General features: G+C 38.8%; 1 long non-coding RNA gene across 1 annotated transcript; it reads right to left on the minus strand.

Annotated features, from left to right (window-relative positions):
• Positions 1–27,402: 27,402 nt before the first annotated feature.
• On the minus strand, positions 27,403–42,442 carry LOC143857318 (uncharacterized). Its single transcript, XR_013238613.1, has 2 exons — positions 41,985–42,442; positions 27,403–28,018 (listed from the first exon to the last, which is right to left on the minus strand). It is a non-coding gene; the product is annotated as an uncharacterized LOC143857318 (long non-coding RNA).
• Positions 42,443–72,089: the final 29,647 nt, after the last annotated feature.

The following is a 72,089-nucleotide window of genomic DNA, read 5'->3' on the forward strand; positions in this document are numbered from 1 at the left end:
TCTGAGGTAGAAAATGTTGTTCCCTAGTGGTTCCAGGGTATAAAATGTGGTTCCATAGTGGTTACGAGGTATAAAATGTGGTTCCGTAGTGGTTGCGGGGTATAAAATGTGGTTCCGTAGTGGTCCCGAGGTATAAAATGTGGTTCCGTAGTGGTTCAGGGGTATAAAATATGGTTCCTTAGTGGTTTCGGGGTATGAAATGTGGTTCCCTAGTGGTTCTGGAGTATAAAATGTGGTTTTCAAGTGGTTCCGGGGTATAAGATGTGGTTCCCTAGTGGTTCCGGTGTATAAAATGTGGTCTCTAGTGGTTTCAGCGTAGACAATATGGTTCCCTAGTGGTTCCGAGGTATAAAATGTGTTTACCTAGTGGTTACGAGGTATAAAATGTGGTTCCGTAGTGGTTGCGGGGTATAAAATGTGGTTCCGTAGTGGTTCCGGGGTATAAAATGTGGTTCCCTAGTGGTTCCGAGGTATAAAATGTGGTTCCGTAGTGATTCAGGGGTATAAAATATGGTTCCCTAGTGGTTCCGGGGTATGAAATGTGGTTCCCTAGTGGTTCCGGTGTATAAAATGTGGTTTTCAAGTGGTTCCGGGGTATAAGATGTTGTTCCCTAGTGGTTCCGGTGTATAAAATGTGGTTCCCATGGTTCCCTAGTGGTTTCGAGGTATAAAATGTGTTTCCCTAGTGGTTACGAGGTATAAAATGTGGTTCAGTAGTGGTTGCGGGGTATAAAATGTGGTTCCGTAGTGGTTCTGGGGTATAAAATGTCGTTCCCTAGTGGTTTCGAGGTATAAAATGTGGTTCCGTAGTGGTTCAGGGGTATAAAATATGGTTCCGTAGTGGTTCCGGGGTATGAAATGTGGTTCCCTAGTGGTTCCGGCGTATAAGATGTGGTTCCCCAGTGGTTCCGGGGTATAAGATGTGGTTTCCTAGTGGTTCCGGTGTATAAAATGTGGTTCCCTAGTGGTTCCGAGGTATAAAATGTGTTTCCCTAGTGGTTCCGGGGTAAAAAATGTGGTTCCCGAGTGGTCCCGGGGTAAAAAATGTGGTTCCCTAGTGGTTCCGGGGTAGAAAATGTGGTTCCCTAGTGGTTCCGAGGTATAAAATGTGGTTCCGTAGTGGTTGCAGGGTATAAAATGCGGTTCCCTAGTGGTTCCGGGGTATGAAATGTGGTTCCCTAGTGGTTCCAGGGTAGAAAATGTGGTTCCTTAGTAGTTCCAAGGTATAAAATGTGGCTCCAGAGTGGTTGTGGGGTATAAAATGTGGTTCCCTAGTGGTTCCGAGGTATAAAATGTTTTCCTAGTGGTTCCAGGGTATAAAATGTGGTTCCCGAGTGGGCCCGGGGTAAAATATGTGGTTCCCTAGTGGTTCCGACGTAGAAAATGTGGTTCCCTAGTGGTTCGTAGGTATAAAATGTGCTTCCCTAGTGGTTTTGGGGTATAAAATGTGGTTCCCTAGTGGTTCCGGGGTATGAAATGTGGTTCCCGAGTGGTCTCGGGGTAAAAAATGTGGTTCCCTAGTGGTTCCGGGGTAGAAAATGTGGTTCCCTAGTGGTTCCGAGGTATAAAATGTGGTTCCGTAGTGGTTGTGTTGTATAAAATGTGGTTCCCTAGTGGTTCCGAGGTATAAAATGTGTTTCCCTAGTGGTTCCGGGATATAAAATGTGGTTCCCGAGTGGTCTCGGGGTAAAAAATGTGGTTCCCTAGTGGTTCCGGGGTAGAAAATGTAGTTCCCTAGTGGTTCCGAGGTATAAAATGTGGTTCTCTAGTGGTTCCAGGGTATAAAATGTGGTTCTCTAGTGGTTCCGGGGTGTGAGATGTGGTTCCCTAGTGGTTCTGGGGTAGAAAATGTGGTTCCCTAGTGGTTCCGAGGTATAAAATGTGGTTCCAGAGTGGTTGCGGGGTATAAAATGTGGTTCCCTAGTGGTTCCGAGGTATAAAATGTGTTTCCCTAGTGGTTCCGAGGTATAAAATGTGGTTCCCGAGTTGTCCTGGGGTAAAATATGTAGTTCCCTAGTGGTTCTAGGGTAGAAAATGTGGTTTCCTAGTGGTTCCGAGGTATAAAATGTGGTTCTGTAGTGGTTGTGGGGTATAAAATGTGGTTCCCTATTGGTTTCGGGGTATGAAATGTGGTTCCCGAGTGGTCCCGGGGTAATAAATGTGCTTCCCTAGTGGTTACGGGGTAGAAAATGTGGTTCCCTATGATTCCGAGGTATAAAATGTGGTTTCGTAGTGGTTGCGTTGTATAAAATGTGGTTCCCTAGTGGTTCCGAGGTATGAAATGTGTTTCCCTAGTGGTTCCGGGGTATAAAATGTGGTTCCCTAGTGGTTCCGGCGTATAAAATGTGGTTCCCTAGTGGTTCCGGCGTTTAAAATGTGGTTCCGAAGTGGTTCCGGGGTTGAAAATGTGGTTCCTTAGCGGTTCCGGGGTATAAAATGTGGTTCCCGAGTGGTCCCTGGGTAAAAAATGTGGTTCCTTAGTGGTTCTGGGGTAGAAAATGTGGTTCCGTAGTGGTTCCGAGGTATAAAATGTGGTTCCTTAGTGGTTCCGGGGTATAAAATGTGGTTCCCTAGTGGTTCCGAGGTATAAAATGTTGTTCCGTAGTGGTTATGGGGTATAAAATGTGGTTCCATAGTGGTTCCGAGGTATAAAATGTGTTTCCTTAGTGGTTCCGGGGTATAAAATGTGGTTCCCTAGTTGTTCCGGCGTATAAAATGTGGTTCCCAAGTGGTTCCAGGGTTGAAAATGTGGTTCCCTAGTGGTTCCGGGGTAATGTGGTTCCCTAGTGGTTACGAGGTATAAACTGTGGTTCCGTAGTGGGTGCGGAGTATAAAATGTGGTTCTCTAGTGGTTCCGAAATGTGGTTCTTTAGTGGTTCCGGCGTATAAAATATAGTTCCCAAGTGGTTCAAGTGTATAAGATGTGGTTCCGTAGTGGTTTCAGGGTATAAAATGTCGTTCTCTATTGCTTCCAGCTTATAAAATGTGGTTCCCTAGTGGTTCCGGGGTAGAAAATGTCGTTCCCTAGTGGTTGCAGGGTAGAAAATATGGTTCCTTAGTGGTTCCGAGGTATGAAATGTGGTTCCCTAGTGGTTCCAGCGTATAAAATGTGGCTCCCAAGTGGTTCCAGGGTATAAGATGTGGTTCCCTAGTGGTTCCCTAGTGGTTCAGGGGTATAAAATGTGGTTCCCTAGTGGTTCCGGGGTATGAAATGTGGTTCCCTCGTGGTTACGCCGTATAAAATGTGGTTACCTAGTGGTTACGGCATATGAAATGTGGTTCCCAAGTGGTTCCGGGGTATAAGATGTGGTTCCCTAGTGGTTCCGGTGTATAAAATGTGGTTCTTGAGTGGTTACAGGGTAGAAAATATGGTTCCCTAGTCGTTCTGAACTATAAAATGTGTTTCCTAGTGGTTCTGGGGTCTCAAATGTGGTTCCCAACTAGTTTCAGGGTATAAGATGTGGTTTCGTAGTAGTTCCGGGGTATAGAATGTGGTTCCCTAGTTGTTCCGAGGTATAAAATGTGGTTCCGTAGTGGTTCCGAGGTATAAAATGTGGTTCCAAGAGTCTAACTTATTGTTCCAATTGTGCTTCTAACATTCTGTAGACACCCCCATTTTGCTACGCTTTAAAAAGCAAAAGATTCGGTAGTATCATCGAGTCTTGAATCCGTATTAAGCATTAGATTAGGCATCCATGCATTTTAGGGTAGATTTCGTTTCATTATGTGAGTTTTGAAGTTGATTCGCGATCCTGAAGGTCTCTAGGGGGTTCCTTTGGCCTCTAGAAGATGAAAGTTCAAGTTTCCAAGCAAATGAAAAAACCTGCTATTTTTAGAATTTTCAGGGTTTCCCTCATTTTTGCCTATTTTGAACTGCAGGGGTATTTTGGTCATTCCCGATGTGTCTCATTTGACCCCGGAGTTATATTTGAGAAATCTTGAGTGATTTTACAAATTTTGAAAAAGCTGCTATTTTTAGAAACTCATGGGGCTTCCACATTTTCATCATCTTATGGATATTTCAATCATTTCTCATATGTCCAAAACCATCTCGAGGGTACGGCTGATGGATTAAGAGTAATTTCGTAAGATTTGGAAAACCTGCTAAATTTAGATCTCTCAAGATTTTCTCTTAGTCTTGCACTTCGGGGGTATTTTAGACATTTCCAAACATATCATATTTGGACCCTAAGTTGTGTCTAAGAAATCTTGAGTCCGTTCATAAATTTTCAAAAATCTGCTATTTTTAGAATTTCTCAGGATTTTCCATAGTCTCGCCAAATTCTAGTACCTCAGGGTAATTTGGTCTTTTCCTGTGTAATTCTTTTGATCCCCGAAATATGTCTGAGAGATTATGAATGATTTCCTGACTTTTGGAAAACCTGCTAATTTTAGAATTTCTCAGGAGTTTCGCTTAATTTGGAAATTCTAAGTGTTCAGGGCATTTTGGGTATTTTCAGGGGATACCAAATGATCCTGTTTAATATTGCTCACCGAAAGGACCCAATTTTAAAAGTTTCTATTTTTGAAGTTTGACCAGAAAGACTTTCCATTTTTAATTTTTCCCTTTAGGGGTGAATCAATCTGAGGGTATTTTGGTCGCGTTTGGATGTCTAACGGTCAATATGGGCATTTTGATCCGAAAAGTTATTTTCCAAAAAAAGATGGTCCGATCATGTGGGAGGGATGCACCATAAATGTCAAATGGGTTGGGTCCATATATAGAATGTTGAATTTAGAAAGATTTTATTGATTTTTTACGGAAAAACCCGAAACCTGTGTGAAATGGCCCATTGGGCTAAAGCCCGCAAAGATGGAGCTCATGTGGGTTCACCCATATGGGTCAACCACCATGGTGGGCGGCCCACATGGTTGACCCACATGAGTTGAGCACCCAACCTTGATGATGTCACAATGGTGACATCATATTTGTTAAAAGAAAAATAAAAAGAATAAAAAATAAAAAGAAGGAAAGAAGGAAAAGAGGAATGATTGCTTAAAAAAGTTTTCTTTCAAAGAAGCAATGTGGAATGAGAATAACATGTCTTGATTGACAAGAAATTAAGATTGGAATCAAATCCAATTTGGAAATAAGAAAGAAAGAAAGCAAGAGGGGAAAATAGGAAACAAGCCAAAAAGGGAGCTCTCACATTGGAAATTACTATTTTTCTCTTAACCCTAGCTTTTTTTTTTGTATAAAAATCAAAGCAAACAATGTTAGAAAGGATTGGAAAAAATCCAAATTCGTCCTTTTTCTCTCTCCTCCCAAGAAAAGAAAAAGAAAAAAAAGAAACCTCTTCTCTCTTTAAGTGTGATTTCTTTCTCAAGTGTTATTCACAAAAGGAATTCTTGAATTCCTTCTTCTTCTCCAAGGCATCACACAATCAAGAATTATTAGAGTGTTCTTCGATCTTTTTTAGCGTATAAAAGGGTTGGACAAAGCGTATATCTTGGATCACCAACCCTAGAGACAAGGGGATTCCTCATCTTTGTGAAGTAGAAAAAGCATGCTAAGGTTTTAATTTTGATGGATCAAATCAACGAGTTTTTCTTTGAAATTCCAGTATGTTATAATATAGATTATGAGTTTTCAAAATCCAAAATTTGATCCAAAAATTAATTTTCCTCCATTTAAAAATGATTTTCTTTTGTTTTTATTCAATATGGATTTAAATTAGATTATCAAAGCAAGTGTTTGAAAACATGGTTCTTTTTAAAAACTGATATTTTCTGGGTTTTATATAAAATACAAAACTACTGGAAACTTAATTTCCAACTGCGGTTCGGCCGTTTTATTTTTCATTCTATTTTTCGAAGAATAACCCCGAAAAGAGTTATTTTTTGATGAATTGAGCAAGAAGTATATCAAATCATGTCCCAATTTAGTGAAAGTTTGTTTCCAGTAATTTTACAAGGTTTTTAGATCACCCAAAAAATTTCATATTTTTTGGAGTTTGTTTAATCGGATTATTAATTATTTTAAATTTTGGCTATTTTTAATAAATACCAAATGGTTTTAAAAATTGATGAAACTTTTCAGAATTAAATATTAATAATAAATGAAGGTTTCTATTGGAAAATATTTAAAAAAAAATATGGTTTTTACTGTTTTCTAATTGCTTCCCCGTTTTACGTGCCATAATTCTTTTTCTTATTAAATTAATATATTTTCAAAATTTTTCCTTACAAACCAGTAACTTTGGTTACTGGAATGTTAGGGAAATATTTTCAATTAATTTTGCAAAGATTTGATAAGGTTTTTTCAATTTATTTTAATAAACATGTTTTAACGCCTAGGAAACAAATTGATCTCTTATATTTAAAAACCAATTTTATAGAGGAGATTTAATTTTGAAGTTTTGAAATTTTGATAGAAAATTTATAATCTATTATATATCTACTGAAAGTTTTTATTTGATTTTAGGATACCATTAGGTTTGCTTTTTAATTGATTCTTTGGTTTCATCTTATTTTTGTGTGAATTTAAATGGGCATCAAATTGTAATAAAAATCCATGAAAGTCATATAGTAGTCTAATCTCATGATTATCTTTAGACTGTAAGAGTTTAAGTTGATTTGAAATTGATATGCTATAGGTTGCTGTGTTAATCTATAATCTGATTTGAATTTTGAAAAATCGGAAATTGATATCTAATCTTAATGCTAATTCATGCAAAATTTTCAGTAAGATTTAATCATCTATATATTTATTCTGTAAAAGTTTGGAGTAATTTTAAATTGATATGATATAGGTTACTGTGTTAATTTATAATCTGATTTGAATTTTGAAAAATCAGAAATTGATATCAAATCTTAATGATAATTCATGAAATTTTTTCCATAAGCAACAATCATCCATATCTTGTTATTGGAAAAGTTTCAACTGAGTTGGAGTTCGATTGCTTAGGGTTACTGTCTAATCCTAGCAATCTGGTATTAATGATATTAAATCACAATTTAATAGCAAATCAATACAAAAGTCAGTAAAAATCTCGAAAAAACCTTAAATTTTCATCATAAATTCAATCCCTAACTTTTTTGAAACAGAAACCTTAGGTTTCATAGATTGCCTTTGTAAATTGGCTATTCTGTGACAATTTAACTGCCGAGATCGCAACCGTAATTGTATACTAATTGCGATTAATCCTGCATAATTGGAGTGCGTAAATTATAGTATGATATTGGCTCCGATGTCCACTGTCCACGAAAATCTTGAGAAATATGCCAGGCAATAAGATACTATAATTTACGTGCTAAATTATATAAGTGTTGAGAGCACGATTCCCTTCCATGGTTGCGATTCGAGGCCAAAATTTGCGAACCATAGAGCCTTTGGTATTCCGTAGATGTTTAGGAATAAAAAATCCTCAAAAATTGAAAATCATTAAGTTCAACAAATCGAATTAACTCGATCCGTGTCTTAGGAGCCGTTGGTTTACGGTCTCCTATCGTAGGAACCTTTAGGGCCCCTTAGGAACACTTACGTCATGTTGTGTCCTAAGTTTTAAGGAGTCCTAGAGTTAGGAGTCCAGCCTCATCACGGGTGTTTGCTATGGATAGCAACAGTGCCATAGATCTAGTTACACTAGTCACCTCACTTTTCTCATAGGACAAGCCTAGTTACCTAGGATGTAGGTTCACCTGCATTAGTCAAAGGGATGTCTTGCACTTAGATAGGACCATATAGCATCTTAGATGGAGTCCAAGGATAATAAAATCTACTTCAACTTGAATTAAATAACTTCTCTTAAAACTGTTGAAACAGTCAATCCAGTCTAGATCGGTGTCTTAGATGAGTTAGGCATAAGTAGTTTAGCTGAGGTGCACCGAACTACGTCGACTCTGATTCCAGTGAGGCTGGGATACGTAGGCAACTTGGATACTTGAGTGGCATACCAAGCCCGAGTCGGCTCCACACATAAGTGGTGGGGTTTTGTACATTAATCCTTAAATTAAAAGTAATTAAATCACTTAGGACTTTCCATGAAATTAGAATTTTAGGAGAACTTTCACTTAGATTGAATTCAAACAAATTAAGAAAATTAAGATACACATTTAGGAATTACACTGAAATTAGATCTTAGGATGCATGTCACGTAGTTCGCACATTAATATAGAGTTAAATGAGCTATTGAAAAGAAATTCAAAAGAGTTAACTTTTGGAATTGAAGACCGATTATCGGGCAGGAATGGTGCATGTGGTGGTAACTCCCCATACCTTCCATTCTCGTAACCAGGTAATGAGTTTAGAATTCTGGTCAATTATGGGTCCTAGATCCCTCATCTAGGTGGCGACTCTGTCACTCTCTTTTGTGTGGAATTCGGATTGCCTTAGTGATCCCAAGTTCACGGAAAAGATGAATTAAATCACACCTTGCTAGGCTCGGCGGCTTACCCCTGCCCTTATGGGTACTGGGTTGCACGTTTGTTTGCACCCTATGGCTTGGTTGCTGCCTGCTTGGTTGGGTAATTAAAATCAATAATAAAAAGCACACGCAATTCGCGTGGGTACGAGAGACCAAGAGAGAGCGTGGCGGCTCGCGCCGCAACCCTCTCGCGAGATTGGGTCCCATACATTCTAAAGTGGTTGTATCATTGTAAATGGTTGTTCATAGTTTGTATTTGTAAGCCCAATGGTTTCCACCTTGGCATTCCCATCTTATTTTGATGATTCCAATACACAAGTGATTTATGATCACTAATGTGTTTGATTGTCTAAGTTGTAGATCACATTGGTGCTAAGACATCATTGCTTGGATTAAGGCCAAAGAAGCTCGCATTGGACCGCTTATGAAGGCCAAAGACATCGGTGATCCAAGACAAATGAAGACTTGAAGAATCGCATTGAAGATCGAAGTCAATTTAGATTGTATAAAATCCAATCTTAGTTTTAGATTTTAAGAGGCATAACTAAGGAAATAAACACACACCCAAAATTTATATGTGATTGTCTTTGTGGTGTTCCAACACCTTGGAACCCTCATAGCAATCCCAACTTGGTGTTAAGTTGGAAGCCCAACAAACATGAAGTGAAAATCTGCTCTTCATAGGCTTCTCGGAACTCCGAGAGAAATTCTCGGAACTCCGAGAATTCTCGGAACTCCGAGAATTCTCGGAACTTCGAGAAATATTCTCGGAACTCCGAGAAATGGTCCAGTAGACTTTTTTTCATCTTCTGTTTGTATTCCCGGAACTCCGAGATTTTTTCTCGGAACTCCGAGAAATATTCTCGGAACTCTGAGAGCACTGTAACGGTCATATTTTGAGCCGTTGGGAATTTTGCTGAAATTACCACAATGCCATTGAACGGTCATATTTTGGTTTTCATATATATATGGGCATTCTAAACTTCAAGACTATCAATCCTAACACTCTAAAAACCTTCTTGAACATCAATAGAGTGAATCAAACTTGTTTATGTCTCTCATCATCTAAAGATTAGGATTTGGATCATAGGCTCAATTTGTACATCTTCTACCATCTTGTAAACCCTTGTGAGGGATTGTTTTTGTTCTTTCTTTCGTTTCAAGAACTTGTATTGGGCGAGTGTTCGGAGAAGCGTAGCCCACTCTCCGTGGTGAAGATCGCCACCAAGGTTAAAGGCGGTTGGAATTTGTAATCGGCACCGATCTTCGCCGAAGTTAAGAAGATCACATAGTGAAGCCATCAACGAGTTTGGTTGGTGGAGTGGAGTAGGCCTCACGTCTGGAGGACCGAACCACTTTAAACCTCGGGTGCAATCTCTCTTACTCTTGCTCTTTATTTTGCATTTGCACTTTAGATTTAACTTGCGTACTTGAATTTAATTGTTGATCTCTTAATCTCTAAAATTGGGTTTGAGTTTTCAAAAGAATTAAAACTTGTTATCAACCTAATTTCGTACTCCTCATAAGTTGCCGTACTCGGGACCACCCTTGGATTTTCACTTGGTATCAGAGCTAAGGCTCTTAAAAGATTTTCTTTTCTATAAATCTTTGAAATTTTTTTTTCAACAAGGGAAAGATCATAAGATCTTTGGCAACTTTCTAATTGTGAAATGGCGGATAGAAATGGAACCGGACTTCCGGAGGGCCATTCCACAACTAGACCTCCCTTCTTTAATGGGTCCAATTATGGACATTGGAAGACAAGGATGCACATCTATCTTCTTTCGATAGATGTGGAGCTTTGGCACATTGTTGAAAATGGATACATTTTGCCTTCCACACCATTTGAAGAATGGAATACGGTAGAAAAAAGGCATGCAAATTTAAATTACAAAGCTATAAATTCTTTGTTTTGCGCCTTATCTACGGAGGAGTTTAATAGAGTTGCTCTTTTTGATTCCGCCAAGATTATTTGGGATACACTTGCCGTTACCCATGAGGGAACATCACAAGTCAAGGATTCCAAAATAAACTTGTTAAAGAGCAAATATGAAATGTTTAGAATGGATCAAAACGAAAGCATTTCCGAAATGTATACCCGTTTTTCTAAAATTTCTAATGAATTAGCTAATCTTGGTAAATCTTATCCTACTGATGAGCTTGTGAGTAAGTTGCTTAAGTCTCTTCCTCCACATTGGGATCCAAAGGTAACCGCCATACAAGAATCAAAGAATCTCAAGACGCTAACCATGGAGGAGCTTGTAGGATCTCTCATCATCCATGAGATGCTCCTCACTAGCCGACAAGAGGAGAAGAAGCCGAAAGAGAAAGAGAAAGAGAGTCGTTCTCTAGCTCTAAAAGCCTTCAAAGCAAACTCATCATCCTCTAGCGAGGCGGATAGCGATGAAGAAGAAGCCCTGAGAAAATTTAAAAGCTTATGGAGAAAGAAGCATAAAAAGGAGAAAACAAAGAAGAAAGAAGAAAGTGAAGTAGAAGGAGGAATAAGGTGCTACAATTGCAAGAAGACCGGACACAAAAGACCGGATTGTCCTCTTCTCAAGACATCTTCCTCTAAATACAAGGGAAAGAAGGAATGGAAGAAACATAAAGCTCTTACCGCCGGATGGGATGCTACTAGCACCTCGGGAAAGAGTTCAAGCGAAGGGGAAGAAAAGAAAGACGATCTTTGCTTCATGGCACTCACCCATGAAGACGAGGTAAACTCTAATCCTTCATGTTATTCTTCTAGTAGTGATAGTGAAAAAATGTCATATGATGAATTATGCTCAACCTTGCACTCTCAAATTTCTAAAAATAAAGTTCAAAAGAAATCCATTTCAAAATTAGAAAATGAACTTAATTTTTTGAAAAATGAATTTTCTTCCAAATCTCAAGCACAACTTGAAAATTTTAAACTTGAGATTGAAACCCTTAAGGTTTGTTTGGATGAGAAAACTTGCCAAATTCAAAATATGGCAAGCTCTTCCAAATCTTATGAAGATGAATTTAATGATTCCTTAAATCAAATAACGCATCTTCAAAATGAAAATGAAAGATTAAGATTATGTCTCTATGGTTTCCTAAATGGTGATAAAATTATTGACATAATCTTGAGGAAGACGAGTCAAAGACCTAAACATGCATATGATAGGACTAGCTTGTCTAACCCTCATGTTAGATGCCATTTTTGTGGAATAAATGGTCATTACCAATTCCAATGTGCATCTAAGATTAGGGATTATGGTGGAACCAAGAAATCTTGGGTTCCTAAAGCTCCCATATGATCCTCTTCAAATGTGCTTAGATTAGGGGTTTTTGCTTAAAATTGAATATCTTTTTATAGTTATCCCCTCTTGTATTGAAATTCTTTTTTCAAAAGGGGGAGTTCTAGGTTTGTCTTTTTCCTTGAAAAAGGGGGAGCTTTAAAATTGAATATTTCATCCCTTTGTTTCTCTTTTACCCCAATCTTTTTGATTGATGCCAAAGGGGGAGAGAATTCTTGAGTAAGGAAAATATATGTGCTTTTTATTGGAAAATCTCTTGTGCTTGTCATCATCAAAAAGGGGGAGATTGTAAGCCCAATGGTTTCCACCTTGGCATTCCCATCTTATTTTGATGATTCCAATACACAAGTGATTTATGATCACTAATGTGTTTGATTGTCTAAGTTGTAGATCACATTGGTGCTAAGACATCATTGCTTGGATTAAGGTCAAAGAAGCTCGCATTGGACCGCTTATGAAGGCCAAAGACATCGGTGATCCAAGACAAATGAAGACTTGAAGAATCGCATTGAAGATCGAAGTCAATTTAGATTGTATAAAATCCAATCTTAGTTTTAGATTTTAAGAGGCATAACTAAGGAAATAAACACACACCCAAAATTTATATGTGATTGTCTTTGTGGTGTTCCAACACCTTGGAACCCTCATAGCAATCCCAACTTGGTGTTAAGTTGGAAGCCCAACAAACATGAAGTGAAAATCTGCTCTTCATAGGCTTCTCGGAACTCCGAGAAATATTCTCGGAACTCCGAGAAATGGTCCAGTAGACTTTTTTTCATCTTCCGTTTGTATTCCCGGAACTCCGAGATTTTTTCTCGGAACTCCGAGAAATATTCTCGGAACTCTAAGAACACTGTAACGGTCATATTTTGAGCCGTTGGGAATTTTGCTGAAATTACCACAATGCCATTGAACGGTCATATTTTGGTTTTCCTATATATATGGGCATTCTAAACTTCAAGACTATCAATCCTAACACTCTAAAAACCTTCTTGAACATCAATAGAGTGAATCAAACTTGTTTATGCCTCTCATCATCTAAAGATTAGGATTTGGATCATAGGCTCAATTTGTACATCTTCTACCATCTTGTAAACCCTTGTGAGGGATTGTTTTTGTTCTTTCTTTCGTTTCAAGAACTTGTATTGGGCGAGTGTTCGGAGAAGCGTAGCCCACTCTCCGTGGTGAAGATCGCCACCAAGGTTAAAGGCGGTTGGAATTTGTAATCGGCACCGATCTTCGCCGAAGTTAAGAAGATCACATAGTGAAGCCATCAACGAGTTTGGTTGGTGGAGTGGAGTAGGCCTCACGTCTGGAGGACCGAACCACTTTAAATCTCGGGTGCAATCTCTCTTACTCTTGCTCTTTATTTTGCATTTGCACTTTAGATTTAACTTGCGTACTTGAATTTAATTGTTGATCTCTTAATCTCTAAAATTGGGTTTGAGTTTTCAAAAGAATTAAAACTTGTTATCAACCTAATTTCGTACTCCTCATAAGTTGCCGTACTCGGGACCACCCTTGGATTTTCAGTATTGAAATTTTATGAAGGTTTAATAATAGTTCTTATCCTAATAGGGTTTGCAAAAATGATGGAAAGAAGGGCTTCTTTTATCTTACACGTTGATGGGTACTTGAAGGATGAAGTATCATTTCAGTATATTGGCGGGACGAAGATGCCTTTAATTGTGAATCGGCTTATAAAATTTTCAGAATTTGAGTCTCTAGTTCACCAAAAAATTGGGACTACAGCAACCGGTATCTCGCTATCTATAAAATGTCGATATGTCGTGGATCCATATCAAATCTTGTTGTACGGCATTCGAAATGATGATGACCTAGCTATGGTGATGATGCTTTTTGAGAATAGCCTCTTCAATTGTATGAGCCTGTACATAACCAAAGAGTACAAAGTAGGAGGAATTAGTTCTGCACCGATCCCCATCCGGAGGTAAAATATTCACTCAGATGAAAATTTTTATTCTTTGAACTCTCATTCCATTACACTATTAGCTCATGTGAAATCTGTCATTGGTCAGGAATATGGTGGATAGAAATCAACATTATGAAGATCCTATTTTATATGGAAATATTTGTGAACCTTCTTCTCGTCCTCTTGAACCGCCATTGAACCCCAGAAATAATTCCATCCGTGCAGCCTCAGCAACACCTAATCGAAATGACGTTGCTGGTCCCAAGAATATACCAATATTGGGCAGAATCCGAAAAGATACCAATATTGGCCGGAATCAGAAAAGATATTCAGTGGACTTGAACCAAGTCTATGATAACCCTATTTTTAATGAGACAGATGAAAATACAACTCAACATATGAGCACTGCCATGTAATCTTCTAATTACTAATTACATTTACTTGGCCAGTTCTATGTTTGTCTCATACAATATTCATTCTAACGCAGTCCCTACTGTGCAGGCACGATGCAGAGTTCAGCAGGGATTTCCAAAGTGATATGCATGTTAGTGATGGCATGGAATGCTACGATGGTAACAATATAGAGGGTGATGATGCATTTGGTGATGATGACTTTGTTGAGGACAATGAGTGCGAAGGTGACTTTGGTAAGGAAGATGAGTGCGAAGGTGTACGCCCCCTCATTGGTCTACAGAATATTGTGGACGACCTGTTCTGTAATACGTATACAAGGGAACTGTTGGAAGTAGATGAGATGGTTGTAGATGAATTAAATGAGGGACATATAGGACTTGAGGAGATCAAAGTGGGGGGAATCTTCCCGAATTTGAAAGTATTTAAGAACAAAGTCAAAGAGTATGCAATTGAAAGGAAGTTTGTATTCGTCCCAGTAGACTCAAAGCCTACAAAGTATGTCGTTAGGTGAAGGACAAAAGTTGCCCCTTCAGAATCAGTTGGAGAAATTATTTGGATCATGTTAGGGTAAAAAGGTTTGTGCCAGAGCATACATGCTCACGTACTTTGAGGGGTAATGACCATCCCCTTGTCACAGCAGCTTGGGCAGCAGACACTTGCCTTGGGTTATTTCCCCGCCCAGGAGACGTGAGGCCTACTTTGATAAGAGCATACATCAAGGATAAGTGGGGTATAACCATAAGCTATGCGAAGGCTTTCAATGCGAAGGTCATTATACATGAAATAATGTGTGGAAATGCCGAGGCGTCTTACCGCATCCTTCCTGCATATGCTGAAGAGATGGAGAGATACAATCCTGGCACCATTATGCGTGTATATCGAAGTCGGGAGCTATGGACGGGTGGAGATCATACATTTGGTCGTTTATTTTGGTCATTCGGCCCTACCATACGCGCCTTCAATCGAACAATTAGATCACTGATACTAATTGATGGGACACATTTGCGAGGCAAGTATAAAGGACTTTTATTGGCTGCGACTGCAGTAGATGGTGACGGTGGATTATTTCCGTTAGCATATGCAGTGGTTGAGAATGAGATGTATGAGAGCTGGCTATGATTTCTTCGTTTACTCCGCCAGAGGGTGATACCAGCAGAAAAAAGCAACGAATTCACGATTTTCTCTGATCGGATGAAGGGTTTGCCTAGAGCTATAGACGAAGCTTTGCCGGGATCATACCATAGCTACTGTATTCGTCACCTCAATGCCAATTTCCTGAAAACCTTTAAGAGTCAAATACTTTGCAAACTATTTTCGAGAGCCGCATATGCTTTAAGGGAGAGAGACTATAAGGAGACGATGGAATGTATTAAAGCGAAGAATGCAAAAGCAGAGAAATGGATATCTGCGATTCCTAAAGAAAATTGGGCTAATGTATACTTTAAAGGGTCTAGGTGGAATACGTTGACAACTAATGCAGCGGAGTCCTTCAACAATGTATTAAAGGGTGCACGGGAGTTACCGATTGCGGCTCTAGTCAATCACGGGTGTAAATGGATATTCAAAAATTCGATTACCGTCCGCATCCGAATCCGTTTAAAGCGAATATTATCCGAATCCGTCTCAAGAGGATATTATCCGAATCCGTTTATGAGATATCCGGCTCTTAGCGGATGCGAATCTGGTAAATGGTATATCCGATCCGTTTAACATCCGAATCCGAGAAGTAAATCCTTTTTATCTATTATTAATAATATCTCTTAGCGGATGCGAATCTGGTAAATGGTATATCTGATCCGTTTAACATCCGAATCCGAGAAGTAAATCCTTTTTATTTATTATTAATAATATCATTAATATATATTTTTAGTAATGACACACTATCTTTTGTTTCTAAAAGAAAAGTGAATTTTCTTTTTAGAAAAAAAAAACAAAAATGGCCCAAACCCATTCCATCATATACAAAAAAGGAAAAACCCAAAAACCACTACCAACACCATCATCCATCCCCACCGTCTCCCTCTCTCTCTGCCTTTGTGTTAAAAGGAAGAAGAGGATCTCATATATTTTAGGGTTTGAGAGTTAATTTTGTGAAGAGAATGTAGAGGTCTAGTTTTAGGGTTTGAAAAATTCATTCGAGTAAGAAGGAGAAAAAAGATAAAGTGCCGCAGTAAAATGTTCGAATTTACCGAATAAACGGATACGGATACGGATTCCATCGAAAGTACAAGACTACTTCCACCTTCACCGCAAGGCTGCTTCTGAATGGAAAGCGCATTTGACCCATAATGCAGAAAAATGGTTAGACAGATCATGTCTGTATGGCAGTAAGTTTACACCCCGGCCGTGTAGTTCGAATGAATATGAAGTGATATCATCAACTAATACAGATCGTGTGCACTTAGAGAAGAGAACGTGTACGTGTGGTCTTTTCCAAATGATGGGATTGCCGTGTGGGCATGTCATAGCAGCCATGGGAGTAAAAAAGCTAGACAAATATAGGTACTGCCAGGATTGGTTTTTGGCTTCAACTTATCGGACTACATATGAGGAGGTGATTCACCCTACTTTAGATCGAACACAATGGCCGGAGCCATCCAATGTTTTAGAAGTAGTGTTGCCACCACGAGTAAGAAGACATTCAGGACGACCCAAAAAAGTACGAATGGAAAGAGGGCTACAATTTGGACAACATCACAACTGCAAATCATGTGGGGAACCTGGACACAACAAAAGAACGTGCAAAAATCCCCCCCTTGTAAATCGTCAGTTAAATATGACGCCCATCGGTCCATCCACACCTACAGAGAATAGGTATGTTCCATTATTACTCACTCGATATGATTTCTATATCAAACCCATCATTTTATTGATTGTTGCAAGTTTCTCTTGTAGGTCCGGTGTGTTCTTCGCACCACCTTTCTTTGCTTAGGGATGGAGTTGTTGGTTTTTTTGTACAAAGTGGCATTGATTTTGGGACACTTCATACTGCACATGATATTTACTCACACTGAATTTGTAGAAATTAAACGTTATTATAGACTTATAGTATTAAATTAGTTGTACAGCTGATCGTGACTGTTGTAAAAGTGATCATGAATGTATCATTGGTGTTGGAAATATCATTTGTTCCAAACACTATCGAAAACTCAGTCGGCCCATATTGTTTGGATCATCCAAAGCGTTCATTTGATGGGTCGTCACATATATATGTTGTGCCCAAAAAATCACCTCCATCGGATCATCGTAACCCTCCCATCTGTGGACCAAAAATGTGTACGTAGGCCTACTCGGAAGTCATAACAAAGCTTCGGACTTCCGAACAACCTTTCGGAATTCCGAATGAAGTCCAGTAGAATTGCCATTCCACTGGATTTCATTCGGACGGACTTCCGAAACACCTTTCGGACTTCCGAGTGCAGTCCAGTAGAATTGCCATTCCACTGGACTTCATTCGGAAGTCCGAAAGAAACTTTCGGATTTCCTCTTCGGACTTCCGAAATAACTTTCGAACGTCCGACTGAAGTCCAGTGGAATGGCCATTCTACTGGTATTCATTCGGAAGTCCGAAAGTTTTTTCAGAACTCCGAAGCGGAAGTCCGAACAACGTTTCGGACTTCCGAATGAAGACCAGTAGAATGGCCATCCCACTGGACTTCATTCGGAAGTCCGAAACAAACTTTCGGACTTCCGCTTCGGACTTCTGAAAATACTTTCGGATTTCCGATCTAACACCAATTCAAATCCCAGTGTTTGGATATGGGAATGGGGTTCGGAGGGGTGTATGGGGTCTTCATTACCATTGCTTGTGTTTGAAAGAGGGGGCTACCTTATACAAATTCAAACCTTTATGGGGGTTCACATGTAACTGTTTAAGTAATATTGGGTGCAATTCCAGTATTTTTTTTTCGTATGGGCAGAATTCAAAAACGTTTGTCCAGCCGATAAAAATGAATTTCAGGTGAAGGGGTGAAACAACGGCAGAGAGAACGACGACACAGAGAGACAAAAAGCACTGCCTTATACACGCATTAATCCACAAACAAACCTGAAAAGTTCGAAGGGGAGAAACAGATCCCATGCTTTGATAATGGAGCAAACTCACTTTCTCTTTTTTTTTATTTAACTAGCTGTCAAAGTATTACAATTACCAAAATACTGTCATAAGCCAAAGATAAGAGGAGTTCGCCCTAATATCAAAACATTGTAGTGCCAATATCAGCGAAAATAATAAATTGCAGATTACATTTATAAATAGTGAGAGACCAATGGCTGAAAGAAAAATTAGCACCTGCCTCTTGGATTCATTAAACATAGGGACTGAAACAAAAAGTCCCTGCTGTGTCAGTTATGGGTTGAAATTAAACATACAATCAACATTTAAATGTTAAAACAAAAAAAATTAGACTGTGATCAATTCGTACAACTACAAAAAAATCATATCAGACAATTTGTTCTGTAACATCCACGACTTCTTCAACTTCCACTTCTTTGGCTTGATATTCTTCCTCTTCATCACTAGGTTCGCCATCTCATGCAACTGTCTCCAGTGCTTCCCCCATCTCTCCCATTCTTCCTGCAACTTCTTCCGCTTCTCCCGATCCTGCTCACTCAGAAGCTTGCCATTGAAGGACCAGATGTTGAAGCCATTCTCCATCTCATGAACTGAAGGAACCGAGGTCGCAACATACCTGGAAATTAAAAGATGTTGCTTTTAAGGTTTAGAAATCTATATTCTAAAGAATCGAAAAGCATGGATGACTGGCAAACACATAACTTCCAGTTGGATCCCACTCAATGTCGGTTGCCATGAAATGCTTAGCAGTGGCCATGGTTTGAAGCTCATGAACATTGAAAAACTACCACTGTCCATTGAAAACCTTCAACCCTGCAAGAATAATGAAACGACCAGTAGGGGACCAATGAAGAGCATTAGCCTGCTTCCCTTTGAGAGTCGTTAGCTTTGAGACTCGACCCGTGTTGTGAGTAGTTCGCATTGAGTAGAAACTTATGTCAGGCCTTCATCTATCTCCGTGGATAACAGCAGACCTGTGACCTTAACGGTGAGGTACGCCCCGTTACTTTGCCAATACATTTTGCAGTCACTAACGCTGAAGAGAGCGAGGAATTGGAACAAGGCTTACCTGCAAACAAGCACAATTATCACAATGAATAACTAAAACATTTTGATGTTTCCCAATTGTTTGAAAAATATCCACTCACGCTAACAGGTTGATTTCCACCACCTACTTCTGGAACGAAGAGAGCAAGTATCGGATCAGCTGGCGACCAACTGAAGTCTATTACATTTTCCACCCTTATAGATTTCTTATCAATAAGACTGAAAGTCTCAGTTTCATAAACAGATATCACATTTTTCCCGATCCTTGGAAAGTATCTATCCTTATACAAACATTTCAGGCGAAGGGGAGAAACTAACGAACAACCCACAGTCGTGGAATATAAACATGAAAACATGGAATATAAACATACTGTACATGTACAACCAACAACAATGTCTCCCAGGTAAGAATGTCAACAAGTTATAGGGATACTGTCCCATACACCCCATTCAACATTTCTGAAAGTAGCGAATCTCGCATAGCCGTAATATCTTTCTAGGTGAAATCAAGGTTAGCGTCACGGGTGATGTATTCCATCTCTTTCAAAACGAACAGCCCACAGTCGTGGCTGCAAAACATGAAGAATATATGCAACAATAAGAATTAATCGTTTATGGAGGTTTCGTAAACTGAAGTAATTGCACGTAACATACCTGTTACCTTGTATGGGCCGATCGGCCACTACATCAATGGGGAATGCACTTATATCACTGTCTTTCATCATTCTGAACCATTGAACAAGGTAATCGACCTACAAATCAATAATTTCGTACGTTAGGGCAGTAGTCAGTACAAATTAATTAATAATTGGCCTACGAATTAAGTTTAGAGTAGTACTCACAAGGGGTTGCACCCTTCTAGAATCCGTGCGAGCGACTAGAGAATCGTAAAGAAGGAAGGTACGATGCCCCATATCCAACACTAGAAGAACCTAATGAACCATATCTATGTGAATTGGAATGAGTACTTTTCGTATCTCTTCAAGTGGGATGTTCTGTAGACGATTTACGAATCTGGAACATGCATCGGGACGTTCACATCTTTCGTGAAGTATAAGTTGCTGCAACCACAAAAAGAAATGTTAGAATTGCCTGCAGCTTCAAAAACAAAAACCATTACTTAGAAGTCAATTTAATCTCACAGCTAGATGGGTAGTAAGGCAAATGCATGCTCCCTTTTTGTTTTGTTCGCAAACATTCGTCCCGCAAGTTTAAGTAGTCCGTATATACATTAACAATCTACAGAACAAACCATAGGTCAACGAGAAGGAACTTAAGAAGAAATTTGTAGCAACGCATTATTCACTCTTTACGTTACTAAGTGAACCATATAACATCTTACCGGAGATGATAACCACCCTCTACGATCGGTTAGTATAAGCAAGTCTTCTTTACACATGTGGTACCCATCACTGTGAATGACTCTGTCACTACAAATCCAGTAAAAATTCATCTCCCTCTATGGACCTTTGCTCATATAATTGTACTGAAAACAACCTATCTATGAAATTAATCGGAGAAATTAGAATTCCAAAACAATCTAGGTTGTACGGAAATTTACCAAGGTTATAGCGCTGCCAATGCATCCACCTTCATCGCTGCAGGCCCGATGACATTGCGAAGAGCGTAAATGCTTTTCCGCTTGCTTATGACATACGGTGAACTGAGTGCTCTACTAGGTTGTAACCTCCTTCGACGTTGCTTCACATTTTTTTCAATGCTCCCAATCAGTTTCTTATCTTGTTTCTTATTTGATTTCTTACTCTGACTGGGGTTCATATCAGGACTGTCAACCAAGATAGTAACCATATTAGCTGCAGCATCCCTGACATCCCGAGTAATTAGGCTATCAATAGAGATATGTTCTACGCTATCATCAACCAAATATTTCCCCATATCATCTACAAAAACACCATCCCCTACTTCCCCCTTGGTAGTCACTATCTCGGCTTCCCCATCCTTATTTTCGGCCTCTCCTTCCCTCTTTCTCGTTATCTTCGTTGGGATATCATTCCCTGACTCCAAACCTTCCCTCTTTCTCGAATCTCTCCCGAACAAATGAGTTTTTATCTCCCTCATTTCACGTTCAACTTTGGTTATCCTCTCCAACAATGATCTCTTTCTAACAGATTCATCTACTTCGGACTTCTCATGTGCCCCACTTCCTCTCCTACTCCTCCTTCTTTCCATCCCCTGCTCTGCCGCAGTTGGCCCATTGAATCCCCCACTACAGGCACAATTGGACCCATGCCATCCCCCACTGACCTCTTTGTAACGGATTCATGTATCTCAGAATTCCCATGTTCCCCTCTTCCTTTCCTACTCCTCCTCCTTCGTTCCCTCCTCTGATATGCGCAATTGGCCTCATTGGATCCTTCAGTACAGGCACAGTTGGACCCATGCAATCCCCCACTGCAACCACAATTGAACCGATTGAATCGCAAGGAATACTAATATCGTCGTCTTGATCATCGACTCGAAGTAGAGATTCTTCCCTTGCCACAGCTTCGACCCTCCTAACCACCTGGAATACATTCCATATTATTAATTACAAATACGACTGTAAAAAATAACACGAAAGACATACAACGACCAACATGCATTATACTTTCACCTTTGAGTCTTTCACCGTCCCATGAAGAATACAGTTAATCAACTGTTTATGCTCCATCTTCTTCGTATCCATCTGAGCGGTCCACTTAAATAGAAGCGGATACGCATCAGGACAATTAGGTGCCCATAACGTGGTATGCTCAAATAGCCATACCTGATATGAAACTAAATTAGATCCATATAAGATAGAAACAAAAAACTATATGCAATGAATGGAAAATTACCTGTAAAATGATAGAGCAACCCAATATATGTCCCTTTCCACGGAGTGCAGCATGTGAATCTATCTGACCAAGAACTCATGAACGGGATAAGCCCATGCAACATTTCCTATAGTCTGCAGATCAATATACGGGAAGAGGCAAGAACATGCCTTCTGGTCCCTCTGCGCAAATAAGACAGTGCTGCAAAATAATAATATCAAATGCTTCACAGTCGACTTCACGAAGTCTTCTTCGTCTGAATCCATATCGGCATGAATAACCTTGACCACCTCGTCAAAGGTGGCGGTTGGAGCCCCAAACCTCCAACCATCCACACTATCCCTGCTAGACCAATCTAATTGCGGCCTTTCCCCAATCATACTTAAACCTAATATTTTCGCTACATCACTAACTAGAAACGGGACTACAATGCCGCCCAAATGAAATGCTTTCCGTTTGGGATCCCATTTATTTACCAATGTCGTCAAAATCTTCTTCCGCAACTCCACATCTTCGAGGCCCTCATGCAGAATCAAATCTGTAAATGGGGTCTCCTTTATGAAATCCCTATGCGCATTCCGTAACCGAATATTTTTTAGGGACTGGTGAAAGCGTGACGGACAGCATCTAGATAAGACATATTTCGCCTGCAAAAAATGGCACTATGAAACAGTTGAGGTAGAAACACGAGGAGATGCAAACGGAAAATAGAACAGTTACTCACCATGACGAATATGCAAATAATTGATGGGAAAGATCCACAATTTTCTTAAGTTGGTCTGTATCTGTCGAAACCAGCAACAATCACTTCAAACACAATATTAGTCTATTCAAACACAGTATTACTCAATTGAAACAACAAGGATAGAGAAACCATAGCTAATCACTTGAAACAACACATGGCTCCCCAAGTAACTTCAAACAACCATACGTAAAGATCATCAACACCAAATACGACAACCGTAGTTAATCCCTTCAAATTTTAACAATCAAACATCACTTCAAACAACATACGGGTCCCCAACTCATAGCAACCATAACAAACCGTACGAGTGGAGCTAAACCATTCAAACTTAAACCACCAAAAATCACTTAAAACAACCATAGCTATATAGATACTTGAATCAAATTCATAACAACCATCAGAAACATACCATGCATCCAAGACACAGAAATAGAACCATACTAACATATTATCCATCCATCCATAATAACATATGAAACCCGTATATAACATAACATCAATCAATCCATAATATCAACCACAAAAACCATAATAACATAATCCATATACATGCCAAAAACAGTAAACAAAAAAAAATAAAAATTGCACAACAACGGTCTAATGATCTGGGAGCAACAGACGGCGGACCAAGTTGGTGAGTGAAGAAACCTGCTCGGTCAATGAGGTGACCGCTTGTAGACACCCCATTTTGACCGAACCTCAATTAGGTGTGTTTGAATAAAACTCTTTTAAATTAATGATTTAGTGTCCCAAATTTCTTCTTAGAATAGGTTAGGGTCCCGTGTAGGTCTCCATAATTTTTTTTTCGAAATACGTGGATGTTTGCCTAGTAGATGAGGGAGGTAAGTAGTGTAGCCTAACATAGTGTAGAAAGAGGGGAGTGGTTCATCCAGTTAGAAGGTGTTGTACTTAGACTAATTTTGCAGTAAAGGGTTGTCCTAGGTAGCTTAGAAGGGCTGAATTTTTTGAAATTTTCATTAAGCCATTTTCCTTTGGACCACCCATTTTAAGCCAAGCCAAGTTAAAATATCCTATTTTGAGGGTGTCTTAGCAAGTTGAGGGGCAATTAATTAAGGCAAATTCCTATAAATAGGAGGTTAGAGTCACATTTTTTCTAATTTTAGAGTTATTAGCAAACCCTAGCAGAGCTTTAGAAAGAAAAATCCAAATTCTTTTTCTCCCCAATTGAAACCCTAACCCTTCGTATCTTCTTTTCTGGTCAATTCTGCAAGATCTCCGGCCAGATTCCGGCAAGTTTTGATCATTTCTCGTTGCTTTTCTCTTTACAGGTCATTAGATCTCTTCATTCTCATACTCTTCGTACTTGAAACCCTAGTTTTGCACTTTTCCTCTTTAAAACCCTAATTCAATTAGAGAGAGAGAGAGAGAGGGAACTAGTGAGAGGAAGTAGATCTAGCTTTCTTCTCCGGCAAGCTTCATCGGATTCCGGCCAAAATTTATCCATCGCTGGTGATTCTCTGGCAAGTCTCTTTCCCATCGGTGCATTCGAGCTTCGACACCTTTTGCAACGATCTAATCTTCATCATCATCATTCAAAGGATTTCATTGAGGTATTTATCTAAAGAAAGCTTAATTCAGCAGTCTATACCTTTATTTTTATCAGGCAAATGTGCACTAATGATAAATATTTCTGTTGTATGTGTTTGATAGTTTCGATTATACAATCTTTTTTATTTCACAGTACTGTAATGAGATGTTCATTGTTCGTGTCCATCAAATTTTTTAAGATGACGGTTTTCTTTTGTTGTCGGATTGTTTTGGTGAAAGAGTAATGCTCTGTACATAATTAGCTGCATGAAAAAATGATGAGTAGTGCTTTGGATCTAACTGTTTTGTGGAGATGGACGTGTGATGCATTGTTTTTATGAGAATTAGTGTATGATACTTTAGGTTTAATTATTTTCAAGAAAATAAAGAATAATGGTTTAGATTCAGTTGAATCATATGGAAAATAGATGACATGTCGTCTTAAAGCCATATCTTTTGAACGAACTTGTGTCTCTTATTCTTGTTGAAATTTTTATTTCTTTTGGATTAGTATGAAAATCTGTATTAGGCTAGTAATACTCTTAATTATCATGTAGTGAGGATAACATTGCTTTATGATTTGGCATTAGTATGAGTCATTTTATTTTTACTAGGTGCTGGCTTTATCGGTAGGTGAATAGTGGAATCCCTCAATCATCACTTAAATTGATCGCACATTTCCTTTGCATGATTGAAATTAGTTTATACATTTTTTTTTACCTACTGTAACGTGATGAATGTTTCAAAATTTGGTTGGTTAAAAGAGTTCACTCTTACTATCTTGTGATGGCTGAATTTAGAGGAAATTTTGAACATAGTTTGAAATGTAATCCACTTTATCTAAACATATTGTGAGCAATTGGAATTAATGTCCTCTTGATGCAATTCATTTAAGCTTTCACCCCTTTGTTGGCTCCTTAGTTTGGATTTACCTAAAATCTGTAATTCCCGCCACAAGCTTCTGCACAGTTTTTAAATCACGTTTTTGGGTTAGTAAATGATAGACTTAGGGAAAATGATAAACAACAAAGTTTTAGATCTTTTTGAGATCTTTCCAACAAGTACTTATGGTTGAAATTTGGACTAGCGGTTTAAAAGTTATGGCCGTTTTAGTATGCTGTGTCTGTTAGTCCTAGGCTAGTTAATGACAAAATCAGGGTTGGACAGAATCATGGTCAGTTTGTATGCCTTGTTTTGAGGTTTTCTTTAGAACTGTTTGGAAATGGCAATGATGTTTCACGATTTATTTTTTAACGAATGACAAAATGATTTTTAGTGGCATAGGGTCAAGTTCCATCCATGGCAAAGCTCATTATGTTGTGACTTTACTAGCCTAGCATAGTCTGTGTGCGTGTTTGAGTCAGGTTCAACACTACTTCATAACAACTAAATTTCCCCTATTTGACTGAAGTATGAAGAAGAATTTTCTTGCATGCATCTACTCAAACATTCCATAATTCATTAGGAAAGTGTATAGCAAAACAGTAGAAGTGCTTATATTGTAATATTACCCCTCATTTGTCTTTTAGCTTTACATGTGTTTGTGAACAATGTTTATAAAATAATTATGCTAATATTATTGTCGCATTGAACATGTTTAAAGGGTGTGTTGAATGGATAACAATAATGTTGCTAGGTTTTATTTAACAGTGGATGACCCTAAGTTTTGGAAAACAAAATATATTTTTTTTATCTTCGAATTTTCAATGAGCAGCAACGTCATGTTTATAAAAGTTGAGGGTTATCATAAGTGTAGGAGTTCAAGTTGTTGGATGGTGAACTGTGAAGATTTAGCAATGATATGAATCGGTGGTCATTTACATTTAAAAAAAAAAAGCTTTCATTTTTCAATAGTTGTCCTTCAAAATTATTTCATATATGTAGTAGTGGTGGTGTCATTTCCAGTTTCACTAAGTATTGATACAAATTATGGGGAAACAATTTCACTCCTAGCTTTGCAATTCACATTGATAATTAGTTCTGAGGGGTATAGGGATTATGTGCTTGGTCCCTCGCTTATTTTGACATCATAATATTTATTGCTTGTATTCAAAAGATGAGTATGTTCAAGGGTAGGTGTGATAGTACTTAATCTTTACTTTAATTACTTTTGCTTTGAACTTTAAAACTATTGTTGCCCTAATGTATTTACATGAGAATGCCAGTACAACCATGTTTTGTTGTATGCACCATTTCAGTTTGTTTTGTTTTTACTATTCCATTTGATTTGTCCTTCTCATAAGGACTATTTTGATTCGTTTTGGGCAACCTTTGAAACTCCAAAAGGCAAGTTAAATAAGTGTAATTAGCAGAACATGGTAGTGTCAATATTACTCTACTAAAAGGAAGTTTCTTGTTTGTAATATTAAATAACTGCAAGTGCACGGATCGCGTGTAGTCACGGGTCGAACTCAGGGAAGAGAAATCTAGTTGTCAATCCTATTCTTGTACCGATTAGAATACTAGCAATGATATAATGTTGCCTGGAATGGACTCAAGATTTTCGTGGACTTGACCTCGGAGCCAACACTATATATAAGCGTATATTCTAATTAATCTAAGAATCAAATTTAAATAAGATCTTTTTGATTTAAAATCCTAATTTAGGCAAAGTGTACCAAAATTTTAATGATCTCTATTAACTACTTATCTAATCTAATTAGAAAACCAAATTCTAAGGGCCTAAGCAAATTGGAAAATTGTAAAAATAATTTGGAATAGTGTAAAAACCTTAATTCAATATAAAAGATTACTTAGGATTAGAATCCACCATGGGTTCAGATTAGATTGATTAATTAAAACAACTCTTGAACTGAGTTGAAAATTTGATTAACTAGTCAATAAGGAATAAGATCAAAGGGATGTCATTCCTTATAAGTAATAAATCAAATCTACTCTCCAATTTACATTAATTATATAGAACTTTATATTTGTTAATCAACAATCATTCATACAAAAGGGGAAAGCCAATGGCATGAATGATTGGGATTTTCCAAACACATAATCCTACACAATTTTTCAATTGAGTAAATTGATTTAATTATAAATATTTCTCCTTCTCCATGGCTTCAACTAAACCCTAAGTAACTAGAATTTAGTTATTCATGAAGAAGTGAAGAAAAACAAAAATAAAAAAGATAGATGGGAGAAGAAATGCCATATAGAACTTGAAAGGAAATGAAACAAAAGCAAATTATTTCTTCACTAACTTGAATTGAAACAAAATTACATCAAATTGAACTTTAAATAAATAACAAAAATTAAATAGAACTTAGTCCTTTTGTCCTCCAACTTTGGCCAAATCCTCCTCTTCAAGCTTTAGTGTCACCTTGGATTGGACGGTGGATGATTAATCCTTGGTTGAAAGTAGAAAAGAAAAAGAGCATGAAAAAGAGCAAGAGAGAACAAGAAAACCTAAAAGAAAGAGCTTGAGAGTGGTAGAGAGAAAAGAGAGAATAAGTAAAAAAAAAAGGATAGAGAGAGAGCTCTTTGTTATTCTTTACACCAATATATGGAGGGAATCTCTTTCTATTTACAAGCCCCAAGGAAGTTCACAAAAATAACTTGGCATCTTTGAAATTTTAGCAACTTCCACCTCGTGTGTATAATTTCAGCAACTTCTAGCTTAACTTTGTAATTTTCAGCAACTTTTACTCTTCTCCTTACAATTTCAGCAACTTGTACCTTGTCTTGGTAATTTGGGCCATTTTTGTTGACTTTTTCCTCTTCTCTTACGTAGAAATGGGTGGGATTTTGGCAACTTTCTCTCCTTCTTCATGGTGTGCCCCACCTATATTAAATGTGCAAACAAGTAAAACAAGTTAGTAAGTGGGTCCCATTTGCATTATATAATATATAAAATACATGCTATTTTTTAATTCAAAACCGTGGGATGCTATTTTGAAACTTCAAGTGGGTCCCACAAATGCATGTGTATGCATTACAAAATTACAAAATGTTATTCTTCTCCAAAGAAAAATGTGGGCTACTTTGGGTATCCAAAAACTTGCATGCTTTTATAATAAGTCCATGTGGGTCCCACTTCCTATTGCTTGGATTAGAAAATAATATTTTCTAACAAAATAGGAAATCCGAGTAGAGGACATTCTTGTTGTACGTGGCTCCAATATGGACTGTTGCCATATAAGTTAAACTTTGAATTCCAAAAAAAAAATCCTTGTTGTCACTTTCCATTATAGCATTCTATTTCTATGGCAATACAAAGATGGGACCCACTTTTATCATCCGATTACCATCCAACTAGCAAGATGCATGCACATGTAAGTAATATGGATTACCATCATGCATGCACATGTGTGTTGGCTTTCTATTTTATCATCCGATCTATGTAAAGTAGTTGTAATCATATCATTCACGCCAAAATGGGTGGCCTTATATAGATGGGCCCCACTCTTTAAATCACTTCTGTGGATTAATCTAAGCCGTTCAATTGATGGACCATGGTATAAATATAAGTTGTGTCATTTCCATGGAATAATCTAACTGTCCAATTTGGTGGGTAGACCATCACATCTTGGGCCCATTCAAGCACAATTGACAAAGCTGCCCATCAATTTTAATTGATAATAACAGCCCATAACTTTCTAAATTGGTAATAGCTGGTTTCGTTCCACTTTCTATTGCACTTCTCTATTCAATGAGTCACTATGTAGAGACCTCATGTAGGGCCGAACCATCAAATCAGTGGGCCCCACTATAGGTTGGAATGATCCAAACCGATAAATTGATTAGCCTTAGTGTAAATGGGTTGTACCTCCCAATCTTTCCCTAGGATGATCCATACGATCCAATTATTGGGTTGATCCAAATCGTTCAAATGATGGGTCATCATACAAAATAATCTCAATCATCCATTTTATGCATCATCAAGCAAATAGGTGGTGCTCCAAAACCATTTTCATAGGAGGATCTAAACCATCAAATTATTAGACCCCTATGTGAATTGGTTGTGGCCCTACCATATTGATTTATATGGGCTGATTTGAACCACTCAATCGACGGTCAACAAATGTGAATGAATTGTACTTTCAAAGCATTTCCAAAGGCCAATCCGAACCAACCAATTGATGGGCTATAAAATAATCCAAACCCTTCAAATGATGGTCAACAATGGTAGTAATCCTATGGTTGTTCTCACACTTGAGTTTTCCTTTGAACTTTCATCTTTTTAGCTCCATTTTTCGTGAAATTCGAGAATATCCCTGAAACATCAAAAATAAGGAAAACACATCAAATAGCACTGCTCTAAAAGTAAAAAGATAATCTTTTCCTACCTACAATTCACACATAAATGTGCTCATCACTTCTCATCTATATTTTTATTTTAACTCTAACACAGCCAGGTTTTGATGGCTACCAAATTGCAACCTGCTTTATTTTGTGAGGGTCTTCTAGGGAATAAAAATAACATGTTGACGGTTTGCTGATTATTTAAGGATGAAGTGTTCGGGGGGAAGTCTCAAAACAGAGTAGTATAAATACTATTTTCAGGTTCAATTTCACTAAAATCCCTGTTCCTTTGATTGCTAAAGAGTGGATAAGTTACTGCATTTCTCAAAAGCATAGATAAATTAGTTGCTTAATTGATAAACCTGTTGAACAATTGATTCACCAGTTGCTGTACAATAATATAGCTGATTTCATTCTTTTAAATGGTATACCTCCAATCTGCTTGACATCTAAATCATTGAGGATATGTCAAAGCAAGTAGTGCTATTATTGAAGCAAAATGGTGCTGATATTGGTATTGACATTAATACCTTTTGATAAATACCCAAGACTAGTTTCTGTTCCCCTGTAGGATTTTCTTTCATTGAGTGAATTTTGATCAACTTTACAAAAAACAAGTTAGCTTTAATGTAGACATATTTTATCTGATTGTCGTTTCACTTGTTTGTGATCATGCTAGTTTACTTGTTTGTGACCATGCTGGTGTACCTGTTTGTGAGCACGCTAGTTTACTTGTTTGTGAATCACACATGTTTACTTGTTTAGCATCTTTATCTCGGAATATGTTCCGAACTACATTGGCTTGATTCTCTCACACGAGGTACGTAGTGCAGCTTGGGATCTTTATCCCAAGTCCAGCCAAACTTTGTAAATCTTTTAAAAACTTATTTTTTCAAAAAGCTCTTCCTCTAGAGTTAGGAGTATGTCCTAGGTATAGTGTTTTGGTGGTTGTGTATTTGCTTTAGATTTAGGAGTTCGTCCTAGAGTTATATGAATGCCTCCGTCCGGTCAGTTGGCGATTCACATCGCCGACTGATGACTAGGTCTTGGATACGTTAGTGATCCCATTGTTTTCCTTAGGACACACAGCCTAGTTACACATAGGTTATAGGAATCACCTGCATTAGCTTAGGGTTAACCTGCATTTAGTTAGGTCCTATAGGGTGTCCTAAAATCCACAATCCACTGGAATTTAAATAATGGCACAAAAAGCTTTAATAACTAGGTCCGGTCTTTTAGGTCGAGTCTAGGATAAAGGTCTAGATGTCTTAGGCATTTTAGTTTAGAATAGGTGCGAAGAACTACGTCCTTCTGATTCTTGTGGAGGCGGGGATACGTAGGCTGCTTGGATGAATATCAGATCATTCAAGAGTCGAGGATAATTTTAGAACCTTAGGATTTCTTGTTAATGTTTCTTTTTAGAGTTTTGTGTTTGTGGTTATCATTTTTCTTATGTGTTTTTCTTTTAGATTGAAATTATCTTCTTATTTGATCACTTACATGCTTAGTTGTAAATCTTTACTGCTTATCAGTTTATTATTTCTTGCTTATATTCTTAGCTATATTTCTTTTATTGCTTTATCGCTTTTACTGCTTATTATATCTCATTTATTTACTTATTTTATTGTCCTGCTTATTCTATTTATCATATTCGTTATATCTTGTTCATACCTTATACTTTTAGCTGTAGTATGCATGTGTTTGTCCACCAGAACTTAGACACTCATTAGGTATGTCACTCATAATTTAGCTGTGCTTAGGTGACACACTTCTTTCATTTATTTTTTGTGTGCTTATTATTTCTTTTCTCAGGAAATGCATGCTTAGGTAGACGACTCCTGAGGATTGTTCCCATTTGATATGATTTTGCCCAAAATTTCTTAAAATTAATAAAAATGGCATAAGAGACCAAGTGTTCGCACTTGGGCGAATTGGGGGTGCTCTTCGGACCTTCTCCATTCGTAATCAAGCACGAACCCATTCATTTCTGGTTATCCATGGTATACAGAGCATATTTGTTTAAGGATCCATGGCCGTATATCATGGATGGCGACTCTGAGTTTGTTTAGGTACGTTTCGAATCCGAACTTGTTCCCGAATCGAGAGGTATCTCTAGTTTATATCGCCACTCGTGCTATGCTATGAGGGTGGCACCTGTTTCGAGAGTTCCTTGGTAGAGCTCTCCTTCACGTGTGGATGATCCCAGAGGCTGTTGGGGGCTCATCCCCCACCTCTCTCTCTGATCGAGGTCCACAGGCTGGCGACTCTGCTGGGGAGTTCTTGAAACATTGCCCAACTCTAATAAAAATGCCATTTTTATTATTTTGGAGAAATTTGGGTGAAAATCATTATAAATGGAAACTTAATCACTTAGAATCCAGGGGCACCAAATTGGTGTTTAAAGCAAGGGATTCACACACTGCACTGCATGCATTATCATATTCTTTATTTTATTTTTTATTTTTTTTCATTGATTTTATTGGCTCCATGGGATAGATACAGGACATACCAGATGTGATGTCATTACCCTGATGGGATTGTTGTATCTATTTCCAAGCTATGCACCGGTGCTGCAGCCGTAAAGACTAGGCGTACTTGTGTTTACAGCAACCGATGAGCAATGAAGCATACTATGTATAACACTATGCGTACTTGTGTTATACATCTAAAGTATGGATCATAAGCATAGTACCCGATATATTGAGTCCGGAGCCCTACTTTTGTTTTACATATATTATGCATATGGATATATTTGCTGATTTAGTGAAACCCAATTAGGATCTGCATATGCTTATATATATATTGCATTCATATAAAGACGAACATGGGTTGCTTATACATGTTGGAGCCTAGATTTAGGAGCCATGTCCTATCCATAGATTATTGTAGCTCACCTTGTGTGGCTACAACGCAGTCCTAGTGTATTCACATATTTGTCTTGAGTCAAGTGTTTTGACTCTGCGGGATTATATTTAGGGCTGATGCCCCTGGTTAGGATAAATATGTATATATCTATATATTGATTATCAGATTGGGCCTACTCTTTAGTGAGGTTTCCTTGTCTAATCTAATCAGTTATATCAGTCTGTTTTTCAGATCTAGACCCGACCAGTGGCTTTTACTTGCCCCTCTCATGGTCGTGGCCTATTTTTTGCTCTATTCATTGAGATTTTTGTCCATATATCTCTTGATTATAAAATCAGGACCTACTTTCTAGTAGAGATTCCTGACTTGAATCAATCAGTCATGTCTATTCATCTCTCAGATCTAAACCTGGTTAGTGGCCTTGACTTGTCACACTCATAGCCATGGTTTGTTTCTTGATCCCGTGATGATAAATTCTACCTATATATTTATCCTTCAAATTCAAACCTTATTTATTCATTTTGTTGTTGTGCCATAGATGCATTAGGTTGGATTCTTGCTGAATTATTTGTATTGCCTTAAGATATGGCCGATAGCTTGTCGGCTGTCTCTATGGTCCTAATCTATCATTGTTGATCTCCTTGATCATACAGTTTTGATATCCATCTTTTAGATATAGACCTGGTCTATGATCTTCTTTTGTCATTTTGTGACCGTGGTCTCTTATCTGAGTTTCTGATCATTTTTGATCATCAGTGGAACATTCAATGTCGTCAATTGTATCCTTCCTATGATTGATTGTTAAGTTTACCCCTATTCTTTGTTTATTCCAAGTTATCTTCATTCCCTCATTATCTCGTCCTATTTTTGTGTCAGGTCTAATTATGGCGAACATTTTGTTGGACAACTGGATAGCTGATACCATTAGAGTTCTCCCGTCTGAGCATTCAAAGAGAAACATGGCTGATCATTTCATCAATTCATTCACTCATCTGAACAGTCGGGATATAAATTGGAAGTTTCTTCAAGCAGCTGCTGGACTTTGGGATCCTGTTCTTCATGTCTTCTGATTTGGCCCTTTTGAACTCTGTCCCATATTTGAGGACTGGTGTACCCTGCTAGAGCTCCCATCTGAGGGACTCTGGATCAAACCTTCAAGAGTAGAATCCTCCCATGACCTCTTTTGTAAACTATTCAAAAATGAAACTGTGGATACTCTGCCGTGTCTAACGGATACGTGCGTGAAAGTTCAAGACCTGATTAAGCTTTTTTCTAAAAACGTCGATCCTACCAATTCCCATTTTCAGGATTGTCGACGTAGTGCTTTAATCTTTATGGTCTTCGCATGTCACGTTCTTCGCAGAAACTCCCATGTTGCATCTTTGACCCTACTAGGAGTAGTAGATCAGATCAATGAAGGGAGGAATCCAATCCCCACCATGTTAGCAGAGACCTTCTTGGGACTAGACCTTATTGCTTCCCAAGAGGTCAAAAACAATTTCTGTGGGTGTGTTAAATTGTTATATGTCTGGCTTGGTGAAAAACTTCAGGTTCTTCAGCGACAAAACCAGAATCCGTATACCCTGAAGAATTCTCGTGCATGGCAACCAATGGCTAATCAACCCCAATCCATTGATGAATGGTGCAATTGGTTGCAGCATGTAGAGGAGAGCCAGTTTCGTTGGGTGAGTCATTCATGCTTCCAAGTTTTCACTAGCACCTACCCGCATCCATTTTTTACCTCATTGGTATCGAGAAATCTTCTTTTTATGCACCCATGCGATTTCTCCATCATGTTACGGGAATTCCGTGTCCTCCCGGAATCATAGTCTCTCCTCTTTGTTAAGATCTCAATCATGATCTCATTAGATCCATTGTGGCTGCTTGGGGAAACAAAAATATGGAGATGTGATTTTCTTTAGTATCTAAGATTCGACGTGGAGAAATATCGGAAGAGCCCGCAAGCAGGAGAGCTCGGATTGAGGGACCTTGAGGATCTATATCATTTTTGTTATCTTGATTTCTACATTTCCTATTATTGTCAGTTCGCTTATCCAGTTGTAATCAGAGATTAGTATTTTCGTCAATTGTAATCGCAATTTGAATTTCATTAAATGAAAGTCGGTTTTTGTTTCTCTTGTCACTATTTGATTAGAATATTTTATCTCATTTATCATTCGTTTTAATCTAGTGTTTATACTTCCATTCACAGGATTCTTGACTGAGCAACCATTGCTCTAAGGAAAATTACAATTTTAAAACCAACCTGGTCCCGTCAGTCTTCTGATTCCAGGCTGAGTAGACAATCTTTGTCACCTATTTCATTTACTTCTCCAGCGTTACCTGTGTCTCATTTTCGAGAAATACTCTCACCCATCCAACCCACCCCAGTCTCAATGGCAGATCCCACTGATCCTATGATAGCCATACAGGAGATGCTAAAAGGCCTTACTCGTGACATGGCGAGTATGAAGGAAGAAATGACTCAGATGAAGACCCAAATTAGTGATAAGACCTCTACTTCCAAAGGAGGACCAACATTTCATCAACCTCCTCGTGTTGCATCTCCAGAGTTGAATAGACCTACTATTTCGCCGTTAGAAGTTGACATGGATGATGAACAATATGCCGGAGAGTATTGTATCCCTAGGATCAACAGGGAGAAGGAAATGTATGAAAAAATTGAGAGAGAAATGTCTAAGAAGTTTGGGAAATTAGCTCAAGAGATGGAACACATGAAAGTCCAGGGACCGAAGAAATTCGACGTCTCCGAGTTGATGATGTCCTCTGCAGTTGGTTTACCACATAACTTCAAAGTCCCAAATTATGATAAGTATGACGGGACCGGATGTCATCGGAATCATATGAGGTGGTTTATTATCCTCTCTCAGCAATACAGCCTAAATCGTGAACAGATGGCCCAGCTATTTTCTATTTCTCTGATAGGAATAGAGAAGAAGTGGTTCCTAAGGCTGAAACCAGATGAGGTCAGGACCATGGAAGACATCTCTGACCTGCTTATAGAACAATTTTCAATGGAGGAAGGGATAGAGGTTACAAAGAGAGACCTCAAACAATTGAAGCAAGGTCCTCAAGAGACCTTTACCTCATTCATCAGGCGTTGGAGGCGCAAATCTGCCCAATTAAATCAGAGGTTATCTGAAAAGGATCAGATAAAGTTGGTAGTCAAGAGTCTGTCCACTCAGTATTTCCATTTCATGGCGCCACAACATTGTCCTAATTTCGATCATTTGATACAAATGGGAACGCAAACTGAGGATGCCATAGGCAAAGGTTTGAGGGCTAGACCATCATCATCCGATGTTAGAGAAGGCAAGCGGCCGATGGTTATACAGAAGGAGGTGAATAGTGTGAACTATGTCAGACCAGTGGCAAGAGCAGTAACTGAGGTGTCAAGACCGGCAGAGAGGCAGGTACCTAAGCAATTTGATCCACTTCCTTATCCCTACCCTGCTATTTTGAAGAAACTGATTAGGGATAAGAAGATAAAGCTTCCTGATATCAGGCCAGTACCAGATCCATTGCCTAAGTATTGGAGATTAGACCAATACTGCGAATATCATCGGAATTCGGGTCATCTGACAGAAAGATGCCTAGCTCTGAAGTATGCTACTCAGAAAATGATAGATAATAAAGATTTGGAAGTGGAACGACCAAGTACTACTCAAAACCCCCTCCCAAATCATCGCGCTATTCCTCCGCCTGTTACCAATGCTATTTTTGTCAATGAACCTCTTCTTGACCCTTCAACTCTAATTTGCGCTATAACATCCGGTAAACCCTATGTACTGAGGTTGGATGATGAGGAGATCGAAGAATTGACGAAAGAAAAGACTTATGTCCTTTCTCTAGCTGATGGTGATTTTGCAGAGTCTTCTTCTCGATCTTATATACTTCGTTGTGAAGATATTGAGGAAGAGGAGATGAACAAAGTACCATATGTTTTAAGAATCGAGGATGATGATTTGTTGTTACTAGGTGACCAGTGTGATGAGCTTCTACACGGCACAAGGGGTGGTTGTGTATTCAAGCCTCCAGAGTTGAGTGCCGAGAATCCAGCGGAAATAGCAAGGGCTGCAGGGAATTAGAGGCTGAATAAGCCCGTTGCAGAAGAGGAAGATGATAATTTGTTGAAGCAGTTAAAGAAAACCCAAGCGAATATTTTCATATGGGGTCTGCTCATGTCTTCTTCCAAGCATAGGAAAGTAATACTCAGAGAGTTAAATGCCGCACAAGTATCTGTTGACGTTACACCTGATGAGTTGGTGAGCTTGGTCACCCCCGGCTAGAACATCTAAGGTTTTGTCCTTCACAGATGAGGACCTTCCTCCTGAGGGTAGAGACCATACTAAACCTCTCAAAATCACCTTAATTCGCAATAAGAAGAAAGTTCTAGAGGTATTAGTAGACAATGGGTCTGCTATGAATGTTTGCCCATTGAGCATAGCAACTACCCTTGGATTCGGGCTAGAGAACTTTGTCCCCTCTGAGCAAGGCATTCTAGCCTATGATGGAACCCGTCGTGATGTCATCGAGACTTTGGTGGCAGAAATCCAAATAGGCGGCGAGGAATTTGAAATAGAATTCCAGGTCCTTGATATCAAAGCATCTTTCTTGTTGTTGCTTGGTCGCCCATGGTTGCACAGGGTTGGGATCATACCGTCCACGCTGCATCAGAAGCTGAAGTTTATTCGAAATAACAGGGCGGTCACTGTGAAAGGCGACCCTGATTTGGAAATAGGCCAGATTTCTCAGGAATTGACTGTTGGTAAAGCAGACGGTATAAATTTAACTGGCTTTTCGCTAGAGGTGACTGCTATCACTATGGAGGAGGCGATGAATGAAGAGATCTTCTTCCTAAGTAGCACCAATTCCAAAGTTGTCAAGATGATTCGCAAACATGGATATATACCAGGTGCCGGGTTGGGCAAATATCATCAAGGTATGATTGGGCTCAAGACCTTCAATGGCCTGTTTGGGCTAGGATACAAACCCACCAAGAAGGAGATCGTAGAGATGAAGCGTTATATGTTGAAATGGGCCCAGTGTCGTCGCCGTGGCTTAGACATACCTATGGGACCTTTGAATTTGACAATGAATGGCCATTTTCGTAAGGAGGGAGCAGATGTTCCATTCTGCGGTTTTGCTAAGGCCTGGGTTGATGAGTCGATTGGGCAAAGGTTGCTAGGGTTTGAAATTTTGTTCGACCTAGAGCTACCAGATGATGAGCCAGTAAGTGTACAGATCGCAGAGATAGAGTCAGAGACAGATTGGGTTGACTACATGGTGCTAGAATTTCTGAACTCACTTTTTGAGGACGGGTCACTGATTGTAGCCGTTATTGACAAGAGCACAGTAATTCTGAGCCCGACACACCTTATCACCCCGGCAGAGGAGCCTTTGACTAACTGGACCTCTCAAGTCCTACATCAGGTTACCTTTCAGTATAGTCATACTTCTCCAAAAGAGTCAATTGTGTCTAAGTATGAGTCTGTTTCCAAGTCAGATACAGAGTCTGTCATTTCTAACTCTTCTTTTGATGCAGGTACTGTAGAGGTCAAGTCAATCCTTGGAGTCGGTGATGTGTCTCCTGCTAGTGAGGTCGAGTCTGAAGACATTTCTGCTGATGTACTTGATGTTTCTCATGTACATATTTCTGAGTATGTTGACACTAATGTCAACATGTCTGTTTCTAAGTTTGTAAATACAATTCCAGAGTCTGTATTGTACTTTCCTGTTTCTATTTCTTCTACTGAATCTGCTTTAAAATCTTATAATAATAATAATAATAATCAAGACTCCCCCTCTGATGAGGATGCCGACGAACCTCCCCCTGAAATCAAACATATGATTCAACAGGAAGAGAGTCGCCGAGCAAAACCACTTGAAGAGGAAGTTGAAACCGTGAATATAGGTGATGAAACCTTGATTCGGGAAATCAGGATTGGCAAAACTTTATCTCCTGAAGAGCGCTAAGAATTAATCACCTTACTTAAAGAGTTCAAGGAGGTTTTCGCTTGGTCTTACGATGATTGTTCAGCATCGATTACCTTTAATCCCTGGCATCAAGCCAAAGAAGCAGAAACTCCGAAAACTCAAGACAGAATGGGAGTTGAAAGTTTATGAAGAAGTCAAGAAACTTCTAGAGGTGAAATTCATCCAAGTGGTCGAATACCCTGAATGGCTCACTAATGTAGTGCCGGTGCCCAAAAAGGATGGGAAGGTTCAAATGTGTGTTGATTTTCGGGACTTGAACAAGGCAAGTCCTAAAGATGATTTTCCTTTGCCAAACATCGATCTCCTGGTGGATAATACAGCTGGACATGCACTCTTATCCTTCATGGATGGATTTTCTGGATACAATCAGATTAAGATGGCACCCGAGGACATGATAAAGACAACATTTATTACTTAGTGGGGTACATATTGCTACAGAGTAATGACGTTTGGTTTAAAGAATGCTGGTGCCACTTATCAGAGGGCTGCAACTACTCTTCTTCATGACATGATTCATAAAGAGGTTGAAGTCTATGTAGATGATATGATTGTAAAGGCGAAGACTAGACCAGAGCATACAGTTGCCTTGAGAAAATTCTTTAAGAGGATTAGGAAATATCAGCTTCTCCTGAATCAAAATAAGTGTGTATTTGGAGTTACATCAGGAAAACTCTTAGGATTCATAGTGACTGAAAGAGGAATTGAGGTTGATCCTCAAAAGATCAAGGCAATCCAAGAAATGGAACCGCCTAAGACAAAAAAGCAAATCAGAGGTTTCCTTGGGAAGGTTCAATACTTGAGGAGGTTCATATCTCAGCTGACAATGACATGTGAACCAATTTTCAAGCTTTTGAAGAAGAATTCTTCAAAGAAGTGGAATGATGAATGTCAGGAAGCATTTGAAAAAGTTAAGCAGTGTTTATCTTTGCCTCCTGTCCTATCACCCGTCATTCAGGGCCAACCCTTGTTGATGTATTTGTCGATTACAGACACTGCAACGGGTTGTATGCTTGCTCAGAAAGATCCGGAGTCTAAGCGGGAAAAGCCTATCTATTATATCAGTAAGAAGATGTTGAAATATGAGATAAGGTACTCTATTTTGGAAAAAACTTGTCTAGCATTGGTTTGGGTTACTCAAAGGCTTAGACATTATATGTTGTCGAACAAGGTTCTTTTACTTTCACGGATGGATACGCTGAAGTATTTGTTCGAGAAACCCGCCCTTACTGGAAGAACCGCAAGGTGGTTGTTATTGTTATCTGAGTTTGACATCATTTATGTCACTCAGAAGTCCATCAAAGGACGGGTTATAGCTGAGCAGCTGGCTGATTCTCCTACAGAGGAGAATGCTTTCTTGAAAATTGAGTTTCCTTATGAAGAAATAATGGATATTGAAGAAGAAACTCCAAGTACCAAATGGTTGATGTATTTTGACGGAGCAGTCAATAACCAAGGTCAAGGAGTGGGTGCAGTGTTGATATCTCCAAAGAAAGAGTATATCCCTATATCCATCAAGTTGCAGTTTGAGTGCACGAATAATATGGCAGAATATGAAGCCTGTATAGCAGGACTCTGTGGTACCCGGATCCCGCGAGAGGGGTGGGGCGCGAGCCGCCGCGCTCTCTCTCTTGGTCTCTCGTATCCACGCGATTGGCGTGTGCATTTTAATATTGATTTGAATTCATCTTTCATGTGAACTTGGGATCACTAAGGCAATCCGAACTCCACACGAAAGAGAATGACAGAGTCGCCACCTAGATGTGGGATCTAGGACCCGAAATTAACCAGAAATCTAGACTCGCTACCTGGTTACGAGAATGGAAGGTATGGGGAGTTATCCGCCACATGCACCATTCCTGCCCGATAATCGGTCTTCGATTCCAAAAGCTAACTCTTTTAAATTTATTTTAAATGGCTCATTCAACTCTATGTTAATGTGCGAACTAAGTGACATGCATCCTATGATCTAATTTCAATGTGAATCCTAGATGTGTATCTTGATTTATTAATTTGTCTGGATTCATTCTAAGTGAAAGTTCTCCTAGAATTCTAATTTCATGGAAAGCCCTAAATGATTTGATTAAGCATTTACAAGAAAATTAATATCCAAAACACCACAATTTGTTGTGGTGCCGACTCGCGGGTGGTATGCCGTCAGACATCCAAGCTGCCTACGTACCCAAGCCTCACTGGGATCAGAGTCGACGTAGTTCGGTGCACCTAAGCTAAGCTACTTATGCCTAACTCAACTAGGACACCGACCTAGACGGGATTGACTGTTTCAACAGTTTTAGGAGAAGTTATTTAATTCAAGTTGAGGATTTTATTATCTTAGGATTTCATCTAAGATGCTATATGATTCTCATCTAAATGCAAATGGTCCCTTAGACTAATGCAGGTTTGCCTACATCCTAGTTTACTAGGCTTGTCCTAGGGAAAGAGTGGGTGACTAGTGTAACTAGACCTATGGCACGGTTGCTATACACAGCAAGCGTCCGTGATGAGGCTGGACTCCTAAAACCTAAGACTCCCTAAAACTTAGGACACGACACGACACCGGTGTTCCTAAATTGGGCTCTAAGGGTTCTTACGACGGAAACCATAATCCAATGGTTCCGAGAGACACGAGATGAATCGAGATGATGAATAGTGTGAGGGAATGGGAAAGATAGAGAAAGGTGCGACTGAACTTGGGAGTGCCAAATTGCCTACGTACCCCGTGATGGGGATCAAGCCACACGTAGTTCCACAGGGGAAGTTACTTGGATTTTGGAAAACAGGATTGGTATTTGGATCAGGAATCGGGTTTGTATTTGAGCATTGGACTTGAGATTCAGAAACATTGATTTAGCAATGGGATTTTGGAATGGGGAATTTGCATCAAAGAATTGAGATTCGGAATCATCAAGGGTTTGAATTTTCGGAATTCAAAGTGGGCGGGCTTATGAGATTCGGCCAAATGGATTCAGACATGCGACTCGGATTGTGTTGGGATATGACTTGGTTGGATTGGGTTAATGGTTAGGGTCAAGTGAGTCGGGTCTAAGTTAGGAGCAAACCCGAGACTAGCCATGGTCTAACTAGGAGGAAGCAGGGTACAAACCAGGGTGCGGACCAGGGTGCACCAGGGTGCGAACCAGCAGGGAACCAGGGTGCGAACCAGCAGGGAACCAGGGTGCGAACCAGCAGGGGAACCAGGGTGCAACCAGCAGGGAACCTGGGTGTAACCAGCAGCGAACCTGGGTGCAACCAGGGTCTAACCAGAGTGCGAACCAGCAGGGAACCAGGGTGCGAACCAATATCGAACCAGGGTGCGAACCAGTAGGGAACCAGGGTGCAACCAGCAGGGAAGCAGGGTGCGAACCAGTAGGGAACCAGGGTGCGAACCAGTAGGGAACCAGGGTGCAACCAGCAGGGAACCAGGGTGCGAATCAGTAGGGAACCAGGGTGCAACCAGCATCGAACCTGGGTGCAACCAGCAGCGAACCTGGGTGCAACCAGGGTCTAACCAGAGGCTAACCAGGGGGAAAACAGACCCTACATGCTTCCTAACATGGTTTTTCTTTTAAAGTAAAAGATATGCATGAAAACAGACCCTACATAGAATTGAAATAAATGCCTACCTCTTTGGAAACCCACTTTGTGTTTGATTTTTCTTTGATGGTAATTCCTTGAAGATGATTCCTTGCTTGATAATGACTGCTTTTGATATATATCACCCAACGTATAAAATCACCCGATCCGGCAAGGATGGCCGAACCCTTGAAGAGATGAGGGAGAGGGATGAATTTTCTAAGAGAGGGGTTCTTTTTCTTCTTTTCTGTTGGATGGTGGGATGAGAGGGTATTTATAGGAGAATGGGATAGGAGGTTAGGTGAGGTTAGGTGAGGTTAGGTAAGGTTAGGTGAGGTTAGGTGGTTAGGTGAGGTTAGGTGAGGTTAGGTGAGGTTTGGATGGTTAGGATGAGAGGAGAGGTTAGGTGAGGTTAGGTGAGGTTTGGATGGTTAGGATGAGAGGAGAGGTTAGGTGGTTTTGGATGGTTAGACCCAGGTCAAGATCTGTCATTGATCTAACGATTTACGGAAATCGGGTCTCGGAATGGAATCAGGGTCCGGGCTATGAAGTGACCCTAGCTTATTTTGTCCCGATTGATGATCCGTAAAGTCAGATCAAGATATTAATGACCTAAAACATATAAATCAATGATAGAGGGGGTTCTCACATGGATTTAACACACTAAATTCACTAATCAAGGTATTTTTCAATTTTTCGGATCTAATCATCTCACCAGGTACATCTCTTTATCATTTTGTTTTTTTTCAAAAAATTTGAGGATGGATCAATATATTAGGTTATTGTTGGTTAAAGTAAAGCAAAATGTGGGTGTCTACAGATGCCCCTCTTTGGTAGAGACGACGTAGTCATCGAATACCAAAGTCAAAATGACAGAACCATTTTGCGTAGCTTTAATCGACAAAGGACCCCCTAAACACAATGCAACCTAATATAATGCAAGACCTTAGATGAAATCCTAGAATTGGAATGCAATAAAACAAACCCGCTGCGGTGCCGCTGGCAACGAGAGAAATGGGATACCATTTTCAAATGGATTTTCGGAGGGAAAGGAATATCGCTTTTGAACAGCTTCAGAGGAAATGAGACGTCATTTTCAAATGGTCTCAGAGAATAATGGATGACTTTTGAAAGATTCTTAATGAAAATGCAGCATCATTTTTGAATGGGCTTGGGCAAGATGAAATACCGTATTTATACGGATTCCAAGGAAATGAGACATCATAGTTGTATGATGTTCAAAGGGTATAAGAGACCATAGTTGTATGGATTCGAAGAGAATGAAATACCGTATTTGTACGGATTCCAAGGAAATGAGACATCATAGTTGTATGATGTTCAAAGGGGATAAGAGACCATAGTTGTATGGACTCGAAGAGAATGAAATACCGTATTTGTACGGATTCCAAGGAAATGAGACATCATAGTTGTATGATGTTCAAAGGGTATAAGAGACCATAGTTGTATGGACTCGAAGAGAATGAAATACCGTATTTGTACGGATTCCAAGGAAATGAGACATCATAGTTGTATGATGTTCAAAGGGTATAAGAGACCATAGTTGTATGGACTCGAAGAGAATGAAATACCGTATTTGTAAGGATTCCAAGGAAATGAGACATCATAGTTGTATGATGTTCAAAGGGGATAAGAGATCAAAGTTGTATGGACTCGAAGAGAATGAAATACCGTATTTGTACGGATTCCAAGGAAATGAGACATCATAGTTGTATGATGTTCAAAGAGGATAAGAGACCATAGTTGTATGGACTTGAAGAGAATGAAATACCGTATTTGTACGGATTCCAAGGAAATGAGACATCATAGTTGTATGATGTTCAAAGGGGATAAGAGACCATAGTTGTATGGACTCGAAGAGAATGAAATACCGTATTTGTACGGATTCCAAGGAAATGAGACATCATAGTTGTATGATGTTCAAAGGGTATAAGAGACCATAGTTGTATGGATTCGAAGAAAAGAGGCACCGTTCACAAACGGGCTCAAGGAGAAGACAAGACCATTCACAAATGGACTCGAGAAATGAGGCACCATTCACAAACGGGTTCAAGGAGAAGACGAGACCATTCACAAATGGACTCGAGAAATGAGGCACCTTTCACAAAAGGGCTCAAAGAGGACATGAGATTTTTCATGAACTTGAATTTGACGTAAGATTGGATTTGTTTGAATCGGGGATTGGATTTGATGAATTTTGGATTTTTTTTTTTTTTTTTTTTTTTTTTTGAACTCAATGAAATCGGGGACATTATAGATCGTGCCCAGTAAAGATATTGGAAACCAAGACTTTGACGAATGATGAGACGACCAACCTTATGAACGAAGAACCATTAGTAACAAGAATGGATTAGGAACACTTTTATGAAACTTCAACAAGATTTTTCTCAATGAGACTGTTGGTCTTGTCTTCTGGGGATTTTGATAACTGAAACCTTGAACAAGATACTTGAAATTGGTAATTTAGAACAACGGCTCTCTAACATGGAAAAGCGGGATCTGTTTTTTGACAGGTGCTTAGATGAACATTTCTTGACCAGGATAGTATTTAACTAACCGGAAGGAAATTCTGAATTTTAATGGTTCATCTTTCTGAGAAATTGGCTCAACCACCATTGCATCTGGGGCTCTTCCAAGCTTAAGGTGCCTTCCTGGGGTATGATCTTTTTACGGAAGCTGGGCTTTCTGATGTTTCTACTTCTGAACTCTTCTGAGTTGATCTTCTTTGAAATGTAGCTGTTTGACTAGATTCTCGAACCCTTTCAGGTATAATTGCAGGGAGCTGCCTAGGCCGGGCCTCCTTCACCAAGACAGTTACATCATTTGGACATAGGAACGACGATTGACTCTTTCTAAAGAGAAAACTTAGATGAAAGGCACTACTCAAAGGATTGAGCAGCCCTGAAGGAGTGAACTTAGAATAACAAAGATTGACTGACTATACTGACAAACACAGTGATGCTTCTGACTTAGTTAATATTTTGTTTGGTAAGTCTATCCTTTCGAGGAATAGTTTTTCAATTGGTAAACACTGGACTTTTTCCTTAAAACAGTAATGCCTCAAGGATTTAATTACGCCCCCTAAGATTGCTTAGCTTCAATGCCCCCAGTTTTGAGGATATCACTTGAATTTGCTTGAACTTCAGTTGATCTTCAGTCTTGATACCAGCTGTAGCCTTCTTATAATGATTCTCTTACCGTGACCAAGTCACCTCTTCGGGGTTTTTAACTTGGCGGACCGCGCTAGCCTTAACTTTTGCCTGAACCACCATTCTAGGTTTTCGATCCAGCAGGCTATCCCCTTAGCTTTTGCCTAAGCCGCCCTTTCGGGTTTTCAACTTAGCAGGGGAATGATCTTAAATTTTGCCTAGACCGCCCTTTCAGGTTTTCAGTCTAGCAGATCTTCAAACTCCGTTCGTTTTCTTATTCATCATTTTTTTTTATTGTGTCTCGGGACCTAGCTCATTAGTTCTGAACACCAGAAGGACTTTATAGGTAGGATAGGGCTTTTCAAAGAATGGCTTAAGGTTCAACAAAGATTTCGACCGAACCTGTGAACAGGTTGCCTACATATCCCAAGGTAGGAATCAGGTCGTGTGTAGGTCAAGGCGAATGCCCCTAGTTTGAAGATCAATTGTTTGAAGGTTAATTGATTTTTTTCCTTTTTTCTTTTCTTTCTGGAACAATTAACTTCTCTTCTTTTGGAACTTGTCCCTCTTTTTTTTTCTGGAACGATTGATTTTTCTTTTTCTTTTTTTTTGAATCGACCGAACTCGGTTTAACCGAGCTGCCTACGTACCCCAGTGTAGGGATCAGGTCTCGCGTAGTTCGGGGCGGATGCCCCTAGTTTGATGGGTTTTCAAGAAAATTTGATTCAGGCTCGAAGGGTTTGCAAACCGGTATTCTTTTGACGTTGGGTTCTGATTTTGGGATTTATTCGGCCAAAGGAGGCCTTCCGATGTTCAAATTGGGAATCGATCTAGGTTACTAGGGTCCCTCTGGTACTGATTATTTATTTATTTTTTCTTTTCTTTTTTTTCACAGAATTTGACGGCATTTCCAGGTAAGAGATAATGGATCTTCTTCTTCCAAGATTCTAATACGTGCTTTTGATTTTCATAGAGTGAAACTTGTTCTTTGACATCCTCCATCTATGGATTCGTACTCTCGATATCTGATGATCACTTTTCATTGTTTGCTCTTGAACTTTTCATCTTGAATTTGTTGGCTTTATGTTATGAATTTGAGAACCAAGGTCATTGATTGGAAATATGAAAGTTGTTTCCACTCTATGCCCCTTGTATAGCATATATCTTCTCACTTTCTTCATTTTCTTTGAGCTTTCCATCTATGTCTTGCCCCTGGTATCGGTTGTAGCTTTTCTAGACAATCTTCTTATTCTTGAAATAATTTTATCAATTCTTCACACTCTTTAGAGGGTAATGTATTTTCAATCGGCATTCACTGAATCAAAGTTTCAGTGCCAGTGTTTATCATTTCAATTTCATCTTTGAAAGGTTGGGATTGGCGCTCCTCCTCTCGTTCAAGTAATTGCTGTGACTCAAGTGGAGTTTCGTCAATTTTGTCCTCATTTGAAGAGGGAGTCTTATTTTAAGATCAGAAGCACACTTAAGAACAGACACAAGTGAACTTTTTGGAACTGACTGAAATTTTATTTAAAGAAAAGCTATTACATCAGACGACCTATCCTGAACATGCTCAGGATTCACAACTCTAAATAAGAAAGGGAAACAGAAGATAACTTGCCTGGACTAGGCATTGACCTTTAACTGTAAGACCGGACTCAACAATTATACTGACCATGATGACTGACTCAACATAAAATAGTAAGTGACTAAAACTTTAACTGCTGCAACTGTTTGGCGTTGAAGGCTCGGCGAAGGCTGGTTCGTTCTGAACATCATCATGGCTGATACTTTCAATTTTGGACAATGATGACTGATTCGCATAGGGAAATGCCCCTAGCTCAAGGATTCTGAGAGTGAACTCTGAAGGACTTAGCAAAATAATCTTGAAAAAGGTAGCCCCTAGAGGAGGAACAGACCAGGGGTACAAGCAAGATTGGATTATCTGGACCAGGCATGATCAGATCATGAGAACGCATAATCGAAAGATTGTGAGATTCTGCATCTGCCAGTTAGGGGATGGCATGAAGATACGATCGAATCGTATGACAGAAGAACGAAAGGCGCACGATCAAAAGATTAGATGAGATAGCATAAGATTGCTTTCAACGGATAGATCATGAATGACTAATCCTATGAGATCTTTGGAAATGATGGGATTTATATCCTAACCCAAAGGGATTTTTTTTTTTTCACATTTTATCAGTGTTACCTGAAGGCATCAACCTTAATCCTAATCTATCGGAGTGGAGAGAGAATCTCGACTCATGACTTTGTTCGTGTATATAAGGACCGATCGTGACCATTGGAAGATGGACCACGGCCTAATCTAGACACCAATGGGTAGGATATCCTAAACTAGGCTCACACACGTGATGCACATGTGTTCGTATACTACATGCATGTGTAGGTTAATCTAGGGGTAAGGCCAAGAGTTCCCTTAGCGCGAATCCCTGCTCGATATACTGTACCAGTGTCCGGCGTATCAGTACGTGAACAAGAGATCCGTTTACGTACCATAAAGGTACCAGGCTAAGGGTGGAATGCTTCTCTAGCACAGAGGCACCAGGTGATGAAATCCCAGTCAACCATGCTAGATAACACTCCGGGTTCCTAAAATAGGACGTGTGTGCACGTGAGATGCAAGAGTTTAGATGCAAGTGATGTAAGTGTGTGCAATAAGTTCGCGCGATCTATGATGCCTTCAGGTTTTGTTAGATTAAGTTTGAGTAAAATGTGATGAGAAAATAAAACAAGACAAACTAATCTGACAAGTATACAAGAGATAGAGTTCTTATGAGCCAGTTAAATTAAATTCAAATGAATTATCTTTTGGAATTTTAATGAAGTTAGGTGATCCCCAGCAGAGTCGCCAAACTGTGGTACCCGGATCCCGCGAGAGGGGTGGGGCGCGAGCCGCCGCGCTCTCTCTCTTGGTCTCCTGTATCCACGCGATTGGCGTGTGCATTTAATTATTGATTTGAATTCATCTTTCATGTGAACTTGGGATCACTAAGGCAATCCGAACTCCACACGAAAGAGAATGACAGAGTCGCCACCTAGATGTGGGATCTAGGACCCGAAATTAACCAGAAATCTAGACTCGCTACCTGGTTACGAGAATGGAAGGTATGGGGAGTTATCCGCCACATGCACCATTCCTGCCCGATAATCGGTCTTCGATTCCAAAAGCTAACTCTTTTAAATTTATTTTAAATGGCTCATTCAACTCTATGTTAATGTGCGAACTAAGTGACATGCATCCTATGATCTAATTTCAATGTGAATCCTAGATGTGTATCTTGATTTATTAATTTGTCTGGATTCATTCTAAGTGAAAGTTCTCCTAGAATTCTAATTTCATGGAAAGCCCTAAATGATTTGATTAAGCATTTACAAGAAAATTAATATCCAAAACACCACAATTTGTTGTGGTGCCGACTCGCGGGTGGTATGCCGTCAGACATCCAAGCTGCCTACGTACCCAAGCCTCACTGGGATCAGAGTCGACGTAGTTCGGTGCACCTAAGCTAAGCTACTTATGCCTAACTCAACTAGGACACCGACCTAGACGGGATTGACTGTTTCAACAGTTTTAGGAGAAGTTATTTAATTCAAGTTGAGGATTTTATTATCTTAGGATTTCATCTAAGATGCTATATGATTCTCATCTAAATGCAAATGGTCCCTTAGACTAATGCAGGTTTGCCTACATCCTAGTTTACTAGGCTTGTCCTAGGGAAAGAGTGGGTGACTAGTGTAACTAGACCTATGGCACGGTTGCTATACACAGCAAGCGTCCGTGATGAGGCTGGACTCCTAAAACCTAAGACTCCCTAAAACTTAGGACACGACACGACACCGGTGTTCCTAAATTGGGCTCTAAGGGTTCTTACGACGGAAACCATAATCCAATGGTTCCGAGAGACACGAGATGAATCGAGATGATGAATAGTGTGAGGGAATGGGAAAGATAGAGAAAGGTGCGACTGAACTTGGGAGTGCCAAATTGCCTACGTACCCCGTGATGGGGATCAAGCCACACGTAGTTCCACAGGGGAAGTTACTTGGATTTTGGAAAACAGGATTGGTATTTGGATCAGGAATCGGGTTTGTATTTGAGCATTGGACTTGAGATTCAGAAACATTGATTTAGCAATGGGATTTTGGAATGGGGAATTTGCATCAAAGAATTGAGATTCGGAATCATCAAGGGTTTGAATTTTCGGAATTCAAAGTGGGCGGGCTTATGAGATTCGGCCAAATGGATTCAGACATGCGACTCGGATTGTGTTGGGATATGACTTGGTTGGATTGGGTTAATGGTTAGGGTCAAGTGAGTCGGGTCTAAGTTAGGAGCAAACCCGAGACTAGCCATGGTCTAACTAGGAGGAAGCAGGGTACAAACCAGGGTGCGGACCAGGGTGCACCAGGGTGCGAACCAGCAGGGAACCAGGGTGCGAACCAGCAGGGAACCAGGGTGCGAACCAGCAGGGGAACCAGGGTGCAACCAGCAGGGAACCTGGGTGTAACCAGCAGCGAACCTGGGTGCAACCAGGGTCTAACCAGAGTGCGAACCAGCAGGGAACCAGGGTGCGAACCAATATCGAACCAGGGTGCGAACCAGTAGGGAACCAGGGTGCAACCAGCAGGGAAGCAGGGTGCGAACCAGTAGGGAACCAGGGTGCGAACCAGTAGGGAACCAGGGTGCAACCAGCAGGGAACCAGGGTGCGAATCAGTAGGGAACCAGGGTGCAACCAGCATCGAACCTGGGTGCAACCAGCAGCGAACCTGGGTGCAACCAGGGTCTAACCAGAGGCTAACCAGGGGGAAAACAGACCCTACATGCTTCCTAACATGGTTTTTCTTTTAAAGTAAAAGATATGCATGAAAACAGACCCTACATAGAATTGAAATAAATGCCTACCTCTTTGGAAACCCACTTTGTGTTTGATTTTTCTTTGATGGTAATTCCTTGAAGATGATTCCTTGCTTGATAATGACTGCTTTTGATATATATCACCCAACGTATAAAATCACCCGATCCGGCAAGGATGGCCGAACCCTTGAAGAGATGAGGGAGAGGGATGAATTTTCTAAGAGAGGGGTTCTTTTTCTTCTTTTCTGTTGGATGGTGGGATGAGAGGGTATTTATAGGAGAATGGGATAGGAGGTTAGGTGAGGTTAGGTGAGGTTAGGTAAGGTTAGGTGAGGTTAGGTGGTTAGGTGAGGTTAGGTGAGGTTAGGTGAGGTTTGGATGGTTAGGATGAGAGGAGAGGTTAGGTGAGGTTAGGTGAGGTTTGGATGGTTAGGATGAGAGGAGAGGTTAGGTGGTTTTGGATGGTTAGACCCAGGTCAAGATCTGTCATTGATCTAACGATTTACGGAAATCGGGTCTCGGAATGGAATCAGGGTCCGGGCTATGAAGTGACCCTAGCTTATTTTGTCCCGATTGATGATCCGTAAAGTCAGATCAAGATATTAATGACCTAAAACATATAAATCAATGATAGAGGGGGTTCTCACATGGATTTAACACACTAAATTCACTAATCAAGGTATTTTTCAATTTTTCGGATCTAATCATCTCACCAGGTACATCTCTTTATCATTTTGTTTTTTTTCAAAAAATTTGAGGATGGATCAATATATTAGGTTATTGTTGGTTAAAGTAAAGCAAAATGTGGGTGTCTACAGACTCGAAGCAGCTTTAGCTCTTCAAGTTCAAGACATAGATGTGTGAAATAAACAAGAGGGCGGGGTGAATTGAGTATAAACACTAAATTATTCCTTTTGAAAATTTAAGTAGTGAACCTAGTTTGAATTTTCTTCTTTGGATTAGATTTTTGGTTAGTGCAAGTAAGATTAAAAATAAAAGAAATACCAAACCAAAAACAAGAATGAAGATGCAAGAAAAGAAAAGAACACACCGATATATAGTGGTTCGGGCAAAGCCCTACTCTACTCTTCTTAAGATCGTCCTTAAGGTTTTCCACTATTGGAGACCTCCCGGCTCCGAGGCGATTACACTTCCAAGGGATATTAAATAAGGATGCCCTTACACCTTTATACCGACTCTCCTTCTTCGCCGAGTTCTAAGCGATGCTCCCTAGGGTATTAAGATAGGATGCCTTAACCACCTTTACAAGAAATGAAAGTTGAATAGCTTGATGCACTTTGTAGTCCCTTGATTGCTCTTGAATAATGGTTGCAAGTGAAAGCTCTAAATCCCAACTCAATAGATTTGCAAGTTGCAAGGAAAGTTTGGGAAGAAAAATAAAATCTTAAGCTCAAATGGGTTGCAAGTATTCTTGAATGCTTAAGGAGGTTTTTCCAATGTTCAAGAGAGAGGAAATAATCCTCTTGATGTTGTATATATAGCTTCCTTACAAAATATGACCGTTTGGGGGTGTAGATAACAAAAATCACAAATTAATTCAAATCCCAACGGCTCTTTTTTGGTCTGTCGCGAGGTTCTCGGAGTTCCGAGAACCATTCTCGGAGCTCCGAGAAATTCTTGGAGTTCCGAGAGAACGGCCAGAAGAAGAAAATATTCTACTAGACCATTTCTCGGAGTTCTGAGAAAATGGCCAGAAGCTACTGGACCATTTCTCAGAGTTCCGAGCTCGGAGCTCTGAGAAAAATCTCGGAGTTCCGAGAAGCCTAAAAATCAGCAGATTTTGTGTTTTTATTGCTTGTTTGATTTTTGGCTTTTGGAACTCAACTCCTATGATAATTTTGGAATGTTTATGAGGGTCCCAACATGTTGGTCCACCACATAACCATTCACTAATCCATTTTAAGTTCTCAAGTGTGTTTGAAAAACTCTTTTTAAAAAATACTTTGCCTTGTCTTGGAAATCTAAAGAGAAATGATGTACAATGATACCTATGTAACCTTCAACTTCTCTTTAGTCTTGGTCTTCAATTGATCTTCCATCTTTTGTATGCTTGCTTAAGAAATGATGTGAGCTCCATTTAGCTCATTTGACTCTTGTGTTGGTACGGCTTCAAGCATGACCATGTAGTGTGCTGGTTTCTTCAATGATCAATCCTATCTTAAACACAACACTTCAAGGTAAATTGATTAGTATTCAATAACACAATCAATTATGTTTAGAATCATCAAAACAAGATAGGAGAGTAGACCAATGGGCTTACAATGTGTTTGGGGACTCAATGCTCATTATTTGTCAAATCAATGGGCAATGGAAAACTCGAGAGGATAAATTGATCCTTTATAATACATATTTGGAATCTCTGGTTAAAAAGCTCCAGAATATCACTTTTACTCACTTGTCAAGAACCAGGAACCATTTTGCTGATGCTTTGGCAACTTTGGCTTTGATGCTAGACATCTCTGCAACTATGGAGGTTCAGCCGTTAGCTGTTAGATTACAATGGGCTCCTGCACATGTGAATGTGATAGAAATATTGGCAAGATGTCCAGATGGGAAACCATGGTATACGGATATCAAGAACTTCATTTCTGGCAAGGGTCACCCTCCTGAAGCTTCAAGCAAAGAGAGAAAAACTCTTTAGAGGCTAGCTACTAACTTCATCATTTGTGGTGAAGAGCTGTATAGACGATCTTTTGTCGGAATCCAACTCTTATGTGTTGATGAGGACAAAGCTGCGGAGCTTATTCAGCAGACTCATGAGGGAGTTTGTGGACCACATATGAATGGCAAGATGTTGTCTAGAAAGATTTTAAGACTTGAATTTTATTGTCCAACAATGGAAGCACACTGCTTTGCCTTTGTGAAGAAATGCCATAAGTGCCAAGTTTATGCGAATCTTATTCATGTTCTTCCCTCGGAGTTGCATTCTTTGACTTCGCCGTAGCCGTTTTCAGTGTGGGGGATTGATATCATTGGAAAAGTTTATCCGAGGTCTTCAAGCGGGCATGAGTACATTTTGGTCGCAATTGACTATTTTACGAAATGGATTGAAGCCGCTTCGTATGCTTCCATCACTTCGAACACAGTTGTGAAGTTCATTCGTGCCAACATTATTTACAGATATGGAGTACCTCATGAGTTGATTTCAGATAATGGGTCGCATTTCAAGAAAGAGGTGTTACACCTGTGTGAAGAGTTTAAGATAAAATATCACAAGTCATCTCTTTACAGACCTCAGACAAATGGGGCTGTAGAGGCAGCGAACAAGAATATCAAAGTCATTATCAGTAAGATGACTGAGACTTATAAAGACTGGTCGAATAAACTCCCTTATGCCTTGTGGGCTTATAGGACATCGATCAGGTCTTCAACAGGTGTAACTCCGTATTCCTTAGTGTACGGAATGGAAGCAGTCCTCCCTGTTGAGCTGAGAATCCCATCCTTGAGAGTGATGGTGGAAGCCGACTTGCCAGAGTCTGAATGGGCAAAAGCCAGATACCAGGAGCTGCAGATGATAGACGAAAAGAGGTTGAGAGCCTTGTATCACATCCAGGGATATCAGAGAAGAATTGAAAGGGCATTCAACAAGAAGGTCAAGGTTCGAGACTTGAAACCAGGAGATATCGTCTTAAAATCTTACAGGGCGCCGGTATTTGATCCTCGAGGGAAATTCAGGCCAAACTGGTCTGGTCCTTACATCGTTGATGAAATCCTGCTTGGAAAAGCCGTAAGACTCCTCGACGAAAATGAAGAAAAATTAAATGAACCTACAAACCTGGATCAATTAAAGAAGTATTACGCTTAAGTACACTAGAAGGCCATCCTTGGACGATTTGAGCTTCAAGCCAATATCCCAAATATTTTAAACCATTTGCAAACCCTTTGGGCCTAAATTTTTTTTTTCTTTTTCTTTGATAAATCCAAACTAGTGGCATTTTTTTTTAGTAAAAAAAAAAGAAAAAAAACCAAAGAAAGAAGTGTTTTGAACTACGTTATGACCTGATCCCTTTTTACAGGGTACGTAGGTAGCCTGATCAATTCAGGTTCGGTCACATCCTTCGCAACCTAAAAAAAAAACAAACAACAAATCCTTTGAAACCCCAAAAGGGCGAACTACGCAAACCTGATTCCCATTTCTTCAGGGATACATAGGCAGTCTGGAGGGTCCAGATTCGGTTTAAAATACTTGCAACCAAACCAAGGTTTATCCTGCTTGAACCTAAGCCTACCTTGAAGTCCTTCTGGTGTATTTTAAGCCCAGGTTTGTAGAGAAACAGAAAGAAAGAAAAATGATGGAGTCTTGTCTTAAACCCGCTAGACTGAAAACCCGCAAGGGCGGTCTAGGCAAAAGTTAGGGTCATTCACCTGCTAAGCTGAAAACCCGAAAGGGCAGTTTAGGCAAAAATCAGGGTGCTGAGCCTGTTGGATGGAAAATCTGCAAGGACAGACAATCCAGGCAAAATATAAGGCATACGGTCCGCCAAATCAAAAACATAGAAAGGCAATTTGGCCATGGCAGTGACTTCATGCAGAGAGGACAGAGCTTTGAAGAGCCCGTTAGACTTTCATTTTCTTTGGCATCACTCTAATGTTTGAGTAAGCGCCAGCAAAGCTTCCTTTGGTACTCTTTGAGTTAAGGAGGTTGAAACTAAGCAATCTAAAGGGATAATAACCATGACGGAAATACTGAAAAAAGGAATGAAACACCTTTAAACATGGTAACCAAAAGAATCTAAGAGTGGTAGACTTTTATTATCTTAAAATATTTTATCAGGCTAAGAAGTATATTCAGTCTCTCTTAGTGTTCACGTCATGTGTTTTGTCAAATCCTCGTTCGTCGCTTGTCAAAGTCTTTCTTTTGTTGAGTCGGGGTCAAGTTTTGAAGTCCTGTTTAGTTAATGTCCTCCCAAAGCTGGGGTGACAAGTAAAAAGAAAAGGGGGAGAAAGAAGAGAATATGAGCCTCCTATGAGCAGTGGAAAGCAGAGCAAAGTTCAGAATGTGGCAAGCTCTTAAAGCCATTTGAAGTATCAGAGGCTGGCAGAGATGAAGAGAATTTCTGAGTAGAACCAGTTTCTTGTACTTGAGAAAAGCTTGGTAAACCCATGTGTTCTTGAGAAAAACTTTGTAATCCCAAGAGTTCATTAATGAAAGCTTTCTGCTTATCCTTTTGATCCCTTTATTGTTGCTCTCCAATGAATTTTGTCATGGAAGTAATCATACTAGGGGCATCTTTTATGACTTACATCATAAAAGATGTCAATCAAACAATGATATTTGAGATGGCAATTCTCATCAAATAGAGATAAGAGAAACTTGAACACACTTTTTTAGTTCAAGCTCCTCAATCAAGTTATTTTCTTTCTAAGTCATGTTTTCAGAAAATCTTATCCTCATGCGGAGTCTAGAATTCACTCTTGTAATTTTCAAACTCCAGCAGAATGCTTTTCAATCGTTTCAAAGGGTCAATACCCGAAAATTTCTTCATCTTTGCTTGAGGCTTGTCTTCAACAAAGATCGTACATTTTCAATCATACTCAGCAAGGGATGACTTATTCATCTTGTGAAATCAATCAAAGTTGGACATTTCTTCAATCATTTCAATCAATTTTCCTTTAATAAGGTAAAAATTTCTGCCAATGGTTCCGTGTTTTGGAGTTTAGTATTTTTCTTTCATCATTTTGTGAATTTTTGCCATTAGCTCCGTGATTTGGAGTTTGGTATTTTCTTTCACCATTTGAAAGATTTAAAAATTATTTTCGCCAATGGCTCCGTGATTTGGAGATTGGTCTTTTCTTTCACCATTTGAAAGATTTTAAAAATATTTTCGCCAATGGCTCCGTGATTTGGAGTTTGTTCTTTTTCTCTCATCATTTGAAAGGATTTTAAGAAGAAATTGTCAGTCGCTCCATGTGTTTGGAGTCTGGTTATTTCTTCATTCATTTGAAAATTTTTAAAAAAATAAGGGAATTGCCGATGAAACAACTCCGCAAGTTTGGAGTCCGGGCATTTCTTAACTCATTTGAAAAGGATTTCTTCTTAAAGGAATTTCGAGTGAAGTAGCTCCGTATGATTGGAGTCTGGGTTTTTCTTTAACCATGAAGAGTCTTTTAGAAGTAAGAAACTATCAGTGAAATTGAGCTCCGTGTATTTGGAGTCTGGTCTTTCCTTCTTCGCTTGTGACATTTAGCAGTGAAATCCTAAATTTTGGCCTGTCCAATTGTCACTTCGCAATGTATCGCTACCTAACGAGTTAGGAGTCAGGTATATCTGTGTGGATTTATATGGAACCCTTTTCACAGGACCATATCAATCTTGGATGACCCGCTACCTTGAAAGAGAGGAGTCAGGATTATCGGGATGGCTAAACAGACGGATTTTCAACAATGGTCTGTGTAGTTATTGCCCTTTTGTCTTGAGGTAGTGTTGAAGACTGATGTAGACACCCCATTTTCACCGCGCCTTAAATCTCTCTTGTTTGAGCAAAATCCAACCAAATCAATCAACTAGGGTTCCAAATTCACCCCAAGCTAGCTTAGGGTCCCACCAAGGTCCCTGCAAAATTTCGTCAAAATTCGAGCACGTTTGCCTAGCGAACGAGCCAAGTGGGAACCGTAGTGTAAACCAGAAAAGGGGTGTGAATTTATCCTGAGAAGGGGGTGAACTTATCCTATTGAGGACGCGCCCGGGCCAAATAAGACAAAATTTGCGGGCGCGCCTTATCAAAATTTTCGCGCGCCTAATCTAGCGGTTGTGCCAATATCAACACCCTATTTTCCTATATATATATATATACCATCTTAATCTCTCAAAAAAAAAAAATTTCGTTTGAGAGAGAGAGAGAGAGAGGAGAAAATCCCTTTTTCTGAAACCCTAACCTACCAGTCTTCTTCTCCGGCTAATTCGCTTTCTCCGGCAAGCTTGAACTCCGGCTAACCTTCGATCAAGTTTTCTTTACAATAATCTTGCTGTTTTGATCTTCTATTCAGCCTTAGAATCTTTAATCTTTTCTGGAAACCCTCATCTCTTCATCTCTTGCCTTAGATCTACTTAGATCCGATCATTTTTGTTGCAGATCTTGTCAATTCCTCTTCATTTACTTCGGTCAAACTTCGGATTTTGCAAATTCTTTCTATTTTCATCAAAGCATGGTAGTTTTCATTCGAGATCTAAGTAACTGGTCATCAATTGGAGCGGCCGTACAATAATTTTCTTCAAGTAACGAAGAGGAATATCAAATCAGAGCGAGCTCCAGATCCGATCTTGACATTACTTCATCGCCTTCGACGAATCACTATAATTTCTGGCGAAATTTGTCAGATTTCAGTCTTCTTCTCTTCAAATTCTCAGATCGGCAAAAGGAAAGGCCCTAAATAATAATAATTTTTTTTCATTGAGGTATTTTTTTTGAAGAAAACCTTAATTATCTTTAATTTTGCTACATATGTAAATAGCTTGATGTTTGCTTGAGTTATTCTATTTTGGATTTTGTAATTCTTGAGCTTATCTCCATTGTTGTCTGCAAATTAATTAGCAGCAGATCAGGTAATTTTCTTCTTTTCTTCAATTTCTAATTTTGTGTTTCCATTGATTGATGTTTGAGATGAGGTAAGTGATTTATTTATTTATTTATTATCATCTACTGCTAGTGTTTTCATTGATCTAATATTTTTATTGCTCATCTTTGCGGTTTTTTATTTTTATTTATTTATTTTTATATATAGTATATTGTTAGAATCTTCATTGATTTATGCTTTCATTGCTCATTTGGTGGCTTTCTATGATATGAATCACTTATATTCGGTTTTACAGTTCATTTTTGTGCTTATCCAATTATTTAAGGTTTGTATTCTCATTTATCAATGGTTTTGTAGTTACTCTGTTATCAGTTGTGTATATTCCTACTAAGTCAAGCTCTGTTGCTAATCCCGATTGTTATTTTGCCAAAAAACTAGGATATATTACCCATCTGTGAGTGATTTTATTATTAATCTTGGGCTTTATTACCAAAATAATGATGATTAATTCCTTGATTATGTCAAATTTCTATGACATCATTTCTCCATGGCAACTGTAGGATATTGGTTTTTGCAAAGTGAAATTTGTTTAGTTTGGTCATATTACCAAAATTTGATGGAAGCCTTGGCAATTCAATTGCACCTTGTCTCTAATCTGAACCTGGTTGTATCCTTATTACTTTTTAAGAGCATGTACACATGTCTTTTGTTGGATGACCTTAAAGGAAAAAATAAAGATGTGACACTGTTTTGTTTTAGACATTCTATAGTACCTTCAGTAGAGCGTATAGTATTCGAGAAAAGCATCAAGTTCCTTATACTACATGGTGGAAATTTAAACCAACTGCTAGTTATATGGATCTTAAAGAATCAGGTTGTTATGACTGAATAGTAAAAAGAGAAAAGCCCCATTTCATTTCAGCTTTTGATATCAGGACTGTGGAGAAAGGTGTATCATTTTCTTGATATATGATCATTGAGAAATGTAACTCTGTTCAGGTTTATAAACAGTTGTGTCGTTTTACATCTTTAAGTGTTTGGACAAATTATGACATGGTGCAATTCAAGGAAATCAAAATGCAGGGATTCTATTTATTAAATTATCTGTTTATGAAATTGTGTGTTAAAAACACAGGCTTCTCTTTTCATGGTTTAGTACATGTCAATAAATTTACCTTCAATATTGATGTATAAAAGTTATTTTCAACCTTTGCTTCTGAGTCAATATTACCAAAACCAATATTCACATGTTATTCAGCCTTTTCCTTGAACTTTGTCAATGATAAATCAGTTCAGTTCAGCATTCTGTACTTGTGTTTTCCATTGAGTTTTATCGATAGATCAAATTGTAAATTAAAGTAGGGATACCATATGCTATTATAACTCGCGTTTAAAGTTTGTCAATTTAATATGCAGCTGTTTAGATGTCACTTAGCTGAGCATATTCTTTTAAGTAACTTAATCACCTGAAATCAATTGATTTATAATTTGAAGTTGGCTAGAATATACTTGAATATTGCTGTTTTGTTAAGGTGTGTGCATGTTATAAGTGATTTGGTTGGTGCTATAAGGTACTTAAATAAATTTTTGACGAGAGACATAGTAGGAATTCAAGAATTTATAGGTTGTAATGTTCAGCTTCTCAACCTTTTATGAGTACACTTGAAGTTGTCACCATGCATTTATGTTGTGTTTTCATGTTTGAAAGTATACTTGGATTACATGCATTATTTCCTCTCCCGGTCTTTTAGATATCTCTCTAGAATTTATTCCTTTCATTGCAAGGGCAATGAAGGCGATAGCCCAAGCCCATCTTTAGGGGATTAACTAAGTCCAAATAGTGTTTTCCCCTCTCATTTAGAAGATTTGTCAAGTCTTTTAGACATGCTTAGACATCCTTTAAACCTTTTATCCACTCTTGCAAGGTATAGGATGTTGTCCAACCCTTGTAGAGTCTTGATTCTGTCCAATTCCCCCGCAAAGCATAGGATGCTGTCCAACCTTTGCGGGATATCAGGAGTCTATCCTACTCTTAGGATGATAGGATTCTGTCATCTTGTGTCAAAAACATAAAAAACATCTGAAAAATCAAAAATCTCAAAAATCTTGAGTCATTAGGAGTAGTTAGAAAATCTTTTCCGAACTACGTTGGCTTGATCCCTTTCAAAATGGTACGTAGTGCAGCTTGGGATTCATATCCCAAGTCCAGCCAAACCTTAAAAAATAAATATTTCAAAATTTCCAAAAACACAAAACTTCTTCAAAAATATCTTCCCCTAGAGTTAGAAGACTGTCCTAGATATTTAGGGTGTTTTAGAGATAGGAGGCCGTCCTGATTTGTTTGATATTGTGTGTCCTGTTGTGTGAATGTCCCTAGAGTTAGGAGGCATCGAGTTGGTCGGTTAGACATTTAGTCGAACTGATGGCTAGACTAGGAAGCATATAGTCAGCCCGTGGTTTTCTTTAGGATGCACAGCCTAGTTACACATAGGATGTAGGGCCCACCTGCATTAGCTTAAGGCTAATCAATTTGCATTAGTTAGGGCATATAGAGAGTCCTGAAAATTACAATTCACCTGAACTTAAGCAATCGTGCAAAAAGCTTAAAAAATCAGTCAAGTCTAATGGATCGAGTCTAGGATAGCGGTTCTAGATGGTTAAGCATCGTAGTTACTTTCATGTACAGATCTTATACCTTTAGCTGTAGCATGCATGTGTTTGCACACCAGAATTTAGACACCAACTAGGTATGACACTCATAACCTAGCTATTCTTAGGCGACACTACTGTCATTTCTTTTGTGTGTGCTTATTATTCAGCTCCGAGACATGCATGATTAGGTAGACGTCTTCTCGGAGATATGTGTTCCCATTTCACATGACTTTCGCCCAAAACTCTTCAAAATTAATAAGTAAATGGCATAAGAGACCAGGTGTTTGCACTTGGGAGGATGAGGTGCTCTTCGGACCTTCCAAATTCGTAACCAGGCACGAACCTTCTTTTATATCTCTGGTTATCCGTTGCAACAGAGCATAGTATGTGATCCAGGGCCCACTTCCCTGGATGGCGATTCTTGTTTGTTTAAGGTACGCCTCGAATATGGGCTAGTCCCCGAATCGAGAGGTATCTCACCTTATATCGCCACTCATGTCGTGAGAGGCACTTCTTGCGAGAGTTCCTTGGTAGAGCTCTCCATTCACGTGGATGATCCTGATATTCATGGGGGCACGTGCCCCGCCTCTCTCGGATCGGGGTCCACAGGCTGGCGACTCTGCTGGGGAGTTCTTGGAACATTGCCTAACTCTGTTAAAATGCCATTTATTACTAACTTTGAAGAATTTTGGGTTAAAATCATTATAAATGGAAATTTAATCGCTTAGAATCCAGGGGCACCAAATAGGTGTTTCAAACAAGGGATTCACACACTACACGGCATACATCATCGTGTTTTTATTTTCTTTTCTTTTATTGATTTTTATTATTATTGGCTCCACGGGATAGATACAATGCGTGCCACATGGGATGTCATTACCCTGATGGTGCTGTTGTATTTATTTCCAAGCTATGCGCCAGTGCTGCAGTCGTAAACACTCGGTGTACTTGTGTTTACAGCAGCCGGTGAGCAATGAAGCATACTGTATATAACACTTGGTGTACTTGTGTTATGCACTTAAAGTATGGATCATATGCATAGTACCCGATATATTGAGTCCGGAGCTCTACTTTCATTTTACATATATTATGTACATAGATATATTTGTTGATTTAGTAAAATCCAATTAGGATCTGCATGTGCTTATATATATGTAAATAGCTTGATGTTTGCTTGAGTTATTCTATTTTGGATTTTGTAATTCTTGAGCTTATCTCCATTGTTGTCTGCAAATTAATTAGCAGCAGATCAGGTAATTTTCTTCTTTTCTTCAATTTCTAATTTTGTGTTTCCATTGATTGATGTTTGAGATGAGGTAAGTGATTTATTTATTTATTTATTATCATCTACTGCTAGTGTTTTCATTGATCTAATATTTTTATTGCTCATCTTTGCGGTTTTTTATTTTTATTTATTTATTTTTATATATAGTATATTGTTAGAATCTTCATTGATTTATGCTTTCATTGCTCATTTGGTGGCTTTCTATGATATGAATCACTTATATTCGGTTTTACAGTTCATCTTTGTGCTTATCCAATTATTTAAGGTTTGTATTCTCATTTATCAATGGTTTTGTAGTTACTCTGTTATCAGTTGTGTATATTCCTACTAAGTCAAGCTCTGTTGCTAATCCCGATTGTTATTTTGCCAAAAAACTAGGATATATTACCCATCTGTGAGTGATTTTATTATTAATCTTGGGCTTTATTACCAAAATAATGATGATTAATTCTTTGATTATGTCAAATTTCTATGACATCATTTCTCCATGGCAACTGTAGGATATTGGTTTTTGCAAAGTGAAATTTGTTTAGTTTGGTCATATTACCAAAATTTGATGGAAGCCTTTGCAATTCAATCGCACCTTGTCTCTAATCTGAACCTGGTTGTATCCTTATTACTTTTTAAGAGCATGTACACATGTCTTTTGTTGGATGACCTTAAAGGAAAAAATAAAGATGTGACACTGTTTTGTTTTAGACATTCTATAGTACCTTCAGTAGAGCATATAGTAGTATTAGAGAAAAGCATCAGGTTCCTTATACTACATGGTGGAAATTTAAACCAACTGCTAGTTAAATGGATCTTAAAGAATCAGGTTGTTATGACTGAATAGTAAAAAGAGAAAAGCCCCATTTCATTTCAGCTTTTGATATCAGGACTGTGGAGAAAGGTGTATCATTTTCTTGATATATGATCATTGGGAAATGTAACTCTGTTCAGGTTTATAAACAGTTGTGTGGTATAAGGTACTTAAATAAATTTTTGACGAGAGACATAGTAGGAATTCAAGAATTTATAGGTTGTAATGTTCAGCTTCTCAACATTTTATGAGTACAGTTGAAGTTGTCAGCATGCATTTATGTTGTGTTTTCAAGTTTGAAAGTATACTTGGATTACATGCATTATTTCCTCTCCCGGTCTTTTAGATATCTCTCTAGAAGTTATTCCTTTCATTGCAAGGACAATGAAGGCGATAGCCCAAGCCCATCCTTAGGGGATTAACTAAGTCCAAATAGCGTCCTCTCATTTAGAAGACTTGTCAAGTCTTTTAGACATGTTTAGACATCCTTTAAACCTTTGCCCTTATCATTGTAAAGGGCGATGAAGGCGCTAGCCCAAGCCCATCCTTAGGGGACTCACTTAGTCCAAGTAGCACTCCCATCTTTCATTTAAAAGACTTGCTCAGTCTTTTAGATGTATATCCCTTAAGACCTTAGGTTCTCCTATTCATTGCACGGGCGATAAAATAGATATTTAGAACCCTTTTAGGGAGACAAGTTATGTTTCAGCATGAAAGTCAAATCCTTTAGAGACAGGCTGTGTCTCATTAGAGAACCCACCCCTTTAAGCGATAATCTATGTCTCATGTAGAAAAGAGTTATCGCCTTTTGGAGACACGCTATGTCTCATCAGAAAGTCAAATCTTTTAGAGACAAGCTTTGTCTCGTCAGTGAATCACACATAGGAGACTATCCAAGTCTCACAAAGTCACATCCTTTTAGAGAGACATGCTTTGTCTCGTAGAAAAGCTTATCCTCAGGGAGACAGTCTATGTCTCATGCAGAGAAGTCATCCCCTTTTAAGAGGCAAGCTATGCCCATAGGAGACAGGATTTGTCTCATTTGTCCCAGTTATCCCCTCGGCGTCTAGGAGACTAGCTTAGTCTCATTAGCACTCCTCTCTTAGGGTTGTGCAATAGGAGTCTGTCTTTAGCTAGAGAGTCAGTCCTTCTTTCCGGAGTCAGTCCTATCATCATAGGGGTTAGGATTTTATCCAACCTCTCATCAAATCATGTGATTTTTTATCCACTCTTGCAAGGTATAAGATGCTGTCCAACCCTTGCAGAGTCTTGATTCTATCCAATTCTCCAGCAAAGCATAGGATGTTGTCCAACCTTTGTGGGATATTAGGAGTCTATCCTACTCTTATGATGATAGGATTCTGTCATCTTGTGTCAAAAACATCAAAAACATCTGAAAAATCAAAAATCTCAAAAATCTTGAGTCATTAGGAGTAGTTAGGAAATCTGTTCTGAACTACGTTGGCTTGATCCCTTTCAAAATGGTACGTAGTGTAGCTTGGGATTCATATCCCAAGTCCAGCCAAACCTTTAAAAATAAACATTTCAAAATTTCCAAAAATACAAAACTTCTTCAAAACCTTTTCAAAAAGATCTGCCCCTAGAGTTAGGAGACTGTCCTAGATATTTGGGGTGTTTTAGAGATAGGAGGCCGTCCTGATTTGTTTGATATTTGGTGTCCTGTTGTATGAGTGTCCCTAGAGTTAGGAGGCCTCGAGTTGGTCGGTTAGACATTTAGTCGAACCGATGGCTAGACTAGGAAGTATAAAGTCAGCCCGTGGTTTTCTTTAGGATGCACAGCCTAGTTACACATAGGATGTAGGGCCCACCTGCATTAGCTTAAGGCTAATCAACTTGCATTAGTTAGGGCATATAGAGAGTCCTGAAAATTACAATTCACCTGAACTTAAGCAATCGTGCAAAAAGCTTTAAAAATCAGTCGAGTCTAGTGGATCGAGTCTAGGATAGCGGTTCTAGATGGTTAGGCATCGTAGTTAGAATAGGTCATCGAACTACGTTGACTCTGATTCTTCCCGAGGCCGGGATACATAGAGCAGCCAGGGTGGATGGCCATTCTGGTCCGAGTCAAGTCCTGCATTAGAGTTTTAGGATTCATCTTGTCCAGTCATGTATAGAGTTGATTTGTGTTGTATGTTTTGCTGTGTTTTCTTACTTTCATGTATAGATCTTATACCTTTAGCTGTAGCATGCATGTGTTTGCACACCAGAATTTAGACACCAACTAGGTATGACACTCATAACCTAGCTATTCTTAGGCGACACTACTGTCATTTCTTTTGTGTGTGCTTATTATTCAGCTCCGAGACATGCATGATTAGGTAGACGTCTTCTCGGAGATATGTGTTCCCATTTCACATGACTTTCGCCCAAAACTCTTCAAAATTAATAAGTAAATGGCATAAGAGACCAGGTGTTTGCACTTGGGCGGATGAGGTACTCTTAGGACCTTCCAAATTTGTAACCAGGCACGAACCTTCTTTTATATCTCTGGTTATCCGTTGCAACAGAGCATAGTATGGGATCCAGGGCCCAGTTCCTTGGATGGCGACTCTTCTTTATTTAAGGTACGCCTCGAATCTGGGCTAGTCCCCGAATCGAGAGGTATCTCACCTTATATCGACACTCATGCTGTGAGAGGTACTTCTTGCGAGAGTTCCTTGGTAGAGCTCTCCATTCACATGGATGATCCTGAGATTCGTGGGGGCACGTCCCCCGCCTCTCTCGGATCGGGGTCCACAACTGACCAAGCGATATTTGGTCTGATCGTTAACACTTGCTCATTATTTTTTAATGATATCATTTTTGGCAATGGACCAAGTGATATTTGGTCTGATTGTTAGCAAAAACCCCTATTTGTTAATACAAGTGTGTGTTTGGAATACAATTCTATTCTTTGAGTGTTTTCGTTCATGTTTTACTAAAAGTTAAAAAAAAAGGTGTTTTGCATTTGTGTTCAAAAAAGGTTCTTGTTGACTGACATGGTTTATCTCGTTTTTACATATCATGGTTGCTACAATTAGAGTCGGTGACAGGCCATCTCCCAAAGTTTGTAAAATTTTGAGTCTTGTCGAATGGTCATTTTGCTGTTTTACCTTTGTGAAAATGATTTTAGAATCAAAACCTAAAAATTTATTTTGTTTTGTTTTCGGGTCGGTCAAAATGTGTTGTCTGTTCAGCTTTGACATTTACGCAACAAGCACGTTCTGCCAAAGAGGGGCATCTGTAGACACCCCATTTTGACCGAACCTCAATTAGGTGTGTTTGAATAAAACTCTTTTAAATTAATGATTTAGTGTCCCAAATTTCTTCTTAGAATAGGTTAGGGTCCCATGTAGGTCTCCATAAAATTTTGTCGAAATACGTGGATGTTTGCCTAGTAGATGAGTGAGGTAAGTAGTGTAGCCTAACATAGTGTAAAAAGAGGGGAGTGGTTCATCCAGTTAGAAGGTGTTCTACTTAGACTAATTTTGCAATAAAGGGTTGTCCTAGGTAGCTTAGAAGGGCTGAATTTTTCAAAATTTTCATTAAGCCATTTTCCTTTGGACCACCCATTTTAAGCCAAGCCAAGTTAAAATATCCTATTTTGAGGGTGTCTTAGCAAGTTGAGGGGCAATTAATTAAGGCAAATTCCTATAAATAGGAGGTTAGAGTCTCATTTTTTCTAATTTTAGAGTTATTAGCAAACCCTAGCAGAGCTTTAGAAAGAAAAACCCCAAATTCTTTTTCTCCCCAATTGAAACCCTAACCCTTTGTATCTTCTTTTCCGGTCAATTCTGCAAGATCTCCGGCCAGATTCCGGCAAGTTTTGATCATTTCTCGTTGCTTTTCTCTTTACAGGTCATTAGATCTCTTCATTCTCATACTCTTCGTACTTGAAACTCTAGTTTTGCAGTTTTCCTCTTTAAAACCCTAATTCAATTAGAGAGAGAGAGAGAGTGAGTGAGGGAACTAGTGAGAGGAAGTAGATCTAGCTTTCTTCTCTGGCAAGCTTCGTCGGATTCCGGCCAAAATTTATCCATCGCTGGTGATTCTCCGGCAAGTCTCTTTCCCATCGGTGCATCCGAGCTTCGGCAAAGATTTCGGCTACACCTTTTGCAACGATCTAATCTTCATCATCATCATTCAGAGGATTTCATTGAGGTATTTATCTAAAGAAAGCTTAATTCAGCAGTCTATACCTTTTTTTTATCAGGTAAATGTGCACTAATGATAAATATTTCTGTTGTATGTGTTTGATAGTTTCGATTATACAATCTTTTTTATTTCACAGTACTGTAATGAGATGTTCATTGTTCGTGTCCATCAAATTTTTTAAGATGACATTTTTCTTTTGTTGCGGGATTGTTTTGGTGAAAGAGTAATGCTCTGTACATAATTAGCTGCATGAAAAATTGATGAGTAGTGCTTTGGATCTAACTGTTTTGTGGAGATGGACGTGTGACGCATTGTTTTTATGAGAATTAGTGTATGATACTTTAGGTTTAATTATTTTCAAGAAAATAAAGAATAATGTTTTAGATTCAGTTGAATCATATGGAAAATAGATGACATGTCATCTTAAAGCCACATCTTTTGAACGAACTTGTGTCTCTTATTCTTGTTGAAATTTTTATTTCTTTTGGATTAGTATGAAAATCTATATTAGGCTAATAATACTCTTAATTATCATGTAGTGAGGATAACATTGCTTTATGATTTCGCATTAGTATGAGTCATTTTATTTTTACTAGGTGCTGGCTTTATCAGTAGGTGAATAGTGGAATCCCTCAATCATCACTTAAATTGATCTGCACATTTCCTTTGCATGATTGAAATTAGTTTATACATTTTTTTTTACCTACTGTAACGTGATGAATGTTTCAAAATTTGGTTGGTTAAAAGAGTTCACTCTTACTATCTTGTGATGGCTGAATTTAGAGGAAATTTTGAACATAGTTTGAAATGTAATCCACTTTATCTAAACATATTGTGAGCAATTAGAATTAATGTCCTCCTGATGCAATTCATTTAAGCTTTCACCCCTTTGTTGGCTCCTTAGTTTGGATTTACCTAAAATCTGTAATTCCCGCTACAAGCTTCTGCACAGTTTTTAAACCACGGTTTTGGGTTAGTAAATGACAGAATTAGGGAAAATGATAAACTACAAAGTTTTAGATCTTTTTGAGATCTTTCCAACTAGTACTTATGGTTGAAATTTTGACTAGCGGTTTAAAAGTTATGGAAGTTTTAGTATGCTGTGTCCGTTAGTCCTAGGCTAGTTAATGACAAAATCAGGTTTTGACAGAATCATGGTCTGTTTGTATGCCCTGTTTTAAGGTTTTCTTTAGAACTGTTTGGAAATGGCAATGATGTTTCACGATTTATTTTTTAACGAATGACAAAATGATTTTTAGTGGCATAGGGTCAAGTTCCATCCATGGCAAAGCTCATTATGTTGTGACTTTACTAGCCTAACATAATCTGTGTGCGTGTTTGAGTCAGGTTCAACACTACTTCATAACAACAAAATTTCCCCTATTTGACAGAAGTATGAAGAAGAATTTTCTTGCATGCATCTACTCATACATTCCATAATTCATTAGGAAAGTGTATAGCAAAACAGTAGAAATGCTTACATTGTGATATTACCCCTCCTTTGTCTTTTAGCTTTACCTGTGTTTGTGAACAATGTTTATAAAATAATGATGCTAATATTATTGTCGCATTGAACCTGTTTAAAGGGTGTGTTGAATGGATAACAATAATGTTGCTAGGTTTTATTTAAGTGGATGACCCCAAGTTTTGGAAAACAAAATATTTTTTTTTTATCTTCGAATTTTCAATGAGCAGCAACATCATGTTTATAAAAGTTGAGGGTTATCATAAGTGTAGGAGTTCAAGTTGTTGGATGGTGAACTGTGAAGATTTAGCAATGATATGAATCGGTGGTCATTTACATTTTTTTTTTTAAAAAGCTTTCATTTTACAATAGTTGTCCTTCAAAATTATTTCATATATGTAGTAGTGGTGGTGTCATTTCCAGTTTCACTAAGTATTGATACAAATTATGGGGAAACAATTTCACTCCTAGCTTTGAAATTCACATTGATAATTTGTTCTGAGGGGTATAGGGATTATGTGCTTGGTCCCTCGCTTATTTTGACATCATAATATTTATTGCTTGTATTCAAAAGATGAGTATGTTCAAGGGTAGGTGTGATAGTACTTAATCTTTACTTTAATTACTTTTGCTTTGAACTTTAAAACTATTGTTGCCCTAATGTATTTACATGAGAATACCAGTACAACCATGTTTTGTTGTATGCACCACTTCAGTTTGTTTTTTTTTTACTATTCCATTTTATTTGTTCTTCTCATAAGGACTATTATGATTCTTTTTGGGCAACCTTTGAAACTCCAAAAGGCAAGGTAAATAAGTGTAATTAGCAGAACATGGTAGTGTCAATATTACTCTACTAAAAGGAAGCTTCTCATCTATATTTTTTTTTTAACTCTAACACAGCCAGGTTTTGATAGCTACCAAATTGTAGCCTGCTTTATTTTGTGAGGGTCTTTTAGGGAATAAAAATAACATGTTGACGGTTTCCTGATTATTTAAGGATGAAGTGGTCGGGGGGAAGTCTCAAAACAGAGTAGTATAAATACTATTTTCAGGTTCAATTTCACTAAAATCCCTGTTCCTTTGATTGCTAAAGAGTGGATAAGTTACTGCATTTCTCAAAAGCATAGATAAATTAGTTGCTTAATTGATAAACCTGTTGCGCAATTGATTCACCAGTTGCTTTACAATAATATAGCTGATTTCATTCTTTTAAATGGTATACCTCCAATCTGCTTGACATCTAAATCATTGAGGATATGTCAAAGCAAGTAGTGCTATTATTGAAGCAAAATGGTGCTGATATTGGTATTGACATTAATACCTTTTGATAAATACCCAAGACCAGTTTGTGTTCCCTTGTAGGATTTTCTTTCATTGAGTGAATTTTGATCAACTTTAGAAAACAAGTTAGCTTTAATGTAGCCATCAAGATAGTTGTAAGCCCAATGGTTTCCACCTTGGCATTCCCATCTTATTTTGATGATTCCAATACACAAGTGATTTATGATCACTAATGTGTTTGATTGTCTAAGTTGTAGATCGCATTGGTGCCAAGACAACATTGCTTGAATTGAGGCCAAGAAGCACTCATTGGACCAAATCATGAAGGCCAAAGACAACGAAGTCCAAGACAAATGAAGACTTGAAGAATCCATTGAAGACCAAAGTCTTATTTAGATTGTAAACGATCCAATCTTAGTTTTAGATTTTAGAGGCATAATTAAGGAAATAAACACACACCCTAAATTTATATGTGATTGTCTTTGTAGTGTTCCAACACCTTGGAACCCTCATAGCAATCCCAACTTGGTGTTAAGTTGGAAGCCCAAAAACATGAAGTAAAAATCTGCTCTTCATAGGCTTCTCGGAACTCCGAGAAATGGTCCAGTAGACTTTTTTTCATCTTCTGTTTGTATTCCCGGAACTCCGAGATTTTTTCTCGGAACTCCGAGAACACTATAACGGTCATATTTTGAGCCGTTGGGAATTTTGCTGAAATTACCACAATGCCATTGAAAGGTAATATTTTGGTTTTTCTATATATATGGGCATTCTAAACTTCAAGACTATCAATCCTTACACTCTTAAACTTCATTTGAACATCCAAAGAGTGAATCAAACTTGATTATGCCTCTCATCCTCTTAGATTAGGATTTGGATCTTTAGGCTATATTTGTACATCTTCTACAAAGTTGTAAACCCTTGTGAGGGATTTTTGTTCTTTCTTTCTTACTCAAGAAATTGTATTCGGGCGAGTGTTCAGAGAAGCGTAGCCCACTCTCCGTGGTGAAGATTGCCACCAAGGTTAAAGGTAATCAGAATTTGTAATCGGCACCGATCTTCGCCGAAGTTAAGAAGATCACTTAGTGAAGCCATCAACGGGTCTTTGTTGGTGGAGTGGAGTAGGCCTCGCGTTTTGAGGACCGAACCACTTTAAATCTCGTGTGCACTCTCTCTTGAACTCTAGCTCTTTATTTTGCATTGCACCTCTAGATTTAACTTGTGTGCTTGAATTTCATTTTGATCTCTTAATTTCCAATTTAGGTTTGAATTTTCAAAAGATTAAAACTTGTTAGAAACCTAATTAATTTTCACTCCTCATAGTTGCCGTACTCGGGACCACCCTTGGAATTTCACTTGGTATCAGAGCAAAGGCTCTTAAAAGATTTTCTTTTCTATAAATCTTTGGTAAATTTAAAAAAAAAAAATTTCAACAAGGGAAAGATCATAAGATCTTTGGCAACTTTCTAATTGTGAAATGGCGGATAGAAATGGAAGCGGACTTCCGGAAGGCCATTCCACAACTAGACCTCCCTTCTTTAATGGGTCCAACTATGGACATTGGAAGACAAGGATGCGCATCTATCTTCTTTCGATAGATGTGGAACTTTGGCATATTGTTGAAAATGGATACATTTTGCCTTCCACACCATTTGAAGAATGGAATACGATAGAAAAAAGGCATGCAAATTTAAATTACAAAGCTATAAATTCTTTGTTTTGCGCCTTATCTACGGAGGAGTTTAATCGAGTTGCTCTTTTTTATTCCGCCAAGATTATTTGGGATACACTTGCCGTTACCCATGAAGGAACATCACAAGTCAAGGATTCCAAAATAAACTTGTTAAAGAGCAAATATGAAATGTTTAGAATGGATCAAAACGAAAGCATTTCCGAAATGTATACCCATTTTTCTAAAATTTCTAATGAATTAGCAAATCTTGGTAAATCTTATCTTACTGATGAGCTTGTGAGTAAGTTGCTTAGGTCTCTTCCTCCATATTGGGATCCAAAGGTAACCGCCATACATGAATCAAAGAATCTCAAGACGCTAACCATGGAGGAGCTTGTAGGATCTCTCATCACCCATGAGATGCTCCTCACTAGCCGACAAGAGGAGAAGAAGCCGAAAGAGAAAGAGAAAGAGAGTCGATCTCTAGCTCTAAAAGCCTTCAAAGCAAACTCATCATCCTCTAGCGAGGCGGATAGCGATGAAGAAGAAGCTTTAAGGAAATTTAAAAGCTTATGGAGAAAGAAACATAAAAAGGATAAAACGAAGAAGAAAGAAGAAAGTGAAGTAGAAGGAGGAATAAGGTGCTATAATTGCAAGAAGGCCGGACACAAAAGACCGGATTGTCCACTTCTCAAGTCATCTTCCTCAAAATACAAGGGAAAGAAGGAATGGAAGAAACATAAAGCTCTTGCCGCCGGATGGGATGCTACTAGCACCTCGGGAAAGAGTTCAAGCGAAGGGGAAGAAAAGAAAGACGATCTTTGCTTCATGGTACTCACCCATGAAGACGAGGTAAACTCTAACCCTTCATGTTATTCATCTAGTAGTGATAGTGAAAAAATATCATATGATGAATTGTGCTCAACCTTGCACTCTCAAATTTCTAAAAATAAAGTTCAAAAGAAATCCATTTCAAAATTAGAAAATGAACTTAATTTTCTGAAAAATGAATTTTCTTCCAAATCTCAAGCACAACTTGAAAATTTTAAACTTGAGATTGAAACCCTCAAGGGTTGTTTGGATGAGAAAACTTGCCAAATTGCAAAACTCCAAGATGTGGCAAGCTCTTCCAAGTCTTATGAAGATGAATTTAATGATTTTCTAAATCAAATAACCCATCTTCATAATGAAAATGAAAGGTTCAGATTATGTCTCCATGGATTCTTAAATGGTGACAAAATTATTGACATAATCTTAAAG

This window comes from Tasmannia lanceolata, unplaced genomic scaffold, assembly GCF_043159265.1.
Source record: "Tasmannia lanceolata isolate RefF3 unplaced genomic scaffold, GAP_Taslan_0.1 ptg000024l, whole genome shotgun sequence".
NCBI classification, from domain to species: Eukaryota; Viridiplantae; Streptophyta; class Magnoliopsida; order Canellales; family Winteraceae; genus Tasmannia; species Tasmannia lanceolata.